The 71,688-nt window shown below is 35.9% G+C and overlaps 5 protein-coding genes across 7 annotated transcripts; 3 read left to right on the top strand and 2 right to left on the bottom strand.

Moving 5' to 3' along the window:
* The first annotated feature begins 611 nt into the window (after window positions 1–611).
* On the top strand, window positions 612–4,432 carry LOC103956757 (GATA transcription factor 11). 2 transcript variants are annotated; one of them, XM_048588871.1, is made up of 4 exons: window positions 612–817; window positions 1,207–1,254; window positions 2,068–2,310; window positions 3,616–4,432. In XM_048588871.1, exons 1-4 carry the CDS (start codon window positions 773–775, stop codon window positions 4,225–4,227), a joined length of 948 nt encoding a protein of 315 aa, XP_048444828.1. In that variant the 5' UTR covers window positions 612–772; the 3' UTR covers window positions 4,228–4,432. The 2 variants fall into 2 exon arrangements, with proteins under 2 accessions (XP_048444828.1, XP_048444829.1); XM_048588872.1 differs by lacking the exon at window positions 1,207–1,254 and having other exon boundaries at window positions 618–817.
* An 18,511-nt stretch (window positions 4,433–22,943) lies between these two features.
* LOC125479497 (auxin response factor 18-like) lies at window positions 22,944–26,771 on the top strand. The gene is made up of 5 exons (XM_048588891.1): window positions 22,944–23,220; window positions 23,333–24,682; window positions 25,367–26,235; window positions 26,323–26,388; window positions 26,550–26,771. The coding sequence occupies exons 2-5, from the start codon at window positions 23,564–23,566 to the stop codon at window positions 26,629–26,631; spliced, it is 2,136 nt and encodes a 711-aa protein (XP_048444848.1). The 5' UTR covers window positions 22,944–23,220; window positions 23,333–23,563; the 3' UTR covers window positions 26,632–26,771.
* A 5,400-nt stretch (window positions 26,772–32,171) lies between these two features.
* LOC125479477 (serine/threonine-protein phosphatase 6 regulatory subunit 3-like) lies at window positions 32,172–41,562 on the bottom strand. Of its 2 annotated transcripts, none has more exons than XM_048588808.1 (19): window positions 41,184–41,562; window positions 40,366–40,469; window positions 40,071–40,157; window positions 39,864–39,939; window positions 39,700–39,774; window positions 39,563–39,616; window positions 39,197–39,256; window positions 38,988–39,104; window positions 38,261–38,355; window positions 37,950–38,158; window positions 37,332–37,429; window positions 36,995–37,098; window positions 36,689–36,854; window positions 36,329–36,451; window positions 35,899–35,981; window positions 35,186–35,327; window positions 35,075–35,104; window positions 34,262–34,332; window positions 32,172–33,378 (listed from the first exon to the last, which is right to left on the bottom strand). In XM_048588808.1, the coding sequence occupies exons 1-19, from the start codon at window positions 41,214–41,216 to the stop codon at window positions 32,559–32,561; spliced, it is 2,547 nt and encodes an 848-aa protein (XP_048444765.1). In that variant the 5' UTR covers window positions 41,217–41,562; the 3' UTR covers window positions 32,172–32,558. The 2 variants fall into 2 exon arrangements, with proteins under 2 accessions (XP_048444765.1, XP_048444766.1); XM_048588809.1 differs by having other exon boundaries at window positions 32,172–33,375.
* Window positions 41,563–48,020: 6,458 nt separating this feature from the next.
* Window positions 48,021–49,932, top strand: LOC125479481 (CASP-like protein 5A2). Its single transcript, XM_048588826.1, has 3 exons — window positions 48,021–48,367; window positions 48,494–48,626; window positions 49,472–49,932. Exons 1-3 carry the CDS (start codon window positions 48,153–48,155, stop codon window positions 49,661–49,663), a joined length of 540 nt encoding a protein of 179 aa, XP_048444783.1. The 5' UTR covers window positions 48,021–48,152; the 3' UTR covers window positions 49,664–49,932.
* A 1,189-nt stretch (window positions 49,933–51,121) lies between these two features.
* LOC125479480 (homeobox-leucine zipper protein REVOLUTA-like) lies at window positions 51,122–57,760 on the bottom strand. The gene is made up of 18 exons (XM_048588825.1): window positions 56,562–57,760; window positions 56,070–56,229; window positions 55,728–55,813; window positions 55,522–55,612; window positions 55,291–55,386; window positions 55,058–55,171; window positions 54,876–54,959; window positions 54,534–54,689; window positions 54,386–54,460; window positions 53,940–54,046; window positions 53,602–53,785; window positions 53,087–53,275; window positions 52,812–52,892; window positions 52,566–52,700; window positions 52,075–52,409; window positions 51,866–51,971; window positions 51,580–51,729; window positions 51,122–51,494 (listed from the first exon to the last, which is right to left on the bottom strand). Exons 1-18 carry the CDS (start codon window positions 56,792–56,794, stop codon window positions 51,345–51,347), a joined length of 2,532 nt encoding a protein of 843 aa, XP_048444782.1. The 5' UTR covers window positions 56,795–57,760; the 3' UTR covers window positions 51,122–51,344.
* Window positions 57,761–71,688: the final 13,928 nt, after the last annotated feature.

Genomic DNA, 71,688 nt, shown 5'->3' with positions numbered 1-71,688 from the left:
TTCAAAATTAATCACTAAATCCTAAATACATGATGCTTTTTTTTTTTGTTTTTTTGAGTACATCAATATAATCTTAGCCTCTTAGTTGCTGACTCATTATTCAAAATTAATCACTAAATCCTAAATACATGATGCTTTTTTTTTATTTTTTTTAGTACATCAATATAATTTTACACTAAGAGGATAGAGAGTTTGGTTAAGCCACACAAAGGATAATCTAATTTGGTATCGAATTCGCCATATATGAGATTCGAACTTGTGACCTCTCACTTCCAAATGAAGAGAAATATCATCATACCGTAGAACTGAATAGCATCAAGAGTGTAACTTTTATATATGAAGAGTTTAATAAAAATACTAAAAATTGGTGATAATAATAATAATAATAATACTCTGATAAAAATAAAAAAGATAATGTGGAAATAGTGTTGGCAAAGTAAAATAGTCTGAAACTGGAAAACTTAAAAGTTAAAAGTACGCACGTTATGGGACGTTGACTAATGAACAAAATCTGAATCTGGTTGGGAAGTGAGACCTCACCGTATAAACGCGTGGGGCAGCGCTGCACGTGAACCTTCCTCCCTGGTGAGAGAGGGAAAGAAAACCTAAATTCCAATCTCAGACAAACGCAAAGAGGCTCAGAGCCATCTCCTCCTCCTCCTCCTCCTTCTCCTCTGCAACTCTCTCTCTCTCTCTCTCCTCTCTCTCCTCTCAAGCAACACAGACAGCCACCAGCTCTCTCTTTCACACTCTGGAAGTTTTGACAGGGACAATGACGGCGGTATCCGCTGACGTCACCAAGCTAACGAAGCGTGAGGTGCCAACACTCGCCTCCCTCTCCATCTCTCTCTCTCTCTCTCTCTCTCTCTCTCTCTCTCTATATTCTTTACCATTTCATCTTCTTCTTCTTCGTGAATGAATGAATGAATGTCATGCTTTCATTCGCCGCTTTTAGGGTTTTTCAGAGGTTTGCATTTTCTCTATTTTCTGTTAGCATTTTGCTTTTTATCCTGTTTGGTTCGACAGAAAATGGAATTCGAAAAATGCCCAACATTCCGCTTTCAATTTTCTTCTTTTTTTGAATATTTTTAAATTTAAGTATTCATGGAAAATGTTGTACTGGTGCTGCAACTGTACAATTGGCATGCAATGCGAATTAGCGTTTGGGTTTCTTAAGCATTTCTGATTTTCCCGGCATTTTCTCAGAGGCCAAACAGGGTGCTTCGGGAATTGGGAATTCGAGCGTGTGCAGTTGTAAGATTTTAATTTTAATTTTTTGTTTTTATTCTTGTTTAGCATGGTAAAAGTAAGTTACCCTCTTTTTGTGTTATTGTTTCTGATTCAACATTGATGAGTAAATTAATTGGATAATGAAATGAGAAATGCTAAAGAGACTATTTCACCAATCTGCCACCTCACTGTTTAAGCAGTTTTACTCACCACCGTAACTATGATTTATACTTAACACCATAATTACGGTGAGTTAATCATCTATCATGTGTCATTTTACTTAACTCAGGTTAATTTTCACATTAAATATTGTTTTTTCAATTTTGAACAAAATCAACTAGGTTAAGTGAAAGAACACGTGTAGATGATTAAATGTATGATGAGCATACACCATAGTTTGCAGCTGTGAGCAAAACATGTTTTGCGTGCCAATAATATAAAACATTGTGTCAAAAATATGAGGTGTCAAGAGTCTCATGTTGAGAAAATCCCTTGACATTTCTCGAATTGAGAAATTCAGAGGCCTATTTTGGGTAACCTTCAATTAGTGACGATTTTCTACCCAATTAAAAACGCTTTCCCTCTCTGAATTTATGACCAAAAACCACAACTATTCAATCCCATCCAATCCAATCCCTTGAGATAGCTTTTCCGTTTTGACTTCTTACTGTGATATCTCTTCTTTTTTTGGCATATTTTTTTCGATTTTTTTAGCACTGTATATATAACAAGCAATGCCATGCTTCTCTTGTTTGCCTATACATCTTAATTAATTAAAGAGTTTTCGTAGTTGAATTCTTGCTTCCTCTGCTGTTGGTCTTTTGCCACTGTCAACAGAATATTAGTGACATGGATGGTTCTTTGCCCACTGATGGGGCTTTCAACTACGAGAGCGTCCTCAGCAACGACATCCTAAGCGCTCTCGATTTTCCCATGGAAGACATTGATGACAGTGTCGAAGATAACGATTGGGATACAAAGTTCCAAGACATAGAGCCACCACCGAACATTGATCAGTTGCTTGGTTCAGGGATTTTCAGCTATGATGACAAAAAGAAACATACGAACCTCTCCACTCCGGTGAGTTTATTATCTTATGTTAGGGACATAAGGGTTATTATTCTGTTTGTGTTTTTGCTGTGGAACTGTCCTTGTGTTACAGTATATATGCATGACTCTGTGAAGTTGTTTCGCTTGGCACTATTGTGTTTAATACTTTTCTACTAACGTGGCCCGGAAATTGGTTTCAAGAATTTTTCTTCCCTGCATAACTATTTAGTCTGTCTCTTGCACTGTAGCAATATTTTTGAACAAGAATTTGATTTAGTGATGCGTCATAGGCAATTTTATTCTTGTTTGATGCACAAAGTATGCATAACTAGTTATGGTCGAGTGCTTGATGAATGCACCTAACCCTTTTGTTGTATTGCGAACTTTATGGTTAAGCAAAGTGTAGTGATGATGGATGTATACTTTGAAAGAGGATAGAGGTATGTATATTCCTCAGAGCTTCCATGATATGTGATTTCCTGTTAGGTAGTTGAATTTCTGTGCCTACTCTTGTTTTTCCGTAGGTGAAACTATGTCCCTGCAAATATGACATGTTCCTGAAGGTTGTAAATCATATGTTGTTTTTGTAGCCGTAAAAATCTTGTTAAACGTATATTTTTGTTTAGGTTATGAACTCTTGGACTCACTAAGTCATGGTGAAAAAGACCAAAGATTCATGGTAACATATGTTCTAAAAAGTAGCGTCGGCATTCCAATTCTCTCAGCGGTGTTTTCTTATCTAGCTTATGGATGCTGAAGAAAGGTTTCCATCAAACCTAGCATCAATAGAGCATATTGTTTCTTGACAACATGATATATGAGTATTAGAGTTTAAATTGTAAAAGAATCTGAATGATATATGAAGTTGGTATGGATTTCTCAGAGAACAAATAGAATTTAACAACCAGGCTTGTTCTTGTTGACAAGATTTATAGAAGATAAAACTTATTTCACTTTAGAGAAAACTGCTTATATGCTTCTGCATTTTGTCTCAAAGTAATTTCAGGCTTCCATTCGAAGCGTTCATTTTGAACATCCGTCTGAGTGGTGTTGAATTTTGGATTATCGTATGAATACCCTACGTCTGGATAATGGCTTTGTGGTCCTTCATATAAATGACTGACAATGTTCATGTAGTTGATGGTGAAACAGATGATAATTAACTGACTCTAGGTATTATAGGATACCTAGTTTGTACTTTGTATTTTAAAGATGTGTGTATTTTTCTTGCAACGTTTCTTTTAAAGGAATTTGCGGTTTTATGCTGTTTTAGCCAACAATTGCCAACGTAGGTTCTTCGCTCATCTCGCTCTTTTGTTTTTTATTTTCTTTCAGTATGAACAAATGTATCAACCGCAATTCCCAAGTGTTACATGTGAAACCATCCGCAGCAAAGGTAGCCTTCGCAATGATGACCGTGAAAGCATTGGCTCTTGTGCTGCCCAATTTGAGCCCAAATTTGAAAAGCGCACCCGAAGCAAGCTTTCACGAAGCAGGCGTGCAAACCCTGTTATTTTCAGTACACAGTTCATCCCCAGTACCTCATCCAATTCCTCTGCCACCGAAAACTTGTACCATTGGGATGCTTGTAAATTTGACATAGAATCCTCTCGCACAGAGGATATGTTGAACACTACCAAAAGAAAACAGAAGAAAACGGGAAAGCTCACCACGGATGAACCAGGTGAGAGCCGTGAGGCTAAAAAATGCACGCATTGTCAAGTGACGAAGACCCCTCAGTGGAGAGAAGGGCCACTAGGGCCGAAGACTCTCTGCAATGCGTGTGGAGTTAGGTACAGGTCTGGGCGTCTCTTCCCGGAGTACCGCCCAGCAGCAAGCCCTACATTCGTCGCAGCAGTGCATTCGAACTCGCACAAGAAGGTCATCGAGCTGAGAAGCAAGGGTTGCCAGGAGGCGGTTATCGGGATTTTATCGTCGGCCCAGTAGGAAATTCAGGTAGCAGTAGTAGTAATAGTAGTAGTTGTAGTAGTTGTAGGGGTAGCAATTATTTCATTATATCTTGAAAATGAGAACAGTCTTCTTATTTGAGAGACCTTTCTTTTTGCCTCTGTTTTATTGCTTTCTGTTCTAATTTATTTGATATGTTCTTCATGTACATATGATGGAATAAGAGGTCGTTAACCCTATCGTCAAAATTGCTCGTTACCTCAATGGAGGGAAAAACTTGAAGAAAATAGGAACTAAAATACATTACCAACTGGCTCGTAATTTCCGAGTTCAAATCCTTCTTCCTCCGTCGATAAAAAAAGTTGCAAAAATAACAAAACCGGGGAAGAGTTTGTTGAGGGTTATAATCAATTTATCTTCCACAAGACATTTGACATTCATAATGAGTCTTGTTCCTCTCATTAGATTGGTAAAACTTTGAAGAAAAAGGTTGTGCTATTCACACATCTCTTAATTTTTGGTTGTCAAATGTATGAATTGACGTATATAAATTAACAATAGGTATAAAGAGGAATGTGGATAGCGCTGCTAAAAAAGATTAGATGAATCATGAATGTTTCCAACAATTCGAACTCTTATAAACATAAAAAAACGAGTGTGAAAGTTAAAAAAGTCAATTGTATTTTAAAATTTGAAGGGAAAAAGAAAATCGAAAGTCCCGCCTATAAATAAAGATTTTATAAATTGTTTTGGTGGATTAAATTTACCAAAATTATTCAAATTCAGAACCCCACCTTCCTGTATTGTTTTGGGGTTAAATACTGTAGATACTGACCTAGTTTCACATGGAGTGTTGATGGATGATGATGAGCTGAGTTGCTCAGACCATCAGCTGCATGTGCGGATTATTGAGTTGAGGTGATCCACTTATCAATCTTTGTGCTCAAAATTTCTAATCCGATTTGATTCGAAGCCAATAAGATTGACAACAATAAACTAAATTACTTTCAATTTAGTAACGTTTTTCAAACGATAAACTGATTTTATTCGTGATGAAATGTGAATCGAAACATTAACATAAGCGGCGAGAGATTAAATTACCAAATTGATTTAGTAAAAATTTCACAAACGCTACTTTGATTAAAGGGGTGTGCACATACTGTTCAATTATTGACTCTTGTCAATATACCATTCCAACTCATGTTTCAGTGTTGCCAATTAGTAGTACAGTTTGGTAGTAATACTCTTTACTTATATGTGAGAGGTCTTGGGTCCAATTCTAGCTAAAGGCGAATTTGAACAACATTATTGTTAGCACATTGTGAGGCTTAGTCCACATCTCTTCCAGTAGATAATATTGTTTTGTTCAAAAAAAAAAAAAAAAATCATGTTTCAATGTTAATCTACCACCTCCTTTAATTTATTAAGTGTTTTCCACTAAGCACTCACATATCTTCGACTTTCTCGAAGATAAGTTATAATCGACGAAATTCTTACACCAAGTCATCAAGGAGTCTTGTAGTGTTAAAATACATATGAAAAGTGCTCAAGCTAATGCGCACACACATGATGTGCTTTAATGAAATTTCTAATAAAGATTGATAGAGGTGGTACATCCACACGAAAAGTAGCGTCTGGTTAGTAAAATGGCAAGACTTTTGTTTGGTGGTAGTTGTGAATCCTCATAGCTAAGTAGTCCATGTGGTGTTTGTGAAAAATATGAAAACATAACATAAATTGCGTTTTAAAGCGTACATATAACAAATGATTCTTGGGATAGATTTGCAAATGACTGCTCAGAAGAATTTATTTACAAATTCTTCGTACCTCTCTGTAATACTTAAAAGTGCACTTCTAGTTTCGTTTGTGATTTATGTCTTCTTAATTTATTGTTGTTCTGATGTTGTGATATGCTAGGGATTAAAAAGTGTTAGGTGGCTAATTTTTATTGTCTATAATTTCTTTGTAAATTGACCCCTTAAAAACGCTTGGGCAAGAGACGAGGCTAAACTGGCCCCCTTAAAGAGCCTTCGGAATTAATTTTCAATCGGTGTTAAATAACACTTTAGCCCAGACTAGTTTGCGAGCATTAGGCTTGTAACGGGTTAGGCCATGCGTCAAGGGCTTGGACTACAAACAAACTTCCTAATTTTGTTTCCATTTTTAGCAAAGATGGAGAGAAAGAAAAGGAATCAATTTTCTCTAGTTCACGTTAAAAGTGCACATTTGAGTTACAAATCTGAACAAGATTCGTTAAATTATTTAACTTAACAAGATCTAATGGCTTATTGTTTGAATGTGTAAATAAAATGTTTATTTTTGTTGTGCAGCAAAAGCCATAGAGTGAATGATCCATACCATCTTTGCTTATATTGGGCTCATCAGCCTTCAGGGTCCACAACAACAAAATATACATTTGAACAAAAGCAGTTAGATCATTTGATATAATGAGATCAATGACTTTTGTTCAAATATGTAACTTAAATGTGCATTAGAAAAAGCCTAAGAAAAAGAGAGTGAAAGGTCCATATCATCTTCACTTCTATTGGGCTCATCAGCCTTCAGGGTCCACAACCAAAAACATATATACACACACACACACACACACACACACACACATACACACATTTCTATTCACAAGTAAACCCAACATGAACTAGTATGTGTATGAAATGGTTAATAACACTTTCAAGTAACCAAAAACGCTTTTACAATGTTTTGCAGAATATGAAAGTATGTGTAGATTCTAAAAGAACTTTTCGGTGCTCTTTGGATAAGTATTTGGACGAAGTGTACTTTTTTTAAAAAAAAAAAGCACTCAAATTTTCATGAAGAAAATATACTTTAAATAAATAAAAACAATTCTAACAAAAACGCTAATGACTATAAGCGTTTTCTAGGTGAACACTCAAGAGAGTTCCAAGGGTTCGAACCAAATGGATGCAAACAAATGGATAAAATAGTGAATAAGAGAGCATTGAACATCAAGTACAATGATACGTTGAAGTCACAGTGTCACACACAAAGCATAACAAATTTATTATAAAAAAAAATTTTGCGTGAATTATGAACAAAGAGAGTTTCGACTTTCAACGAAAGTGCATAAAAAAGTAGTTGCACATTTCCATTATGTACTTTCTATGGCAATCGTTTTAAATGCATCTCCTTCGCCCGCACGAGAGACTTCTATGTTAGTCGGAAATAACGGCTTTGTTATGAAAGAGGAGGCTGACTACACCCATTCCTTCACAAGACAAAGCGTAGGCAGCGACCACACAGCCATTTGGCTGGTCATGTGTTGACATACTTTCATGTGTTTCTTTGTGTAACACACATATCATTAAAAATAAAATGATCTCTTTATATGGTTTTTGAGATTGTTCATTGTGAATTATTTTAGTTGTTACGTGAAAATTTTCTATTGAATTAAAGAAATCACTAGTCCAACTGGAGGATTTGATTTGACAAAAATGCCCTCAATTTAACAGAGATTTTTCATAGAATTACAAAATGATTGACAATGACAATCTCAGAGACCACAACTATTGGTTTAAATCTCAATAATCAAAGTAAAGAGTTATAACAATCTCAATGACCATTTTGATTTAAAAGACAAGTTGTATACAATTACGATTGATTATTACGTAAGTTTTAATCAAGAAGCTACACTTTATTCAATTGAATGATTGTATGGCTACTTGGATTTAAAAATTATTAATAAATAAAATTGGAGTATTGGAGCAAGGTTGTTCACGTGTACTCATCAACATTTGAGATTTTCAGTGAATTTGAAAATCAAAGTAACACATCACGTGTCATAAAATCAGTGTAAAAATATTTAAAAAATATATCTTATTTACACTTATATTATATTCTGGATACATCGAAATATCTTTGGCTAATATGTTGTAGCGTATACCAATCAATCTCTGGGCCAAATATTGGCCCCTCCTCCATGGTCCATCACCACTTGCTGAAATGGTCACAACCCTCAAGCAATTGAACATTATTTTCTCTAATATGTTGTGCGAGGGTAAAAGGCTTTTTGTCCAAGGATTTCAAATTTTCCACACGAAATTGAACATTATTTTCTCGGTTGGACAACTGTTTCCTTGATCTTTTTAGGACCAGTATCCATACCCTACATTTACTTTTATAGAACACTTTAGTTAGTAATTGTACAAAGATTAGTAGGGTAAGTTTATTATAGCCTGGATTACCGGATAGTGTGATATGATGTACGCCTTACGGCATAAAATTTCTCTCAAACGTCATGTAATTGATAGCAGCATTATGAAATGTGGTTAGTGTTTCTCCCTGAGGATATTGATACGGAGATTGACATGTAAGTTCTCGAAGAATTACATGGACCGATTCAAATAGCTCTAAACCACGAAACACCCTCTCGACTCGTTTGAGGTGTTCACTTACAAATTTAAGCAATCCGTATACCGTTGAAGTGATTATTTGATCTGTCAATGATATGAATTATGCCCTTGTGTGTTAAACTATGAAGTCTTATTCTGAATTGCTAGAGTTACAGTTTATGTCGTTGACATGAATCTCACTAAGACTCTGGAAAAGCTTGAGAAAACTATCTCGAACCTGAAGACGGAATTTGAGATGAAGGATCTTGGGAAAACTCATTTATGCCTTGACCTGAAGTTCAAGCATTGTTTTGACGGTACTTTGGTCTACCAGTCGAACTATACCCCAAAGGTATTACCTTTGAGTATACCTATGATATTCTATACACTATATGGAAATGAGACCCTTGAAGAGGTTATGGAATCCGAACTTCCATATCTGAGTTCAACTTTGCGCCTTGTTGTATTTAGCTCATTGCAATTAGAAAGGACACCTCATTTGCTGTTGATTTATTGGTAAAGATACAACACAACCTACACGCAACCATTGAATTGGTATTAAAGATGTTTTTCAGCTACCCTGAAAGGTACTATGGATTTGGGCTAATCCCAATGCATCCCGAGCAGATCTGACCCCCTGATCCTCGGAATGATGCTTGCCTTATTTACTATGCTGATGCATGTTACTTATCAAACCCGCACAAGGTAAATCCCATAATTGTTATGTATTTACCGTTAGGGATATCACAATATCTTGGTAGCCAATCCCATACAACCTTGTTAACCTCTACACGACGTCACTGTCGAAGTCAACCTTTCAGAAGCTTGTCTAAGGAATTGGTATGCCTAACCATTCATATGCAATGCTTGTAGTTCTCATTTGGAAGTTCTTTTCAATGCAGGGGGAATATCTAGAAGTATACTCACTTCATCTTAATGTACTTTTTTTTCTCCACGATTAGGATCATTTTTCCCACTGGGTTTTTGCCACCTCACTAGGTTTTGACGAGGCACCCATCCTGGGCTGGTTATACTTGTGTGAACTCTTCTACTTAGGTCCAGAAGACGTATAGTTTTGAATTAATGCAACTTCTCACTTTTCTCCTTAGTCTATGGGTTTTTCTCTCACCTTGGGTTTTACCATAGCGTGGTTTTCTGAGTTTTACCTTTTATGCATTCTTCCCTTGATCTGAGACTCGCATTCGCTCATCGTGGCGATAACTTCATCAACTGTAGTTGCTTCATCGCTAAAAACCTGATGCGCCATTTAGTTGAGTATTTACACACTCAAAGGGGAGTGTTGCAGTCCTATTAGATTATGAATGTGATTGTGTAAATCCTAACATATCTAGGATATCCTTATGGGATTCTACTATATCTCTTAGACTAAATATTATCCTATTAGAGTGTAATCCTATTAGTGTAAGAATTTAACCTTCCATACTACTATAACTAAAGGCACAATGAGGTGATACAACACACACCTCACAATTACATCTCTCTCTCTTCTCTCTGTCTGCCACACCCCCTCTCTTTATTGTCTCTATAATTGTTCAGTAAATTATGCATACAACAATAAATACTTAAAAATCTAATTTAAAGTAATATTATTCTTCACAAAAATTATAACAAAAAAGTAGTGTACCCACATATTATTAAAATATTAAAAAAAAACTATTAATATTTTTTAATACATATAATTAGCATGGGTACATTTAGCAAAATGAAAAATGGGTACAAATAAATTTAAAAAATATGGGTACAAATAAAAATAAAAGTTTAAAAAATATGAGCACAAAAAGGAATTAATATATGGGTACAAATTAAAGCTGAAAAGAAAATTGGTACAATTAAAAAAAAAAGGCTTGCAAAAAAAAAAAATACAAACTAAATATAAAAATATATTATAAAAAATTCAGTCATAAATATAAATATACCAAATGTAACATTTCTAACACTAAATGAATATATTTAGAAACAAAAAGTATTTTATTAGGAAGTGTTATTGGCATTCCAAAAATCTCATTCTACACTCCTCACAAGTGTATTTTTCTTTCCTAATATAGAAAGTTTAAGAGTGTAGAATGAGATTTTTGGAGTGCAGAATGAGATTTTTGGAGTGCTAATAGCAATTCCCTTTTATTATTGAAATAATTAATGACATTTATTAAAATCTAAGGACCTTGATCAAAAATTGAAAAGGAATAAGGTTTTAATTAATGGAGTCGGAAAAATAGGAATGGGAACCTAATTTTTCCTTATTTAATTACCAAATTGATTTAGTAAAAATTTCATAAATGCTACTTTGATTAAAGCGGTGTGCACATACTGTTCAAATAATGACTCTTGTCAATTTACCATTCCAGCTCATGTTTCAGCGTTGCTACTTAACAATATGGTCTAGTAGTAATCTTCTTCACTTGTAAGTGAGAGGTTTTACCACCTAACTGTATTGTTTTAGGGTAGAATACTGGAGATATTGACCAAGTTTCACATGGAGTGTTGATGGATGATGATGAGATGAGTTGCTTAAACTATTTGTTGCATGTGCGCATTGTTGAGTTAAGGTGATCCACTTATCAATCTGCGTACTCAAAAGTTCTAATCCAATTGGATTCAAAGCCAATAAGATTGACAACAATAAACTAAATTACATTCAATTTATTCATGATGAAATGTGAATCGAAACATTAACATCAACGGCGAGAGATTAAATTATCAAATTGATTTAGTAAAAATTTCACAAACGCTACTTTGATTAAAGGCGTGTGCACATACTGTTCAAATAATGACTCTTGTCAATTTACCATTCCAACTCATGTTTCAGTGTTGCCACTTAGTAATACAGTCTAGTGATAATCATCTTCACTTGTAAGCATTGTTCTAAAAATCCCCGTCTAGGCGGTTGGCAGTTGGCCACCGCCCCGATTAATGCCTAGGTGTTTGAAAATTAAGAAAGGGCACTTAGACCTGTTGAGGCGCCCGCCTAGGTTGCAACTCACTTAGACAGAAAATAATTAACTTTCATTTTGCATTTTATTTTTTTCAATAAATTGTAAGAGACTTGTTGAATACTTAAATGAACGGACATTATATGCTTGTTCCCCATGGTTTCATTATGTTTCAATATTTCATAATATATATGTCATTCTATTTTGTGTTTTATGATGTAATTATATATATTTTAAGTATAAAGAGACACTTATTTACACGAAATACAATAGATTTACATAAATCCGCTTAGTCCGCCTCAACACCCGCCTAAATGCTAGGCCCCAGCCCACTGCCCGACTAGCGCCTAGCGTCCTTTTTGTAAGTGAGAATTCTTAGGTTTGATTCTAGCCAAAGGCGAATTTAAACTACATTATTGTTAGCATATTGTGAGGCTTAGTCCAATTCCTCCCAATAGATAATATTGTTTTGTTCAAAAAAGAAAAAAAAAATCATGTTTCAATGTTAATCTACCACCTCCTTTAATTTATTAAGTGTTTTCCATTGAAGCACTCACATATCTTCTGCTTTCTTGAAGACAAGTTATAATCTACGAAATTCTTACACCAAGTCATCAAGGAGTCTTGGAGTGTTAAAATACATATGAAAAGTGCTCAAGCTAATGTGCAACACATGATGTATTTTGATGAAATTTCTAATAAAGATTGATAGAAGTGGTACATCCACACGAAAAGTAGAGTCTGGTTAGTAAGGGCATGTTTGGTACTCTACTTGAATCTAACTTTTTAAACTCAAAAACAATTTTCAAGTTTTAAGCCTTAAAAACTTTATTGGTAAGACTATTTTCAAAAATTGAACTCAAGACTAACTAAAAAATATAGTTTATTCTCTAAAATCATAAAAAGTGAGTTTTTAGAGTTTTAAAATTTAAACTCACTTATTTCTTTTCTCTCCCTCCTCCCCTCTCACTCCAAATCTATCTCTCTATCTTTTCTTTTTTCTCTCTCCTCTTTTTTTTTTTACCTTTTTCGTCTCTCCTCCAATCCACTCTCTTCATTCTCTCAATTCTTTCTCTCACTCATCTTCCTCTCTATCTCGTCCGATCATCTCTCTTCTTTCTCTTTCCTTCAATCATCTCTTACTTTCCTTCCTCCTCTCTCATGTTTCTCCCTCTCCTGCAACCCCATATTTTTAGATCTCTTTGTCTAGTTTAAGTTGTAAGATTTAAAATTTTTAAATCACAAACCAATCAAGTTTTTTAGTCTTAAGGAAAATTGTTTTCAAGAAATGTTCTTAATAAATGTTTTTGGGAAATGATAAAAAAAATTCAAATAGGATACCAAACAGGTCCTAAATTGGCGAGACTTTTGTTTGGTGGTAGTTGTGCATCCTCATAGCTAAGTAGTCCATGTGGTGTTCGTGAAAAATATGAAAAACATAACATAAATTGCGTTTTAAAGAGTACATATAACAAATGATTCTTGGGATCGATTTGCAAATGACTACTTGGAAGACGTTATTTACAAATTCTTTGTACCTCTTTGTAATACTTAGATAGGGCACTTCTGGTTCCGTTTGTGAGCATTAGGCTTTTAATGGGTTGGGCCATGCGTCAAGAGCTTGGACTACGAACAAACTTCCTAATTTTGTATCCATTTTTAGCAAAGATGGAGAGAATGAAAAGGAGTCAATTTTCTCTAGTTCACGTTAAAACTGCACATTTGAGTTACAAATATGAACAAGATTCGTTAAATTATTTCACGTAACAAGATCTAATGGCTTATTGTTTGAATGTGTAAATAAAATGTTTATTTTTAATGTGCATTAGAAAAAGCCATAGAGTGAATGATCCATAGCATCTTTGCTTATATTGGGCTCATCAGCCTTCAGGGTCCACAACAACAAAATATACATATGAATAAGAGCCATTAGATCATTTGACTTAACGAGATCGACGACTTTTGTTATAATGTGTAACTTAAATGTGCATTAGAGAAAGTCTAAGAAAAAGAGAGTGAACGGCCCATATCATCTTCAATTCTATTGGGCTCATCGGCCATTAGGGTCCACAACAAAAAATAATAATAATACATTTATCTTCACAAGTAAACTCAACATGAACTAGTATGTGTATGAAATGGCTAGTAACACTTCCAAGTAATAAAAAACACTTTTACAATGCTTTGCATAATATGAAAATATGTGCAGATTCTAAAAGAACTTTTCAGTGCTCTTTGGAAAAGTATTTGGACGAAGTGTACTTCCAAATACTTTTAAAAAAAGCACTTAAATTTTCATAAAAAAAAATATACTTTAAATAAATAAAAGTAGTTCTAACAAAAACGCTAATGACTATAAGCTTTTTCTATGTGAACACCCAAGAGAGTTCCAAGGGTTAGAACCAAGTGGATGCAAACAAATGGATAAGGTAGTGAATAGGAGAGCATTGAATATCAAGCATAATGATATATTGAAATCACACACAAAGCATAACAAATTAAAAAAATAAATTGCGTGAATTATGAATAGAGAGAGTTTCCACTTTCAACGGAAGTGTATAAAAAAAAGTCCAACGCACAGGACAAAGCGTGGGCAGCGGCCACACGGCCATTTGGCTGGTCGTGTGTTGACATACTTGCATGTGTTTCTTTGTGTAACAGGCATATCACTAAAAACAAAATGATCTTTTTATATGGTCTTTGAGATTATACATCGTTAATCATTTTAGTTATTTTGTGAAAAAAAAAATTTGTTGAAATAAAGAAACCACTAGTTCAATTGGAGGATTTACTTTGACAAAAAGGCACTCAATTTAAATGAGACTTTTCAAAATGATCAAAATTGTCACATCTCGGCCCAAGCTCCCACCACATCCCGAGCTCGACTCCACCGTAGCACGATATTGTCTGCTTTGGGCCCCAACCACGCCCTCATGATTTTGTTTCTGGGAACTCAGACGAGAACTTCACAGTGGGTCATCCATCCTGGGATTGCTCTAGTGCGAAATCGCTTAACTTCGAAGTTTTGATGGAACCCGAAGCCAGTGAGCTCCCAAAATACATCGTGCTAGGTAAAGATGAGAATATACATATAAGGCTTACAGTATCCACTCCCCTGGGCGATGTGAGATGTTACAAAAATGATTGACAGTGGATAATATCAGGGATCACAACTATCGATTTAAATCTTAAGGACCAAAGTAAGGAGATACCAATCTCAATAACTATTTTGATTTAAAAGCCAAGTTGTATACAATTATTATCGGTTATTACGTATGTTTTACTCCAAATAAGAAGCTACATATTATTCAATTGAATGATTGTAGGACTAATTGGATTTAAAAAACTATTAATAGATAAAATTGGAGTATTGGAGCAAGGTTATTCACGTGTGCTCATCAACTCTTGAGATTTTCAGTGAATCCGAAAATCAAAGCAACACATCATGTGTCATAAAATCAATGTAAAAATATTTATAAAAAAAGATCTTATTTAGGTTTATATTGTATTCTGATTACATCGAAATATCTCTGTTTGATATGCTGTAGCGTATACCAATCAATCTCTGGTACAAATATTGGCCCCTCCTCCATGGTCCATCACCACTTGCTAAACTGGTCACAACCCTCAAGCAACCTCTCTGTTTGACTTGTGCGAGAGTAAAAGGCTTTTTGTCCAAGGATTTTCAAATTTTCCCCACGAAATTGAACATTATTTTCTCAGTTGGACAACTGTTTCCCTGATCTTTTTAGGACCAGAATCCATCCCTACATTTACTTTTACAGAACACTCTAGTTAGTAATTGTACACAGGTTATTAGGGTAAGTCTGTAATAGTTCGGATTATGGGGTAGTCCGATTTTATATTAATTAGATTGGTAGGTAAGTAAAAATAATTACACAGACGGAGAATAAGCCTGAGAGCCACATGGAATTAAAGCTGTCAATTTTTTTTCTCGACCAAAATTCAATCTTGACTGTTATTGCTTAAAAAGAAAAATCTCGACCGTTCATTTTTCATATTACTAAGCAGTCCGAACTATTAAAGAAAACTAAGGTTATTAATTTGTTACTCTTATGGCTCATTTGGAAGTGTGCTTTTAAACTGACTGTAAACGTTTTTGGTAGAAATGTTTTTGGAACAAACCTTAATAAAAATGCAAATGAGTCATGGAAAAGCACTTAAAGTGCTTCCTGCAAGAATCACATAACAAGTGTTTTTGGAACTCAAAAACATTTTATTTAAAAGCGCTTTTAATCATTTTAAAATCACTTCTAAAAGAATTCTTATTCTTTAGTTCTAAGACAAGCATTATTCATTGAGTAAAAAAGTAATATCTGCACCTTTTCGTGAGATTGTGCTTATTTCATTATTTATGAATAATATATATTTTATTATATAAATTATAACTCAAACGCAGGCGTCCACGTATTGTGAGAGGTTATGATAACATGATACCTACGTACTATCTACCTATTCATTACTGTCTGTTTTTCTTCCTTCTTTATTTTAATTAAAGGAGGTCTCAAACACGGCACATGATGAAGTCTGTGTCATTATATTGTTGAAATTAGAAGGACTTAATATGGTTTAGGTATACGTTTACGTTAACGTTCTGGTTCAATAATACATATCGATATTGCATATGTTATTATGGTATGGACCGAAGATAATTATATATACATAAATAATATTAAGTTATTAAACTGAGACGTCGCTACCACTGTGTACTGGTCTCTTATATTAGGTGAGATGTTTACATCTCTTTGGGTCTGTGTTGGGTTGGGTCAATGAGTGTGAGTCCGACATTCTTACAAGGACAGAGTGGAGCCGCAGGCCCATGACACGACTCCGAAACGATGTGTCTCAGACAATTGTGGGGTATTCTATTCACCTCCCGATCCTCAGCGTACGCGTGTCGCCAGATCCAGCCTTCAACCCAACTCCACCCAAGCGTGTTTGTTCAGAACTCAAACTAACGACAGAGATTCGTGGATTACCATTTAGTGTGTGTATGCTCATCATTTTATTTATTATTGTTAGATGAATTTGAATTTTGAAATTCGTGTAGTGGATATGAACAAATCTCAAAATTCAAACTTATTTAAAGTAATGAGTATATATCACACTAAATGATGATGAGCAAAAATGCACTCAATATGAGAATCCATTAAAAATTCTGCAGACGTGGCAGTGACAGGTCATCATAAATCACTCAAGTCAAAACTCGTACGACATCTCTCTCTCTGTCAGCTCATCCTCATGGGTTGTCTCTAGCTGTCCAACTCCTCACTCCACCTTGTGATATACGGAAGGAGGTCCAAAGAGCTAAGGGCGCACCCACGGCGCATGTTAGCAAATGCTGGTAAATGACAGCAATAACCCCACAAATTTTATTATTTTATTTTGTATTTTTTGTTCTGAACAACGACAGTCTAACTGGTAGTAGCGTCAGTTGGATTGTCGTTTTTAAGGGCCGAAGACAAAGACAAAGCTGTCGTTGGGTCATTTGGTTTGGACCAATGAAAACCAGAAATTAATTTACTTGGCATTTTATTTTATTTTAAAAAATTAAGTTGCCGTTTGGTGTTCGGATGGAAAAAGAACAAAATTGGAAATCGAAAGGAGGACAACGGTCTCCTTTTTTAGAGAGTTTAAAACATGATATTTGTCTTGTATTGGTGTGATTGTTTGCTACTTTACCAGCTCACTTGATATAAACGTTCATATGATATCCTTGGCCTTCTTCACATGGTGGAAAACCCTACCAACAATCCAGTACGCCCTTTTACGTGTTCAAATAACTCATATTGATTACTTCTCTGAAGAAAAAAAGAGTTTAAATAACTTAACTCCGCTCTAACCAATACCTAGGCCTTTAGTCATAAAACCTCACACCTGGTAGATTGTGCTGGTGATAATTACCAAATCTGAAACAATATCAGTGTTGTCTGAAGTTGTCATTCTACTCGTCTCTCTGAAAATTTCATATTACGTATGGCAAATGTTAAGCTTAACATGTAGACAATAAGCACAAACGGAGTGACGTGGAGTATGTATGACCTTTTAGGCTTCATACATGAAATACATGAAACAACTTACTCTAATACCATGAAGAAAATTGAAGTTCCACTATAAAACCAATTGACAATATGGGAGTGGCCTATCTTACTTATAAGCTTATGTAAGATCTCTCATCTCATTAATATGAACTTCATTCTCAACATCACGTACGTGATTAGTAATTAAATGTGTCACGTAGATGACTCGTAACTAAATGTGTTGAAGGCGGTTTGTTTGGAGAGTTTGTTCATTTTTCATACAATTTGTACATGTTACGTGTTATATTATCATTAGTTAATTACATTCACAATTAAAGTAAATAGTTCGGTTAAACAGACCGACAATATAAGATACCGAAACAGTTTGGTAAGAAAACACATACTGTATCTACGTACATTTAACAAATAATTAATCATGTGAACATATTTAGGTTCAATTAACGTCGGCAACAAAGTTTTTGTTTTTCCTCAATTTAAAACGAAAGGGGTCAATTTGGAGGACCACAGAGAGTAACGAGCTTAAAGAAAAGCAAACAAATCCAGAGGGATGATGAGGACCCCACACTCGTACTATTAGGGGTTGGTTTAGCCTCCTGGCTATGGGGACGGCAATTTGTACGTTAATTGGACCAAACATAAGAAGAATTAATTGTTACAAAAGCCACCTAATTTGATGTTGTCATGCTAAATCTAGTTTAATTTTTCATCAAAAGAATCTAATTTAATTTAGATTAATTGCAAAGGTCACATCATTTACACTTGTTGTCTCGACCTTGTGTTTTGCTATCAATTGGGAGTATGTTTAACCGACCAAATTCATATATCTTTGTCTAAATTTTAACTTCTTTGACTTTTCACAATATATTGATGTATCTAAAGTACCGAATTTGAATGGTTAGATTAAGGTTGTCAAGATTCAAACATGTAAATTTAATCGTTATATGTACTATGACTTATTTTCATACATTGGTACGTTGTTGAATTTTTACTTTAAGAATTTGTAGGTTAAGCTAAAAAGTAAAATGGGTGTCTAAAATCAAAGAAAGTATGAGGTCCGGCATTCGAATCAAGTGTTTGTGAGGGCCTTAGACACAAAACCCCCCATGACCGCCTCCTATTTTAAGGCCAATATTATCTCTTGTAATAGTCTCGCCCCTTCTCACACCACCTCATAGCCCACCACTTTCAAGTTCCTCACACAAGAGTCTCTCCTAAAATCATGTTTAGAGGCTAAGAGGAGAGATTCTTATGTGAAGAACCCAAAGGTGGTGGGCCATGGGGTTGTGTGAGAAAGGGTGAGATCATTACATGAGATAGTGGTGGGTCTCAAAACAGAAGGTCGTGGACCATAGAGATAATGTGAGAGGAAGGTAGTTGGGTCTTTACATAGAGTATTAGTGGATCTCTAAACAGAAGGTGGTTGAGACATGGAAAGATTTTGTGTTTAAAATTCGCAAGAACATATGGTCCGAACGCAAGACTTCAGACATTTTTAGATAAGAGGGGACTCTTTCTTTCTTTCTTTTTCATAGGTGACAATTGAATTAATGTGATTATGAAATCCTACAAGAGGTATCTTATGTGTCGGGATTGATGTTGGTCCTGTTGCTTCACCGGAAGCTTTCAACTTTTCACAATAAATAGATTTTTCCATTACGAGTCTGATGTTGTCACTTAAAAGGATGTTAAAATAGTGTATTACTCTTATTATTATTGTTGTTGTATATATATTTTTAGTCCAATTAATGTAAATATTTTAAATTACTTTAATCTACATCCAGAGTTTCAAATTTAATGCAAATAACGAATATATTGACTTGCCAGCTTTACATAATTTCTATTGACTTCCAAAATATATGAAATCACAAAATAAAAAGTATTCAACATATAAATCATTGAAAAAGAATGTTGGGGATTTACTTATACTCTTGGTAATATAAGCAAAGAAGGTGATAACGATTTATTCCTATTCGAATCTCCATAACTAAAATTCTTATGAATTCTCTTGAAAATAAATCGAAAACGTTTGATTATTTAGTGTTGATGTAATTACATATGAAATGATATGAGGGAAGAAGGATCACAAATGCGGATATTCTTAACTAATTGAAGTACAAGTCATTTGAGAGTTTAATAATTTTTAGAATCTAATAAATAAATATCTATGACGATGTAGTTTTAAAAGCAATCACAATAACAATACCAAACAGAAAATCTAAACTCCTTAATTTAACGTTAAATCTATTTAGTCTTACTATCTTATTGTATTTGAGAAATAAGTGAACATAGCACAAAACATTTTTGGGTAATGATACAACTTAATATTTTAATTAAATGGTTTTGTTTTTAATTGTGGAGATTCTCTAGTCCCCGTCTAAAGTTATACTTAGGTAATGTTGACAAATGTTTTTGAAACGTAGTTGGTGTTTTTCCTCAATTTGCCGTTTTCGTCTTGTAGCCCTTGACAATCAGGCCAGCCTGGAATATTTCAGAACTTGTACCCAAAAGGATTTAAGAAATTGTACGTAAAAAAAGATTTCAAAATTGTACCAAAAAAGGATCTGAGAGGGGTTATATTTAAACCATTTGAGCAACGGCAATTGTTCTGACAGACGTTTGGTACCTAAATAATGGAATGTCAGGGGAGGGCTAGTGAATTACACTATGATAGTTAGAGAGAGATCGAAATGTCTCTGTAAGTCTTTCTTGTTCCCTTAAAGGTGGACCGACATATCGAAGACACCGGTTAATCTCTTTTTAGAAAAGAAAGAAAAAATAATGGAACCTCACACTCAGTGGCGGATCCAAGATTCTAATATAGGGTGGTCCCAATGTAAGACATCCAAAAACAAATTAAGGGAAAATAACATTAAAAAGTTAAACCTTAACTTTTCATCCATAAATCATGGTAAAAACAAAACAAGAAGTTACAAAATCTAAACATATTTTTTTTAACAAAAGATATCTACACCAAGGGAGGAGGGGATGAGTTTAGCCTCACAATGAGTTAGTAATAATGTGGTTTGAATTCACCTTTGGCGAGAATCGAATCTAAGACCTCTCACTTACAAGTGAAAAAGAATATCACTAGATTATAATACTAAGCAACCTTAATTCCCTTGTTCTCTCACATTCATAGTTTTCTATCTTTTACGAAATAAATAAAATATAAAAAGTCTTTTCTTTGGCATGAACGAAGATAATAGTTCTCTAAACTCAGTTATTTTTTCTTTTAAATTATCTAAAAAATGGGCAACTTCCAGAAGAAGAAAAAAAAACAAATTAAAGGTCTTTAAAGTTAGTGGGCTTTTATCACTCTTAAATTCGATAGCCCATAAAGATGTTAATTGAGACGTCCAAAACGACAACGTAGAAGGAAAAAAAAAAAAAAAAAGTCAACGTCTCTTTCATCTTCCTCGTGAGAAAGCTGTTGCAGCCCTGCAATTCCTTCACCTCCTCCATGGATGGACCAGGTGTTGAATGGACTATAACATTATTTGACATTACCTTGGCGTAGGCTATATAGTCTTAGGAGTAGATCTCTCCCCCTGCCGAAACATTTGGAGGGTCCCCGAAGGACCTTCATGGGCATTTTTCTAGCTTTCGGATGGTCTTGCGACCACCTTGGTCCCTCTATGGATCCGCCCATGCTCACACTCTATGGGCATGGGGCACACAAACTAAGCCTGCGTTATAATCACATCTAAACTTATTATATTTCTAGGTAGGCCTAACAATTTTTTGTGTGATTCTTTAAGTTGATACGAAACGATACGAAAATAACAAGTTTCGGGTCAACTTGTAAATGAGTTTGGTCGTTATCGGGCCATCTATTAAAAATCTAATTAGATATCATTTGTCAAATCTAGTTATTAGATATATGACAATTTCTTGCATGATCCGTTAACTTATTAACAAATCGGGTTGTTATCGGGTCACTGTTAAGATCCCGTTAAGATAATGAATATTACAAAAACACGACATACACAACTGGTTTGTTAAGTCTATTTTTGGGGTTGCATAAATTGGACTAGAAGGACTCAACAACCATGAATGAAGCACCAAAAACTCATACCGATCCGTTTTTGTTTCGTATTGTTTTGATCACAACTATGACACAATCATTACTATTGTAAACGAAACCATCGACTCAGATTCAAATTGTAAAATTCATAACAATTCGAAAAACTGAACTTCTTTTTCTTTGTGATTCTTAACCATTAAAACGTCTAGTTTCACATCTAAACTCAAAGTCTTAATCGGAAGTCTCGAAACATTCGACCGTGAATATCGTCTTCGGTCTCCTTGGCTGAACCCTTTTTCTCACTCTTAATTCTAATTGTGACGAGTTCTTATTTATGTTAGATACGTACTTTGTACTCCTAAAAAAATCATATCTTTTAATGGAAAACTAATGAAAAAAAGTTTGAAAACTTTGAATTTTAACGATAATGACAAAATGAAGGGTAAAGTAAATAGTAACATGATTAACTTTTTAGTGTAAAAATATGATTTTTCATTAAAGTGAACAGTACCGTGAGTTTTTCATTAAAATTCTCATCTTTTAAAGGCTTGACCTAACACCTCCATGTGCCTGGTGCACTTAAATCAAATTCACACAAGAAATTAAAAAATTTAAGACAACGTAAAGCAAATTTTAAGATTTATAAAGACAAATTTTCAATTTCAAAAGATAAAATGAAATCAAAATGAAGTTATATGAATTTTATAAAGTAAAGTAGGGAATTTTAAATGCAAAGTAAAGTTGTGTTGCGAAACGTCGCATCACAGTAAAAAATCCCACATTTTTAACCTTTTTACCTACACTTTCACCCTATCAAACCCGCCTCCCGACCAAAACATCGCGGACCCCTACTTCCCCACCAGACACGACCCCACGCTACCGCGCGCTCGTGTACCTCAACATCCATCAACCACGAGCTAACACTTGCACGCGCCGGAAAAATGGCGTGCAAGAAAACACACAAAGGTCGGTCCTAATCCGACGGGCCAGTTAAATGTCGGACCAAGGTTAAAATGGAACAAGAGTGGAGTTTTAACTCAAGGGTTGAGTTTAAGTGTTTGTCACTTCACTGCTGTGATTTCGGAGCCAGTCCAAGTACTATAATTACCACTGTTTGTTCCGGTCCCGATATTTTCCATTATTTTATCGGGATGCGGGATCTTGCCAAGGGACCAAACGACTTTTTGTTTTAGTACACACTAATTTAATTTATTATCGAATTCGTGAAGAATAACATTACATTGTACTAGTGAATTGTTGACTTTTTATTTCAAGTTCTTTGAATTTGCTGAATTTTAAGAAAAACTCCCTTTATAAAGATTTGTTTTGTTTCGGTTCTAGAGAGAGAAGCTCATCACTGTCTTCAGATCTGATTGCGTACTCAGGTGAGAGAGAGAGAGAGAGAGAGAGAGAGTGGGGAGAGAGAGAGAAGAGAGAGAAAAGCGAGGGTAGATTACTGCTGGGTGGTGTAGTGATCTCAGAACTGTGATTTTTTTCTCTGATTTTTTGTTGATTTTTAGTAGGGGTGAAAAATTGGAGTGAAAAGTGAAAACGGAGTGACTTGTTTTTGGTACATTTTGTTTGGTTTGATTTGTATTCTTCTGAAGATTTGGTTGTACCAAAGAAAGGTAAATAAAGGGTGTGAATTCATTGCAGTGATTTGTTTGTTGGAGGTCCACTTTTCATTCACTTTGTTTTTTGCATTAACTTGTTTTGAATCTCTGTGTTTCTTCCTCACAGCATTTACTCACTGAAATCATCAAAAGCCGCTCTCTCTCTCTCTCTCTAAAAACCTCAAATCCTTTTGTGGTCATGAAGTTGAAGCCTTTATATTTATCATTGCCTTGATACAACAGCAACGTTCTAACAACAAAAAAAGAAAACCCAAATCCAGAAAAAAAAAAACCCAGAAATCCGTCGTAGTTTTTTAATTTTTGATCATCTGGGTAGTATTGAAATCGAACCAGAACCATGAAAGAGTCGGAGAAAAGCTTGGATCCTCAGCTGTGGCACGCCTGCGCCGGCGGCATGGTCCACGTGCCTCCGGTGAACTCAGAAGTCTTCTACTTTCCGCAAGGCCACGCCGAGCACGCCCAAGCTGGTGGTGGCGTCGATTTCTTCTCCGCCTCGCCGAGGATCCCGTCGCTCGTTCTCTGCAAGGTGGCCGCCATCAAGTTCATGGCGGACCCGGAAACCGACGAGGTGTTCGCCAAAATTAGGATGAACCCAATTGAGAACAACGAGGCCTTTGCCGCGGACGACGGGTGTACGGAGGCAGATGGGTCGGAAAATCAGGAAAAGCCGGCGTCTTTCGCCAAGACGCTGACCCAATCCGACGCCAACAATGGCGGCGGATTCTCTGTCCCCAGGTACTGCGCCGAGACCATTTTTCCAAGGTTGGATTACTCGGCGGACCCGCCGGTGCAGACGGTGATCGCGAGGGACGTTCACGGCGAGGTGTGGAAGTTCAGGCACATTTACAGAGGTACGCCACGGCGGCATTTGTTAACTACGGGGTGGAGCACATTTGTGAACCAGAAGAAATTGGTGGCTGGAGACTCGATTGTGTTTCTGAGAGCCGAAAATGGCGATCTCTGTGTTGGGATTCGGAGGGCGAAAAGGGGATTAGATGGCGGTGGAGGAAATGAATTGACTTCTGGATGGAACAACAGCCACAGCAGCGGCGGTGGCTCTGGAGGTTGTGTTCTGCCTTACGGCGGGTTCTCTGTATTTTTGCGAGAGGAGGAGAACAAGATGATGAGAAATGGGGGTGGGAATTTGAGTCCCAAGGGGAATATGAGAGGGAAGGGGAGAGTGAGGCCTGAGAGTGTCGTTGAGGCGGCGACTATGGCGGCCAATGGGCAGCCGTTTGAGGTGGTTTACTATCCGAGGGCGAGCACGCCGGAGTTTTGCGTGAAGGCCTCGGCAGTGAGGGCGGCGATGAGGGTGCAGTGGTGTTCCGGAATGAGGTTTAAGATGGCTTTCGAGACTGAGGACTCATCGAGGATCAGCTGGTTCATGGGGACAGTTTCTTCTGTTCAGGTTGCTGAGCCGATTCACTGGCCTAATTCGCCTTGGAGGCTTCTGCAGGTATTTTATTTTTCTGTGATTTTGTTGCTCAACTTGTATTTCTTGTTCAAATTTCGTTTGTTAATTTTGGTTTTTTGTTCTGGTAACTATAAGAATTCTTCAGATTTTAGCTCTTCAAATGTTTCCGAGTGAATCGGAGTGTTTGTTTAGAATTTTAGTCGCCTTATGTGGTTTAGATTTTCTTTTCCCTAGATTATTTTTGTGAGTTTCTGCTTCTACATTCTTGTCTTCCGATATGTGTCATCGACCACCCTCCTTGTGTGATTTGGCTGTGAATGTGGTCTGAAGCACCAACTTTTGTTGCGGTTAGAACAGGTTTCTGGCATGACTCTCATCTCATGGAGTCACATCCCGGCATGATTCGATATGGAAACATGCACACATGACATCGTCATCCTTAAGGCCAAAAATTGCTCGGGAGAATAGTATGAACTCTATATGGAAAGAGACTTTTTAACTCTTATCTCAAGTAGAATACTTTTTATGTCAGTAAGAACTCCAGTGTCTGAGATGTCTGAATAATTTGTGCGTTCTGGACTCAGTTGTTTTATACGTTCTCCACCGTGGTTGATTTGGTGCAGCTCTCTCTGTTTGTTTCCGAATGTTTAAACCGTGTAACCTTCTTGAAATCCTGCCATTTGATCATCTGGCTTATACATTTATTAACAAACCACAATATTACAGGTGACGTGGGACGAGCCAGATTTGTTACAGAATGTGAAATGTGTCAGCCCATGGTTGATTGAGCTAGTATCAAATTTTCCCATGATCCAAATGTCACCCTTTTCACCACCAAGAAAGAAGTTGCGTCTCCCGCAACACCCAGATTTTTCTCTTGACGGGCAGTTAACATTGCCGTCATTTTCAGGCAACCCCTTCGGGCCCAGCAGCCCCTTGTGTTGTTTACCCAACAATACTCCTGCAGGCATACAGGGAGCCAGGCATGCTCAATTTAGAATATCTTTATCAGATCTCCACCTTAATAACAAACTGCAGTCGGAGCTGTTTTCATCCAGTTTCCAGCGGCTCAATCAAAGTTCTAGAATCTCAAATGGCATCAGGGCAGGCCATACAAGCAGCAATGAGAATCTATCTTGCTTGCTAACAATGGGGAATTCTAGTCAGAACTCGGAGAAGACTGATAATGTGAAGAAACACCAGTTTTTACTCTTCGGTCAACCAATACTTACTGAGCAGCAGATTACTCGGAGTTGTTCAAAAGATGGAAATCAAGACAACACTAAGGTTTTCTTTAACGGTTCAGAATCAGCACTTGGGCGACAGTTTCCGCTAGAAAAATCATCTAGCGTTGGGTTCTCATGGCACAAGGATTTTCAAGCTACTGACCTTGACCTAGAAACTGGTCACTGCAAGGTGTTCATGGAATCGGAAGATGTGGGACGGACTCTTGACCTCTCGGCTCTTAGTTCTTATGAAGAGCTATATAGGAGGCTTGCTAACATGTTTGGAATAGAAAAACCAGAGATGATGAGCCATGTTCTTTGCCGAGATGTAACAGGTGCTGTCAAACAAACTGGAGTTGAGCCATTCAGGTATAACTTTTTATCTTCCTTGTCTTGAAATCGTCGTATAACTTTTTATTGATTGGGTTTTTTGCCCTTCTCCTTTTTGCAATGCAGTGATTTTATGAAAACTGCAAAAAGACTGACTATTATAACACATCCGGCCAGCGAAAGTATTGGAAGGTAAGCGGAAAAAAATAGTCTCGTGCTTGATATATTTATTCATCTTCATTCCAATACATTCCCTTCTTTCAAACGCTGCTAAACGTTTCGAACTAATTTTCAATACATAAGAACAGCTTCCTGTGTTTGCCTATAAACTGAGTCGAAAAACTGTGTTGCAGGACGTGGATTCGAGGAATGCAAAATGCGGAAAATGGACTGGGAGCAACTAACAAGACGGGTCCTTTGAGCATATTTGCTTAGTGTAGACTAGCATATAGCATTTGAGACCAGATGCTTGAGAATACTGTGTGTGTGTTGAAGTTTTTCACTTAATTTTAACTAGGAGAAATGGGATATTGAACTCTTTAATTTTATTAAAATGCCTAATGTTTTGGTGAAAATTTTCTCGCCCATCTAACTTGATCTGATCCAAAGTTGCTCACTCATGAAGATCTTAAACAATTCTATGCATTTAGATAAATCAACTAAACACTTTTTAAACGGGATAACGTATCCACAACAGATTTGAGCGCGTTCTGTTTTTTATGAGTCGAACATGAGACTTCGTTCAACTTAATGGATAAGACAAATTGAAGGGAAAGTATGTACTATAATTTTATCGTCATATAATACCAATTAAATATGTTTATTATTAAAAAAAATTGGGGTTGTCTGGCCTGCAATGTCTAGGTTTATGATGTGGTTGTTGGGATTCTTGAAGACAAATGATGAAGGCAACTGCAGCTGCTTGTTGGGATTCGTTTTGAGGAAAGCCAAGTGCTTGGTTGGCTTCCATGATGCCCATGCAGGCATGTTCCTAAGCTTGAATCCAAGTACTACATGTGAACCAGATTCCAACGAATGGTATTCGTACAGATAGACGACTGTATACTACACTTTATCTTTAATTATTTAAGACTAATATGTTCCATTTTCTAAAACGGAAACGGATAAATTGATGTGTCTATTTCTCTTATCATCTGAGTTTTTAAATTTTTTTATTCCTGGACGGGACTAGTTAGCAAGCCAAAATGTTATCTTTGGATTTATTTACATATATACAAGACTTCAAGGCGTATTTGAATGATGAAATTTGTTGCATTTGAAATTGTCATCCATACTTGAAGCTACTTTAGTGCCAAAAGTTACAATGGAATTGATCACTTGGCATTTAGTTTATGACTTTATGGAATTGGCTTTTGCTGTTGTTGGAATAGATGTTCGATTAGCTACCGACCCCAACCATTCTAATTTGAGAGAACCTAGTTTTGAATCTTAATGAATTTGCATTTACTATTTGCCACCACTGCTTTAAAATATTTTAAGAAGTTTGATGCAGCCAAAAAATAATACAAATCATTAACAAGTTATAATCTTTCTTTCCTTCTAGTGGTTCACATATAATAATTTTTTAGGATATATTTTTTTTTTTGCGCTAGTACGATATGAACTCGTAAGCATGTGCGACAATATTACCTAAACTTTTTATTTTTAGTTTTTACAACTTGGAATCTTTTAACTGTTGAAATCTACTACCTACTTTACCATCCATCCATTTTGCCGTTAAAACATGTCATCTGTAGGGATATTATTGTCAATTAACTTTATGGGGTTAACTAGAATCAAATTGGCTCCAAAGTTGACTCAATGTGGTGCCAAAACTGGGAGTTTGTATTGTCCCAGTTCGACAATTCCCTCCATAAGAGTTTGAAAAATTAATAATTGAATAAATTAAGGTGAACCACACACCCACTTGCTTACCTACAAAAAAAAAATCTTGAAAACTCATTGTAAATGAAAGAAAAGATTTTTGCATAATTTTCACTTCAATTCTTCAATAATCGTTGCCAAAATCAACTTCTCCCTTTTCTTCATGATCTGACTTCGACACCGTTAAAAAAAAAGCCCTTTCGTGTTTGTACAAATTCATACTAGCGAGCCCTAGGAAGTGAATAATTGACAAAAAAAAACCTCTATGCAAGGGGCACTTGACATGTTTTAACAACAAAATGGATGAAAAGTAACGTAGATGGTAGATTCCACCACTTAATAGAGTTTAGGTGGTAAAAATTAAAAATTAAAAGTTCAGATGGTATTGGCATACATGCTTGCAAGTTCAGATGGTACTTGTGCAAAATCCCCTTGTTTATAAAAAAAAATCCAATTATTCTGTTTGTGGGTTTTATAGTTGCTGTATTTTGTGTGAAGTATTTTTTCTTGTAAACATTTTTTGATGTGATATTGAAGTATATCTAATTAGGGGTGTAGTCAGTTTGGTAACCGAATCGAACGACTATCGATCGAATATGGCCGGTATAGTAAAAATTGAACCTGATAATGCGTTGCCAGAGTGACCAACGTTCCCAATGAAAGAAATGAGTAAGCAACATGTTACGTAAATGAAATTGAATAAAAAATCACTTTGACACGAGCTTAGTAAGAAGCTAATTGAAAAAATAATTAGAATTTGATATTTTGTTTGCAAGAATAACAATCAGATACAAAGAAAATATAGAAAGAAAAAACCGAACGCATTCATCAGCTCGAGGACCGCCACTGTAGATCACGCGGCAATGGAATGCGGGAATTATACAAGGGTAACCTCGACTGAATGGCGCTCCTTCGTTGTAAATCACAATCTCACACAAAAATAAATATTTCATTCAAATCACAAAAGTAAAAGTTTATACACATGTTAAGTTCTAATTTATGCACAAATAAGATAGATTACGTTAATAAGTCTGGCTACAATAGTACGTATCACTCAGTGAGTCAGTGTATGAGTTTTATGCACAATTTAATTGTTGTAAAAATTTATTAAATTCTTATATACAAATTAAACCATTAATTTACCATTTAGTACTATGATATAGTGATATTCCTCTTCACTCGTACATAAGAGATCATATGTTCGATTCTCATTACAGACGAATTTAAACCATATTATTGCTAGTTCATTGTGAGCCTTAGCCCACTTCTCCACCCCTAAATGTAGATAATATCATTTTTTTGGGAAAAAAAAAAACAGTCTAACCGTTAATTCATCAAATCACTTAGAGTGATACGTACTATTGAAGAAAAATCGGAGATTAGCTTTGGGTATTTCACAATTTAAAAGGAAAATTAAGTATAAAAAATGGGGTGTGATATCCACATATCCCATTTTACTTCTCACACACCTTATTTTCAGCCTTCGGATCGGATGAATTAAAGAAGATCAACAGATATAAATTAACAAGGGGTGTGTGAGGAGTAATTTGGGATGTGTGGATAGCACATCCTTAAAAAATAAACAATGCAATTTTATTTAAAGAAAACTAATAAAAATGAAATGAAAAATTTGAGTTTTAACTAAAATAATAAAATAAAAAGTAAAATGAATAATACAAGGATTGACTTTTTAATATAAAAATATAATTTTTTTTTATTAAAATAAACTGTATCAGAAAATTTTCGTTAAAGTTTTTATTTATTTATTCATGTATTGTGTTGGGATATAACCTGTGGTTGGGGCATTGGGATCTGAAACCCCAGAAACATGCCATGCCTGCCTGCCTGCCTGTAAGTTGGGTCCGGTCACTTGTCAATATTCAGTCAGCAGTCACAGGTTCAATTTTAAGACCACTTTTTTATTTTTTATTTTGTTAATCCCAACAAAATTAAGTACAAAAAATAAAAAATAAAAAAACTGGAAAAATGCACAAGCCCACAGCAACGCACACGTGCAGTGGTCCCAAAGGAGAATTAAGTATTTGGGTTAGTGACATCATCAGGTACGTGCGGTCCAACACTTGGGTGGCCTTTTTGATGCCCGGGCCCCGGCCCCCATTTTTGGCTAATGGATTGATTTGAGATGTTGGGATTGGGATTTTAGGGATTTTAGGGATTTAGGGATTTGACTCCACCCACCCACTCCCTCCTCCTCCACCTCTTGTTTTTCTTTCACAAAAGATAATGTTAGCAGATTAAATAATTAATTGTTAACTAACCGAACAATTAGTGAGAGTCAAATCAGTACCGAAATGTATAAACATGATTACTTTCTGTCAATGCTACAGTAAGGAGCCATTTGCCGCCTCCTGTTTTTACTTGCTAATTCACTCAAAACGATATCATTAGTTCGCTCTTATATATGTACACCTAAAACTCAGTGTCCCAATTCGTTTAATTAATTCAAGGTTAATTAGTCATAGGCTCATAGCTAATTAGGGAGTGTGAGAAAGTGTTGGATTGTTCCGATGAATATAATGTTTCTTGTTAACTAATGCGTCTTGGTTTCAATCATCGTCTCTCGCCTCCCTTTTAGTAAAATGAAAACTAACGAAAAGTGCAAAAAAACTTTCTTTTAATGAAAAGTTATTTTTAAAGGTATAGTAAATAGTACCAGAGAAAGGTATAAACGTGGTTTTTCGCTAAAAGTAAAAAATATTGAGAATGTTTTGTTAAATCTCCCTTTAGTAAACTAGAACTTAATGAGAAAAATAATATCACTTATAATAATACCTCCTCAAAATATTGCTAATAAATAAATAAATAAAAATTCAGTAGAGAGTGAAGGATTTCTCAACTTAATTAGAGTAGTAATAAAAGTAAAGGAAAGTGATTCGCGAGAGTCAAAAAGTCAAATGGTCAAAGGGTGGATTGGAAGAAGAGCCAAGTCATGAATGAATTATACGTGCAAAAACAAAAAAATAAACATGTTTCCCTACATGCATCAGAATCTCTGTTTCTTCTCTAAGTGCAAGTCCACTCTTAAAAAATACGTTGGCATTCAGCCTATTTAATCCACTCAGTAATAGTAATAGACCTTATGAACAGTAAATTGACCAAATGCTTAAAAAAATAGTTTTAATTTCGGATAGGATTTTTTTACCAATCTTGTTACGTCACGTGTCATTATCTGAAAGTACTATTTTGGTTGAAAATGTTGAAAATATTGAAATGTGATGTAAGGTGGAAGATGATTGTTAGGTATTTATGGAAAGAAATTTTTTTTTTTTTTTTAATTTTTCTGAAATTTTAAACAATTTTTATTGAGATAATTAATCTAGACTGTTGGATTTGAAAAAGAATTCAAATCCAACAGCCCATATCACGCCACGTGGCTAGGCGTTGGATTTGAATTTCAAATTTTTTTTACTGTTGGAAATCCAACGGCTCAAAAAACTAACCGTTGGAAATCCAACAATCCAGAATGAGCCACGTGGCATCCGAACCCTTGCACCTGTCGAGCCTGCACATGCGGGCCCCACCAACTTTTTCTTGTCGGAACACGCGTGTTTTGCACGCCCCTGGCACAAAAAAAGTTTAAAATGACCTGTGACTTTAGCATGATGTCACATAGGCTGGACCTTGGCTCAGCACATTTTGGGCCGGCCTATGGGATGGCTTGGGCTGGAGGCCTTTTTGTGGGTGCCGGGCCATTTTGGAGGCTGTGAGCCGGCCTACCCCTTTGGAGTGGACTTGCCCTAATAAGTTCTCAGCTCCAAGGAGCTGGCTGCATTTTCGCTCACCACCTTCAAGTAGTGGCACTGCTAACCACCTTATTTCACGCTAATTGCATAACGGAATCCTGGTTTGGTTCAATATCGGTTATTTCACCGGTACCAATAAAAATAAAAGGACGCTAAAGTAATCAAATGAGAGCGATTTCACACCATCTTTCGAGTTTCAACACTGCGTAAAATGGCAACCAAACCGATTACGTTTGGTGGAAGCGAACCAAACCGAAAAGGCAATCAACACACTGAATTACTTTGCATGCTAATAAGAAAAATTCAATCAAGAGCAAGACAAGGCAGTGACCATCAAAACTGCAGTAGATATGCATAGAATCACAACAATACCTAACCAATTTATACTTAAATCAGTCCGGACGCCACAATGATATAGATCCCACATTACCAATGATTCCAGCCAGAAACGAAAATACGGAAAACATTTTGGGTCTGGGAAATTCCCATACTCGTTATCAGGGAGAAACAAACCTTTCAATAATAAACAATGAGTTAACAATAAATAAACAGAAAATAACCATAACACAACCTACCTTCGAAACAAAAATATACTGTACATGACTGCTGCTGCATAAGCCGCTGACACGCTGCCAACCGAAAATGAGGCCCCTGGCTGCCAGACCCAATTTCAGATTCAACAGCCTTACGAAGGATAAACCCACCATTCACCATTCACTCCAAAACAGTCACTTCCTGATCAACCCTCCAATAGTTGGTGTCATTGAACTCCTTATTTGCAGCCTCACCGTCATCAGGGTTCTCTTTTTCTGGTACCTTCGGCATAATGTTTTTCTTCAATGGCCCTGCCTCCCCTACTATGCCCTCTTTAAGAGCCTGCTCCATAGCCTTCTCAGTACCTTCCAATTCCACACCCACGAATTCAACATCCTCTTCAAACAGTGACGGGACAGCACCTGATCTCTGGCTCACACCACTTCCCACTGACCCTGCAGTAGAAGCAGTGGAGGATGGAGGCGAGCCATTTGGAAGTGTAGATTCTCCACTTGAGTGCAAACTAGCACCAGCATCTGGTGCCACTACCTCGGCTGTTGAAGGATTGACAACTGCGTCATCATGATCCTCAAATGGATTTACACTTGCACCGCCGACTTGCAAATCTGATGATTCACTCCATCCCACCCATTCAGGCAAAGGCCTGTCTCCAAACATGTCATCATTATCAGATGTCTCAAATCTGAAGAAACCCCCCATGTCACTGGAGGCACTTGTCTTCTCGCCATCTGGGTTCATGTTACCACTGTTGCTAAATCCATTCATAAGGTTTCTGTTGGAAATGGACGTGCCATTGACAGTCTCTTTACTCCCGGCCAACTTATCATCCTCCCCTACCACAACCTCATCATCACTACTGCTGTTACCACCAGTGCAGTTCAAGTTTACTTCTTCCATCTCTGACAGTGATGTGCCCACAGATTCACCACCGGTTCTATCATCTTGGAATGCAAACCAGTTGGAATTTGTGAATAAACTGCTGCATTGAGGATTAAAACTATTCAGTATCCACATTAAACATATTCTACGGTGAAGCTTGTAATACACAACACCTGAGCCAATTTTAAGCCCTCATACACTTGGCACTTCAATATCAAGCACTTTTGCACCACAACCAGATATAAAATTTATGACCAACAATTTTCAACCTTGTGGAGCAATAAGTTACGTAGTTCGTACATCACAAGAACATATACAATATATGTTATGTATAAGATATTGTTTGAATTTTTATACATATGACATTACAACTAGAGAGAATTCTTAGACATCAATTGCCAGCCTCATGAAGCAATTAGTTAAACATATTTAATCCATTGCAACGACATATATGATGCCTTATGCGATACTCCACCTTGGAACAATGGAAGATATGAGAATACAATAAAATCTCTTCTTTTTTCTTGCAATATTTTGGTATTTTAGGTCTACAAGTCAAGCTTCTAGTCGCTATATAGTGTCTCCGAAAATGTTGCACCTTATTATAGACCAGTTCTAACTGCTAGTTTGTTGCACAGGAGGATTGCATGCGAACCATCAAGCCTATCAAGCCTTGTTGATTATTGTTTCATTTCAATCATATTGTCTTGAATTGACACTTTATAGGATACTTAATTTTCTAGCCCACCTTTTCACATACAGTAGAACTAGAAGACCTATCAACATGGATGATGTTCAGAAGATAACAATGACAAGGAACACACAAAAGAGAATATGAAAAATTGACAAATTTATAAACCAAAACGAATCTGATGTAAATTTGCAACCCCTTCCGAAGCAATATTTCTCCACTAAACCCAAATTTCAAAGTTAATTTTTCTTCATACAAACAGCAGTAAATAAACAAAAGGTTACAAACTCACCTTCCTTGGTCATCACCAAGACGCAAGGATGATATGACCACTTCAGCAGATTCATCATCAAAGTAGACATCCTGCATTTATAAATCAAACCCCCTCATTCAGAATGTAATTAAACCCAATGTATTAAAAGCGTGAAGCGTGGGCGAGGAGTCCGAGGGATAGCCCAGCCTAAGCGTGAGGCGAAGCCTCACGAGACCAAATTTTTTTAATATATACACTAAGCATACACATATATTATATTAAAAAAAAAAGAAGATTATTAATCAATAATCACCCTGAGCACACACATATATTATAAATACATATACACACATATACACACATATATTATATATATAAAATAGAGGATGAAAAGCACAATGAGCACACATATAACAATGCACGTAGAAGGCACGCATCCTTTATATAAAAAATAAAAATCAGAAAACAAGTCAGAGAGATGATAGTGCAAGGAAGAGGTATGAGGTAGTTAAAATCCTGCCCAAAATTTGGGTTTGGGAGTATTAAAAAAAAAAAAAAATTCCCCTGAGGTGCACCTAGGCGGCTCCGGCGATGCCTTCCGCCCACTCCCCCAAAACAGAGGCGTCAACCCTCAAGCCCAGCCTCACAGAGCACCTAGGCACGCCCTGAGGCAAGCCTTTTAAAACATTGATTAAACCCCAAAAAATAAGATATTAAAAATGCTTACATGGGTTATCTTTTTTCTACTTCCGACCTTTTTACAGAGCTTACTCATGCTTAGATAAGAATAGTTACCATCAAGTACTATATATCAACTTAAAAAACATCAGTGGAAGAAACAAAATTTATTACCTCATCATCTCGATCAAGAGCTCCTTGGTCCTGAAATGCAGAAAACCCAAACCATTAACCCAACAAAAAGAAAAATGGAGGAATAATAAAGGGGAGGACATAGCTAGATACCTCTCCTGCATCCTCATTCCCATATATTTTGTATCTAAAAGCCTGGCTTAGATTATTTGCTAGAGCTGCTACATCATAATCTCTGTCATTCATGTCATCCTCGTCACTATCCCTTGTCCGATCTTGCAAAGCAGTTGGGCGACTGTGCGTAACAAGGAGAAACGTAAGTGAAGTTGACGTTGAGATCCAAAAATATAAGGCTGATGTACAGCAGGGTTAACTCATTGATCATTTTAATAAAGCTCAACAACTATAAGCACTGTGTACCATGAATATATCATAGAATAACAGAAAATAAAATCAAGGACTACATAGTAGATATGAAATGCCATACTTTAAGTTCATAAATAAGGATATATCGATGACGATATTGAAATTCATATCAAATAGCGATTTTTTATTAGAAATTGTGGAAATAAATTGATTTATATGGAATTCACATACAAAAATTAAAAGCATTAGAATCCATCTAAACTAACAGAGAAATAGTAAAAGTTGACATTATGAATTCATGGTGTATTTTTTTTCTTTATCGTCTGAGTGAGTGAGAAGAAAATATAAAGTGAAACAAAAAATGTAAAAACGGATATTTTAAAAATCAAATGCTTGAGCAAATGTCAGTTGTATGGAGAATATGGTAATGTATACAGTATGGTCCGTAATATATTTGAAGAATATACATTGCAAAGCAGATAAATGGAACGACAGCATACCCGCAAGCCCATCGATAAACATTTTCAACTGCATTGCGCTCCTGCAAAACTGTTGTTTGCCACCCATTCCAGTCGCTATTTTCCTAGAAAAACAAGCCAAGCAAAGTTTTATAAGGAAAAACACTAAAAATAAAACTAGCTGTCAAAACCACTAACACCCACTCACGTATCCCAAAATGTGATAACATCATCATAATCTTACCAATATAGAGAGGTAAAGGGCAATAAATTTGAGTTGATAATATATACGAAGACTTTAGAGCAAAGATATGACATGAAATATGGTTGAATTGCTTCACAGAGAAAGAGTCATTTGACAATAAAAGTTACAATTAAGTTCGATCACCATCAAAATCACAAATGAGAAAAATGCCACGATCCAAATATGTATGCTTCTTGTAGTAAACCAAGGTTCAGACCTGCAACCTACCTGAAGGCATGCCTGAACACGGCTTTGGCTGTTTCCCAACTGAATGAGCTTATTAGAAATTCTTGTGATGTGCCCGAGGTTTCCTGCTCGTGGTGCTGATTTTCCAGTAGCAGGTACCGTTGGCTACATTAAGAAAAATTCATTATCAGAGCTTGAAATAAAATCAACAAACAACTAGAGGTAGTCATTGATATGCAAAAATCTAAAACTCCACTCAAGTATAACCATGCTCTCGCTTTTATAATACACCTCGTCCAACAAAGGAACTAGAGGCATTATAAACAAATCAAGAATGTTGAGCATTTAATGTTTTTCTACAACAGTGCACAATTAGAGTAGCCAAGATATCCCCTTCTCTACCTTATTAGCATCACCAGATAGAATGGGATTTTTATCCGTTTGAAGGAACTTTCCAATTAAATCACACTCTCGAAGAAGATGATCAACAATGGCATCACTCTTGCTTTCCAAACATGACGATATTATACTATCTACATGATGATGCAAGGAATTATTGTAAGGGTACCTGCATTAATTAAATAAACACATTAGGTATCTAGTAACAAGTACATCATTCACTACAACAAAAGAGAAGAAAGTGTCCCTTTTTAACCAATACTCAGGACATACACTATTTCAAAATTAAAAATTGAAGCAACAGCTTACTCAAAGAAAAGATCAATGACCCGTTGGATGGTTCCTGAGCTAACCAATTCCTTTTCTGCCTCTTCATTGCCTGATCTCAGTAGAACAGCAATGAACTCCACAATCTGAAATAAATTGCAGAATAGTTGAGAATTGGGAAATTGACAGTTACATTATTCCAATAATTATTAATAATTCTCTTTCTGTAAATTAGGGTGGAAAATTCATTTGACACTTAATTTCTTATCGATTAATAATTCTGCCAGCACAGTACTGAATTTAAAAATCAGTCAACAATTTAGTAGACAAAACAGCCAGATACTACTCAACTCCTGCAGATGTCATAAGAAAAACCAACCTTTAAACGATGCTTTCCAAGTGGAGGCCTCAACTCTCCGTATGTTGTCGGCAATGTTTTCTCATCCCATGACACATTCAAAAGCACAAGCAAGTCGCCTGGACAACCACTTTGAATCTTAAAATCACAATGAAGAAACAGTTCTTTTCCTTTCAGGCAGCTATAACGAAAAAAAATTGCACCCATGACATGGTAAAAGTATCACTGTATTAACAAATCCTAATAGCCCTCGGGTTCTGTACAAATATGAGGCATATTCTAATGGCAGTCCCAACGTGGCAATATTTTTTCCCCTATGATATGAGCCTTTATCATAACCCAAAGCCTTGTCATATTTCAAAGCCACTGTGAGGTTCAATATTCTTTACCCCAAGATACTCCCTTCTACTTTCATGTAGCAACAAAAGGTCAAAGTTATATTAAAAATTTAATAGCAGAGTGAAGATTCAAAATTTATTGTTGAAAACTGCAACTGAAAAACTAAACAATGATGTAACAACAGCAGAATACTAATCAGCGGAAAAAAAAAACACCAGCAGAATTACACGTGCAAGGAAGCTAAAAAAACGCAATTTTGCAATTTTTGGACAAAATTAAGGCATCAGTATTTGCACTCACCAAGTTTTGGCAGCATTGCACTGACGGTATCTGGATTAACAGGGATTGGAGACTCATACATATGTTGGCCCCGAAAAGAATGGAACAAGGGAGAAGAAACTGCTGATCTTTTCGGATCCAACAAAGAGATGCAGACAGAAAGCGAGTGTACAAGACCAGACTTTGAATGTGAATCTTCCAATGCGTGACCAAATATCCTTGTAACAAAACTGCATAAAAGTATTTAAGAAAACTGAAAACCAATCCACATAACATGTACTAAAACGTAATAAATACTCAAAGCCAACCAAAAAAGTGTTCTGATCACAAACCTTGGGCTAGAAAGTTTGTTGGCTAGGGCCGATGGAGCATTTCGAGTTATAGCAGAAAGTGTTTCGGCTGCATTAGCATGAACTTCAGGAGGATTCTGGTCCAAAGTAAAAAAGAACGATGTTAGATAGACATAGAAGATGCACCAGGGCAGCTCTAAAGCTAAGTTATTTAACATTTATTCCAAACTTCTTAAGCTCATGAAAAATGTATGTTACCATTTAGTGTTTTCTCCAATTAAAATTTTAAGTTCAATTGCAGTAGTCTCTCTTTCGTTATTAAATCCTACCAAAAACAATAAAATCATATAGAACTCCAACTAGAAAGGCCAAAGGCATAAAGTTAAGGTGACAAAGTACGCAACACTTTTGATTCTTTGTGTTTCCTGGATCTAAGGAGCAGCACCTTTATGTAACTACTAAAACAGTACACAGACGAAATCCACGTCAAAAGTGGACATACACAGGACATATGAGCATTCAAGTAAGACATTGTTAACATATATGACTCTACTAAAGTGGACATAAACAGATATCCATTAGGTTATGTTGTCAACATATATGACTCTCTACTAAAGGCATCACAAATTGAGGAAGACATTGTTACCATAATGACTAAAGAAACAAATTGTATCCATAATTAAGTAGTAACTAGGGATATGTTTCATAAATAAGTAGATAAGTAAAGATAAAATTCTACTGATCAACAAGAATGTAATATTCCACTTACAGTTGGGCTCAACTTATCTACGATCATTTCAAGCAGATTACTTTCAGCTAACCATTGCATCACATCAATAAAATTGGGATACACATGGTCGTCCGCACCAACAAGTCGAACCAAAACCTGTGCCATGAGAACACCTCATATTGAGTTTCAAAGAGGATATTACATGAAAAAAACCAAAAACTTTGAACTCGATTCTAAGTCTTGAATACCTCCATGATGGATGTAATTCCTATCAAATCAACTAGCTGACGGAAAACATCCTCATGGGCCTGTAGACACCAAGGATTGTAAATCAAAAACTATACACAGACAAACAAAAGATGGATTTCAGGATACCACCCATATTTCACAGCTAAAACAGTTCCCACAAAACTTTGTTTCCAGAACCATGGCATCTGGACTTAGAAGAGCAAGCATTGCAATTAGACAAATGAGTGACATGGATGCTATTGCTGGCAATGCAAAGAGGCAATAGGTCCAATACAGTGCAAAGTACTGGTCCCAAATTAATGCAATGAAGAAAACCAAATTGCAGAAGTTTGAAAATATAAAGATAAACTAACAGAATTACTTACTTGAACATAGTTCATAAGTGGGGCTGTCTTCCGTATCATTAGGCATACAACAACCTAAAGTTCCCACAAAATTTGTCAAGTAACATATTTTGAGACCAGATAAAGTAGGACAAACTGTAAATATCCTCAAAAGTTACCTTGCCAAAATACCCAGCCAACGGGGCACTATGAGGACGATTTGGTTCCAAGAAAGAGAAAAGTAAGTTCATTAGCTGCAATCACAAAATAAGTATATGTCAAAACTAGACAAGATTTTATATATCAAATTCCTTATTCAAGATTAAGATTTGATCATGAATACCTCCTCTTCATCCACCAAAGTCTTTAAGATAACATCAATTTCACAAGTAAAAACCTCACAAGCAATGAAGGGGAACCTAAAGATCATGAGAAAAAAACAATTACTCAAATAATCAAAAGCAAAACTCAAAAGATAAAAATCTCAAACATTATGGAGAGAAATATATAAACATTGTCAAAAGTATGCTTTGTCAAGATGAAATAATACTTGAAGGCTCGTTTGCTTTCAGCATCCTCAGGAGGTTCTTCAACAATATAACGCAATAATTGCTCCACCTGGGCTCTATCCCGTAAACTGAAAACATAAACTTACACAAGGGTATCAATTATTCATCCACAATCAAGTTCCCTATTATAGAAGACGTTTAATTCCTCCAAAAAATCCCAAAAACTGTAAGGAAAGACAACAAATTCTGGTATTGAGCTTAATATATATACAGGAGGGAACTTTGATAATATCAGTAGCAGTACAATCCGTAAAGAGAACATCAATGAGACATTACAAATTAATGAGACGAGTGTTTAAGGCTTTGCATTCTTGGATAATCTCTTCTTCATCCAGAAGCTCCTCTAATGTAAAATTTTCCTTGTCTAGCACTGTCTCCACCTGTACGGTAGAAAATACACAAGAAAAACAAACAAATCAGATGTCATAAAAATAGAAGCGTTGCAGTCCTAAGCAAAGAATCCTACTTAAAACTACAGCAGTCAAACACTGTTACTCATGGTTTATAGCTGGACAAAGAAAAGGCAGCACGGGAACTAGATGCAGCTAAAGAGTGCAGCCTCCAAATCTTAAACCCCATTAAGCAGAAAGCATGAACTTCAAAAGTAGTTCTGTCCCACTACTTCCATAGGTTTCTCAGCAACCAAACAGACGATAATCACAAAATTACAAAATTTGAGCTCCCCCACTTCAATCACAATCTTAATAATCAAAGTCCCCACTTATCCAAACCCCGGCAAATACAGGCGGTAATCGCATATCCCGGAATTACAAAAATTGAGCTACCCAACTTTAATCTCAATCGCATTAATAAAATACCGCTCTTAAAAAGTAAATCCAACCCGAGAAAATACAGCTTACTAAAAATCTACGTTCCATTCAATTTGGGAAACTAATACAGCTACGTCCAATCAGTCTAAACCAGTTTGCAATAAAACCCAATTAAACCAAATTAATAGCAATTAAAAACTCCACACCAGCTAAACTTCTGAATTAGCAAATTGATCAAACAGAACACCACACCAGTCAATTTCGACAAGAAGCAGCTGAAATTAGGTTTCGAAATTAAAGAGATTGGGAAAGAGGGAGAGTTACAGGAGAGGCGGCAGAAGTGAGCTTCCAAAACATGGTGAAGAGAGAGAAAGCAGAGCTGGGAAGTGAGAGCTGGCTTAGATCTGTAAACCCTCGAGGCGGCGGCAGCAGCAGCAGAGGGAGAAGCAGTAGCAAAGTATCCAGGCCGTCGCGGAGCAGGTGGAGGTTTTGGGGAGCAGGTGGGGGAGGTCGGTGGGTCCGGAGCTCGAAAGTCGAAACCCTAGTTTTTGTTTTTTTTTTTTTTTTTTTGAGAGATCGATGAGGAGGAGGGAGCAAAGGCCGTGAAGATCGAGAGTCAGAAAATGAGGGTCAACAACAATAATAAGCTGCGTGAGCAAAATTAATCGGCTCGTTGGCTTTTTTGAACTGCTGATGTAGAGAGAGGGGGACGCAAAACGGCAAAAGTACAAATGGAGGCGAGCGAAATTAACAAATTTTGTTTCGACACAAAAAAAAAAAAATTAACAAATTTTGTAAGAAGAGAAAAATGGTAAGGTTCGATAGCACAATATTTTATAATGTTGGTATAAAAATTTTGATAAAAATATGAGATGATGAAGAGTTTACAAAGAATTCCACTTTTGAAATAATAGCATTTTGAGTCCGTCTCTTTCAAAACCATGATTTTTCAAACTTCAATTTCTAAAATTGTGAGTCCAGCTTCAATGGTAGGTATTTTAGCGGTTAATTTTTTTTAAATTATCTAATTTATGTAGTTACTAAATTTTTTGTTCTTAATTTTATCAGTTCATGCCACTTCGTACTATGGTTTAGTGGTATTCCTCTTCATTTATAACTAAAAGGTTTTAAGTTCAATTCTCGCCAAATGCGAATTTGAACCATATTATTGCTAGCTCATTGTGAGGCTAAACCCACCCCATCTCCTTAGCGTAAATAATATCGTTTGTTCAAAAAAAATAATAATAATAAACAACCTATCTGTTCATTGTTCGTATTGCATACTGTTAAATACCACTGAAAAAAAATTGCTGATTCTTTTTATGTTGTCAATATTTAGTTTTGATCTGTTCAATAATTAATTAGATGCAATTACCCCAATTTTTTTACTCATGTTTTTGTGTAGGTATTTTCTTTATGTTGTTAGTATATATAAAGCCGACAAACTAAAATAGTGAAGGTTTCAATATACCACGAATGTCCTTCTCTAATTAGAATTTAAAATGAGTACACTCAATTAGTAAACGTACGTTAAAAATTCTAAAAAATGAAATGTCACATCCCGGATTGTCACACGCGTTAACTTAGCCCGTAGCAAAAGGCTAGTATGCATATATATACATATACATATACAGAGAGAAGGCAGAAATGAAGTTTTGAAAATATCTAAAGTGCTCCTTTTTTCACTTTTTAAAGAATACAGGTTAATTAAAAAGGAAAAAAAAATGGAAAAATTAAAATAAAACTACCTCATGTGGAGGAGTATGTATGTGAGTGTATCTGTATGTGTATGCAAAAGAGCAAATAGTAGTTTTATTTATTCTTTTAACATATAAATTTAGTTTTAAAAAAAATAATAAAATAAAATAAAATAGTAAATTGTCGCACGCGTAAGCATGTGGCAAGAAACTAGTTTGTTATGATGGTTCTTGAATTACTCTCACTTGATTGATCATTAAAAAAAAATTTAAAAAAAATGAGAATTTTGAATAAAGAAATATGATGATGGATGTGTGTGACCATTTATGTGTATAAAACATGCAATTATTATTATTTTTCTAAATTTATTATTATTGGAAAATGAGGAAGGGTTCAAAATCATTATAAGAAGACATAAATATCACCATATATTGTTCGTTTGGGATCAATGATGGTGAAGTTTGATGTTAGTGACCCCCCTAGGTTTATGTGGCTCTTCTTGTCTTACAAAAAGGCATAAATATAGCATAAAAGTACAACTACTCCACATTTCTAATATGTTTTATTTTAGGAAATTGTTATTAGTACTCTAAAAATCTCATTCTATACTCCAAAATTTCTATATTATGAAAGAAAAATACACTTGTGAAGAGTGTAAAATGAGATTTTTGGAGTGTCAACAACACTTCCCTTATTTTAATTTAAACCAATATCTACCAAAAGTATATATGCACCGTACTTTATCTCTCGTAACATCTTCTATGAGTTTAAGATTTGTATATAAATTTATTCACAAAGAGGAATATAATCGCAACCCTTTAGGTACGACATCATCTTGTGAGGCATGTGTTGACATTATGTAGTTTTTCTTCTATTGAAGTACATACAAAAATAAGAAAACATCTAAAATGAATATAATTAAAGACAAGACAATTTGTTTAGAAAACTCATATTTTGATTACTAACTAGTCAAGAAAGGGAAGAAAAAAAAAAACTAGGGAAATACCTCAAAATGGGACAATTTCTTAATTTTGAGACCAAAAAAATGACAAATCGGCCTTGCACACCATGCGCAAAACCAAAATTACTAAAATACCCACATATAAATGGGTTATTTGCTCCCATTTTCTGATTTTATCTCTCTCTACTCCCTCTCCCTCCCTCTCTCTATCTTCTCACTTTCTCCCTCACGCACTCTCTCTCTCTCCCCGTCTCACACTGTGCACACACGGTACATTGTCATCCCGACCAACACCACCCAAATCGAAGCCACCAATGATTTCATTTCGTCTTCACGAGTCTAAAACACCTAGCCTTGTCATGAATCTCATCCCCGATCATTGGGATTGAAACTCAAGCATGCCGCGAGTTTTTCAGCCATTTTCTTGCAACATGGCAAACAATTGAGGTTCGAGACCACCACTACTGGACTCGTATTGAGGGTGGAAACAAAGCCCATTCATTAAATGTTGGTGTTTTGCAGGATGAATTTTTTAGGATTTGCCCACCGTATGTACACGATATGCACATGATGTGATCACATATCTGAGCCAACCCAAAAAACCAGATGAATTAATACTTATAAGTTAAATTAGGGTTTGTGTTTCATGTTGGGGCCTATGGGTTGTGGAATAAATTTCAAGTTTTGACGTGCTACAAAACTAGGATGGAACAATTTCTGGTTCAAGTGTCTAATTGCATAAATTTGTCAAAATTTTTCCGTAATGTGCATATGATGTGCATGGCTAACTTCATAATAATATTCCAACTCCAAAAACCCATAACTCACAACTCTCTTTTCAAAATCAGAAAAATGATGTCATCACTTGCGACGTCACCACCATACACACTATATGCACACCACATGCACATCATATTTACATTACATGCACATGATATGCACAGAACTGGAGGTTAAGCAACGAGCTGTTTTCTTATTAATAAGAAACTTTAACGACAACCTATTAGTATAATTGATACAATTAAAACATAATTGTTACGTATGTAAGGTTACCGTGGCAGTTTGAAAAGTCTTGTTATGTATATCAATCCCCGCTTAATCGTGCATGTGGAAAACATGATACTCATTGTCGTTATTTCATGGACATGCATGATCCTTAAAATCCTTTAAGCTTTTTCTTAATTTTTTTTTTTTTTTTTTTTGTTGAGGCCAACTAGGTTATAGGCATACTCGCTAAATTTTTGGGGCACAACATACGTGCATCATAACTAGTGAACATCCCCGCTTCTCATATTAAGATGTAGCCATGCACACTATATGCACACCACATGCATGCACATTATAGAAAAAATTTCACAAATTTATGCTATTGGAACACTTGAACCAGAATTGTTCCATCCTAGTTTTGCAGCACGTCAAAACTTGAAATTTATTTCACTACCCATAGGCCCCAACATGAAACACAAACCCTAATTTAACTTATAAGTATTAATTCATCTGAGTTTTTGGGTTGGCTTAGAACTGTGAGCATATCATATGCATGTCGTTTACATACAATGGGCAAATTCTGAAAAGTTAATAAAAAAAACACCAACATTTAATGATTGGGCTTTGTTCCCACCCTCGATGCGAGTCCAATGGTGATGGTCTTGAGCCTCGATTGTTTGCCGTGTTGCTGGAAAATGGCCAGAAAACTCGTAGCATGCTTGAGTTTTGATCCCAATGATCGAGGATGAGATTCGCAACACGGTTAGGTGTTTTGGACTCATGAGGACGAGATGAAATTAGTGGTGGTTTCGGGATGACAGTGCACCATGTGTGCAAAGTGAGAAAGGGAGAGAGTGTGTGAGGGAGGAAGTGAGAGAAGATAGAGAGAGGGAGAGAGAGAGAGAGAGAGAGAGAGAGAGATAAGAAAATGGGAGCAAATAACCCATTTATATTTAAAGGCATTTAAGTCATTTCAGGGTGCATGAAAATCTCATTTATGTCAGATTTTTTTGCATGGCGTGTGTATATTTGAAATGTTCTATTTCTATCTCAAGATTAAGAAACTGTTCTATTTCTAGGTATTTCCTAAAAACCTATAAGAAACAAATTTTGTATCACATAGCTACAGCTCGGTTTCATAAATTTATTTTTGGATTAGTAGAATGTTAGGTCTTAAAAGTAATTTGGTTAGTGCATAATTTTGCTTGGCTTTTAGTCCTTAATAGAATCTTTAGACATAAATGTTTAGGGTATTTCACTTATACGGTATAAGTGGTGTTACCTGCAAGGATCATCACTTCATGTTGTGACAAATTTAAGTACCACTACTCACGTATTTTTATTTAGAACTAAAGCTTCGGAACAAATTTAAGCACCACTACTCACGTATTTTTATTTAGAACTAAAGCTTCGGTTAAGCCTAAGTCTAAAAGGACTAAAGCTCCAATTTTCTCGATATTTTACCTCAATGAGGATGATAAAATTTTCAAAACTTTACCGATGCACAATAATCGTGAGCCAAGTAAAAGTAACGTATGAAAGTAAATCCATGAACGATTGACCTTTGTCAATTTACCTTTAGATTATGGTTATAAACTATACTAACCACTAAATATTCCAGTGTAGTGATATTCTTTTTTACTTGTCAGCATTATGTCTTATATTTGACTACTTTGAATAGCAAGTTCAATACCAACATTATTATTGCTAGCTACTTATGGGACTTAGTTCAAATACAACCAAAATTAACATAAAATATCGTTGTAACAAAACAAAAGTCATGAACGACACCAAAAAAATGTGGTGATGGCCAGGAAAAAATGTAGGGTGGCTGGAGTGGGGTGGCATAATAGATGGGAATGGTGGGGAGGTCATACTTTGAAGGAGGGTGAAATTGGGTATTATTTTTCTTTTACCACTGTATACTTGTACGATGATGTTTGACTTAAAAAGTGACTTTACATGCTTAATGCATGACACTTTACATGACAAATTGGATGAAGTTTAATTAATTTGATGAAAAATCTCACATTGATTATTTTAATATTGTTTGGGATCTTAATCTATTGAAAAAAATAATTTCAAAGGTAAAATTAACAATGTCGAGATAGTTCATAAGGTAAAACGGCACTTTGCCATGTTTTGTTCAACATTGAGTGAGGTTGTTTGGTAGAAGAATTTTTTATTTGTGACAATCAATCTGCCACCTATCCCCATGTTAACCTCATTCATTTCATATAGTGATCAAAGATTAATGGTCACAGCCTTAAAATTTGATATTAACAAACGAGATCAAAACAACATAATAACATTCATTTAGTCTCAACTCTTATTAAATTATCACTTAGTATTACGGTCTATGGTATTCATTTTCACTTATAACTGAGATGTCTAAGGTTCGATTCTTGTTAAAAATAAATTTGAATCACATTATTACTAATCAATTCTGAGGTTAACATTTCTGCAAAAAAGGACTTCTCCCACCCTCTCCCTCCCTGCTTCGCCTTCTCTCTGTAACCCTTGCCGACGAAACCATAATTACCCTTTTCGGTACCACCCTTTCGATCATCCAACTCTTCCCTCTCCGGCATGTCTACACGCGGTCTTTGCTTTCTGTCGGTGCAACGACGTCAGCTCCTTCCCATCCATCGAACCTAAATCGAAACCAACCCCAACCGCTCCTTTCCAAAGCACCCCACTCTTCCCTCTCTCCTCCTCTCTCTAGCATCCCTACCACCTAGCCTCTGATCCAAAGCAATCGCAGCCTCTCCTTTCCAAATTAAAGTTTGGCAAAACGGGTCATTTGGCGGCATCGAAAGCAGGACCCATCGAGGCAACGGCAAAAGCCCAAACCCACAAAGCCCCACCTCTAGATGAATGGCACGACTGTAAATAAAGTAAAATCTACCCCAAAACACTTTCCATGAGTACAATTCGATTTCATCCTTTCCTTTAGACTAAAGTAATTTGACTAAAAAACCTAATATCATTGTACAAATGAATAATATTAGAGAATTTATCATATATAGCTAAAATTTAGAAAGTTTTAATGAAAAGCCTATGATACTGTTCACTTTAACGAAAAATCATATTTTTACACTAAAATAAAAATGAAAATAATTTGAAAACTTTGAGTTTTAACGATAAGTACAAAATAAAAGGTAAAATGAATAGTACCAAAATTGACTTTTTAATGTAAAAATATGATTTTTTTGTTAAAATGAAAAGTACTAAGAATTTTTCATTAAAATCTCTTAAAAATTAAAGAGTAAATATTGATTATATATAAAAAATTGCCATAATATTACGTGTCGGTCTTGCTAGGAAACTGAAAATTAAATCAACAATTAATTACCCCGAAGCCGTCCGTGTACGCGCGGTAGTGAACAGTAGGAAGGCGAGAACAAAAAAGCGGCGAACATGTCAGAATTTCATGTCATAACACAACGAAAAGTCGCTCGCAGCCTCCTCCTAACACCAGAGACAAACCCTCACTTGGTCTCCTGGTTTTCCATCATCCACACCCCCCCCCCGGCGGAACCCAGATCCCGCAACCGCCGGACTCGTTCGATTCAACTGTCAGCCCCGATCCACCATCTTTGACTGATTAACGACCATGGTTCGGACCAATTAAGACCCAGGAGGAGATGAACGTGAGCCATGGGTCGGTTCACCCAGTTGAAGATGTACCCACCACAGATGGGGCCGGCCCGAACCCGCTCCGGGTCCGAATGAAGGATCTTCCGGGCATGCCCGGCACTCCGGGTGGCCTCGTCTTGCGCCTCGCCCAGTTTTTCTTCTCCGCCGCCGCGCTCGTCGTCATGGCCACCACCTCTGACTTCCCCTCCGTCACCGCGTTTTGGTGGGTAGCCGCCACAACTGAACCCATATCTTTTTTTCAGCTTATTTTTTGTTTATTCTTTTAATTATGCTTAAATTTCAATCTGATAGGTTTTTGAGTTTGTTGTGTTTCGTGTGTGGATTTCAGCTACCTTGTTGCAGCTACTGGTTTGCAGTGCTTGTGGAGCTTGTCGTTGGGCATTGTTGACGTTTATGCCCTTCTAGTAAGGCGTTCTTTGCAGAACCATGGAGTTGTGTGCTTGTTCACCCTCGGCGATGGGGTAAGACCAATCGTAATTTCGAGTATTTCCTTTTAGGAGATTTCAGTGTTTTCAACAATTTGGAAATGTTGTTCTTGTTGCTTTTGTTTGGTTTTACTTTTTACATTCAAATTGAAGCATTTTCGAGTTTTTATCAGTCCACCATTTGTGAATTTTACTTGTAAATAGCCGAAAAAGTTATTGCCTTCTTTACCAGCTGTATAACTTTTTAATTAGTATTGGTGAATCTAATTGGTGCTGATAGTGCAAAACATAATGGATCTGATTCTTAGGCTAATTGGACTGGCTGAGAATTGATGACCATTTCTTTTGGGAATCAACGGTGGTTTTAGGAATCAACATAATTGATGACCATTTCGTGAGAACTTTGTCAAAGTAGCATGGTCCTACATTGTCTTATGGATGTTAACTTGCTATTCCTAAGTAGCTAACCAAATATAGATGATTATGTTGGAAACTTAACTAATGTGTGAATTGAAATAAGCTTATATAGTCACCGTTGAAGAATTGATGCGAGTAGAAGGCCCAACATAGTTGGTCAGTGAACTTCTATGAAAACCTCTATCAAATTCATGTCTGAATTGCTTGAAGATTTGATATAGAAAAATATCGGCTTGGTTTAATACTAAATAGTGATACCATGTATAATAAAAGTTGAAAAATCCCATGCGAGTGTACTCCCTTAACTTGCTCTCGATTTCCTTCTGTTGTTATTGTCAACATTTTCTCTTGTTTGCAACATTTTCCCTTGTTTGCTTTTGCACAGTCTCAATTTGGGCATTTACTTATTCGCTATGCTCAATTTACAGAGTCTAAATTGTCAACATTCCCATTGTTTGATGCAGGTGACCTCCACTCTTACATTTGCTGCTGCTTGTGCTTCTGCGGGCATCACAGTTCTCATTGACAATGATCTTGATGGCTGTGCCCGCAACCATTGTGCACAATTTGAAACAGCTACAGCCATGGCTTTCATATCCTGGTTCGCTGCATTACCATCTTTTCTCTTGAATTTCTGGTCACTGGCATCTCGATGAATGCATGTATAATGAAAAAACACTCGAGAAGAGAATGATGACACGAGCCATGTTTGAATGCTAGCGAAGCTTATTGTGTTTTGCATGATTTTTCTTGCCACTGCAATCTGCTTTAGAGTGAAACTTGTACTTTTGTGTGTATAGTTGCTGTGACATCAAATATTCGTGGTCGTGAATGTGGGTTGGTTAGTTATCTTGTCAACTAAACATTTACATGTAGTGTGAAGAGATGTATGTTTTCATGTTATAATAGATTCTATTCTGCCTCAGCTTTTCTTGCGCCTTTCTTTCCGTTCTTTTTTTTGCACTTAGAGTGATTTGGGAAGGAGAAAGCACTGCATTTGTCATTTTAGACATTTAATGTCAGATATGATTCTCATCCTGAGGCACCATCGCTCGTTGGTTGACTGTTTTGCGGCGTTGCCTTGATTTTTGGTTTATAAAAATTGTTATCGCACGTCTGGTCTCTAATGTAACTCTGATATTTAAGGGATGACAGTTGAATACGTTGATTTTCATTTTGACGAAGGAATTTTGACTCGAAATTACATTATTTTTCGATTTCAGTCATTGTGTGTGACCAGAATACCACTTGGTTCAAGCATAGTTCGGGTCAAATTTTTGTTACTTCATCCTAGGTTAATACTCAAATACCATTCAGCACTAGATGGTAATTGATTACTTGATTAGCCTGAGTCTTTCCGTTGAGTGTAATGTTACTTGCCTTGTCGTTCCGGTCTTCACAGCCGATTCCGCGGATCAAAGTATCGGCAGATCCCGAATTCGTGCATCAAAGAATGGGCAGGTACATGGTCGTTGATTGTACTTGCATTCCGCTCGGCAAGCACGGAAAAACTCGTACCCGCATCTACAAACACCATGCATGAAAAAATATAACACGACCACCAAGTGATCAGAATACATGAAAAAACCAACAACAATCTGAAACTCTAATGTATGGCAGGAGTGATATGCATGCACGGGGAAAGGGGGCTCAAGTACGCACCTGGACTGAGTTTTCACGTATTCCAAATCGCCCCCTCTTTCTTTCTGGCCATCGAGGAAACGAGTGGTCATATATTGTCAACTTCTCGCGAGAGACAGCGCCTTGAAGCCAATCATCCGGTGAATACCTCAACTCCGGCAGCCATTGATTTCTACCGAACGAAGAGAGGCAGAAGATACTTGGAGACTTGTTAGTTCCGAACAGCTTTGAATCTCCAATCTGCGAACACGACTCTGAACTGAAACGGATGGTCGACTCTCACACATGCTTTATTTCCAAAGATGCACCGGTTTTCTAGCAGACTCGGCGTCTCTAACAATTTGGAGCAATATTTTATCTTCAATTCGCGGAGGGATGGGAAACGAAATGGCACATTTGTCGAGTTTAAACAGTGACAAACGCAGCTCCTCAAAGCAAGGTAAATCAAATCACTCTTTCTCAAATTTGAAATCTTTCTTCAACAAACTCGTCATGTTTACTTTGATTACTTAAATGCATGTGAGCATAGCAAATTGCAACAGAGTTGCAGATTTTGGATGCTTCAAAGCAAAAATTAAATTAAATTAATTACAAAACTTCTTTTCCTTTCCCACATTTCAGCTTTTCTTTTTTTCTCAAGCTTCTTTTGCGTGTTCAAGCGGAAGAAAGTGAGAGGGATGGAATAAATTAAAACGTTCACACAAAAGACCAGTTTATGAAGCAGAAGGCAAGGCAATGGACAGAGTTCTCGTCTGCTGCAACTACTTTCCATGCAATCGCTTGCTCGTACGATACGTGGCGTCCCATCGTCGACATGCAGATGCCAGCCGGCAAGTATGCAAACCCCTGACAAGAAACAATAAAAGATGAGCTAGGCTACAACGGGAAAATATGGTGGTGGAAAGATGGATGAATCTGATGTAACACATACCTGGTTCATTAGCTTAGCAAAGTCTGCACACAACGTCTTGCGTCCGGACTCATCGAAAATCTTGTCCAATGAGATGTCCTGAAGGGCAACTAATGATGTCTCCAGCATGTCAAGTCCTGCCTGGTTTGCAAAGATGAAAACCGGCATTGACTGCAGAACGAACAATTGCACAGATTACGATCTCCACAGATTATTAAACAGAATGACATGCTCAATTTGCTATGCTACTGGGAAAAAATGATGTAAAGATTGAGCGTGTGTCCGTCATGTGATGTTGCACTTGTACCTTCAATGAACAACACAAAATGGCATCTTGGTGATGCCATAAATGTTTCAACATCGAGTCACCGCCCAAGGAATCATGTCTCAGTAATTCACCCCCAACATGATAACTGTAAGAGATAAAGAAAATGATTCAGAAATCATACAGAAATATGGTGGAATTCTTCCCACCAGATTAATCATGCATGCGGTCTAAAGCATTGAAGTGCATGCCTGTAACTCTGGCAGATCCAGTGAGCCAGTGTTTGAGCTTCAGGTGAGCCGGGAGATAGTTTTGGTCCTACGGACGGACTCAATCCAGATGGAGATATAGCCATCGCGACTCTCTGCACAGATGAAATTACGCTTCGAACATACTGCCGTGCCATGTTTGTGACATTCTCTTGCAGACTATTATCGAACGGAAACTGGAAGGCAATCGTCAATACTGATCGAGTATTGTGAAATGTAGTAAGCTCTCCAGCTGCATTACTCGTTGTTGAGCCCACTTCAAGACTGGATGTCAGATCTAATGTTCGATGTGTATTCAAAGTATCCTTTGAATCACCCTGTATTCATAATTCCATGACATTTATGTTTGGGGAGCCCAAAAACACATTAATATGAATTCCAGTACAGCCCAATGGCTACAACAATATTGATGCATAAGTCTACTTGGTTGAATTATCAGGTAAAACTGACATGAAGCACGAAAAAAACTCAACTGTTTTTGAATCCAGTGGGATAATACGGAAACCAGAGGGAAGCAATGGAGCATCATCTGGAAACATCTCATCAATTGGAGCGAAAACAAGCTCAGAGCAGGCTCCGACAGCATTCTCATCAGCTCCACTACATATCTGTCAATAAAAACAAGACATTTTTTTCGTATGATCAGTACACTAGCAGATAGTACCCCAACAGATAGTGGCAAGGGCAGCAGTAGCTGAACAAGAAGCAGGAAAAAGCACCTGCAAGAGATGAATGTCCCTTGATGCAAAAGCATCCTCTTGAGTGAGAGAATGGCCTTCAAGTCGAACAACTTCAAGCAACTGGAATCAAATTAAGAAGTTAGAAAAAAAAAAGTAAAGGGGGATGGAAAGCACTCCGTAGAATATACTTTCAATTCAACATGACAAAAAGTGGTTGCAATTATTATCCTGTTGATGTAATGTTTCACAACAGAGGTTCATGTGTTACAAAAAAAACAGTACAATGAGAATTTGAACCAATTGAAACAACATACCTCTTCTTGTTCAATTGTGTGGCCAAGTGGCATGATAATTTGTCCCCCGGTAAACCTTGTCGGCCTCATCCCAGGATAAGCATACGCACCTGCTTTCATAGATACGGCGGAGTAGGCATCAACATTGAAATCTGCCCACTCTGAACGGTGCTCCCTCAAGAAACGAACAAGAACAGCAGGGGGCACATTCTGGAGTTGAAAAAGAAACAAGCGCCAAGTTCTCATTAGCTTAATTTAGGGTTTTAGCTGGACAACGCATATAAGCACCCAAACATTCAAGATTTAACACTGATTTCCCCAAATCCAAGACGAAGCAATATTAATAGATGCAGAGGGGACAAAATCATTCTAAATACAGCCCTCCAGAGAAAAGCTAAATGCCTAATTTCAGAAACAACAAAGTGGTAAAGAAGAATCATGGACATTATACTATTTTCCCAGCACAGAAAAGGCCTGCTCAATCAGCACAGAAACTATCATTTTCAAAATTGATGGTCATCAGATTCCAGGCTTACTTGTAGTAACATGGAAGCCTTTGCACAGAGAACACCTCCAAGTAATGCAAGGGAATTGGCATGGTTCGAGGTAGAAGTTAAATTCTTAGTTGAATTGACTGCAATTATAACATCGTCAGCACCATCACAGTTGACCAATGACCATCCATCATCATTGAATCCATTGACAGCATCATTGAAGCCTCTACAAGAAGACAGATCGGTAATTAAAATTTATTTACAAATATAATAGAAAAAGATAAAGAGTGGTTATTAACACTCAAAAAGGTGACCAAGGAATTATACAAACAGATGTATCAAATGAGCAGATGACCAATAAACGAAGAGTATTACCCCACCTGATCAATCTTTGGCTAAAAGTTCGCAGAACAGCTGGCTGCCTGCCCAAACTGTATACCACTTCACCACTTGTCTCTTCAGCTATTTGTCTGATATAGCGCAACGCCTTCACAAAATAAGTTTAGTTAGTACTTCTATTCACAATATAGCTAATCAATTTTGTAGCATGGGGAGGGAAGGGGTTTATTAGTTTATATTTCCATTCTAAAGCCAACGTGCTATAAACACTGGCACACCGCAGCATTCAGAAACTTACAGGTGAGAAATTCTACTTTCCAGGGTGCCTTTGGTTCATATCAAGGGGCTTAAAACTTATTATGTCTAAAGATGTAAGGGAAGATGGGAACTTGGAAAGTGCACTTTTTATACAGAAAATCAGAATATCCAGTACATTGTTATATATATTGCACAGAGGAACGTATCAAATCAATCACAAAGTACTCACAGCAATAGTCATTCTTTGCGCTACCACTTTAGACGATTCATAAAGCGGTCTCAGCACCTCTGGCACACTCCATGCCTGGAATAAGATGAGAAACAATTGAGTTTTCCTAATTAAGAGAGTTACGATAGTAAGAATACAAAACTGATACCTCAAGATTCAGGTGGTCAACAATATGAACGATTGATCCTCCACCCTCACATGGTCGAATCAGATAACCACTAGGAAGCATCGCGCCTCTAACAAACTGTGAAGCAGAAGCAGGATTTGGGCCAGCACCAGAACCGGAAAGAGATCTTTCACACACCTTATAACATAGAAAACAAAATATTTTTACAGCACATTAGGTATCCACTTACAGGAGTACGAAAAAACAGAGACGGAAAGCCAATTTGTATTTTTCATAAACTGGTCTCCACAAAGTATGGCAACATAACATACACCAGAATGCTTACCACAAAACTGGCAACATAATATACACCAGAATGCTTACCACAAAACTGCCATTGTCTAAAGTTGTAGTGTATCTTAGGGTCCAAAAATCCCTTGCAGGAGCCAATGTAGTTGGAGCATATGTCTGAAGCAATTAAATGTCAGTTATTCCTTGGATATAAAAAAAGGTGACTGACCATCATCCAACCGCGGAAAAAAATTAAGTTTCAACAGTTCATTCACCTGTGTATATATAAGTTCTATAGTTCCTCCATTTCCAGCTGTAAACATTGTAAAAACTTCAAGGCTCCGACAGTCCCGGAACCAAGATGGACGATCTTTAAGGATCTCTGCAATCTGTTTATGAATAATTAACTTCAAATCCAAATGGTTCATGAACCTTATCACATGAAAATAAGCCGCCTACAAAAGATGTAGCAAAATTTCTACCATTATCAAATGATGTACATTCTTACCTTTGTAGGCTCTAAACTTACGAGGCCGCAGGCTCTTGCTGCTACTCCACTGCAACTTTGTGAAATGGCAAAGATCCCAACCGAATCCGGACCAGGCTGGCAAACAATTGAATAAGATAATTCAGCACGCATAAGATGTACAACAATTTATACAATTTGATTACACGATTATTTAACAAGGGAGAAGAAAAACAAACTAGTATTTCCCAAATAATAAAAACAAGAAGCAACCTTCATCCCAGGCATCTGGACCCAATCAACAGCAGTTCCTGTAGCCTTGGATAGGAACTCTGCCAATGTCTCCTCCGCTACGGATAGGAGTCTGCCAAATATAGTAAAATAAAGATTAGATTATGTAAACACAAAACAATCACCCTGCCAGTAAATATTTACGTAAGGAATTGGGAAAGGTGAAATTTCATGGTAATAAAACTTACCCTGCAGGGTTATTAGCATCTCTGAGAGAATGCTGAGGAGTTGTCACCACAGAGTCGCAGCTTGCATCAGTAGTTGCAGCTGATGCCTACAAGAAAACCACTTAGAGGTTAAGTTCTAGCAACCACTAAATTCTACGGCAATTCAGTTGGCCATAATAAAATCCATTAAATTGGAATAAAAGCAAAACTTGCAGATGCCATTAATGTGTCTGAAATCTCACAACTTGGCTAAAACATAATAAAATTTATAATAAATAACTGCAAAAGGACAAAATTGACTTCCAATCCCGGACTAAACCAAAGAAAATTATTTTCCTAAAATCTTTAGATAAATATACTTACAGTATGCAATTGTTGGCGCATATATCCATTTTCACAAACAAGCTGAGAGACCTGTTTCTGCAATCGATCATTTTCCTCCATCAGCAGTTTGTTCATTGCCGATAATTTTCTGTTAACAGTCTGCAGTCTTGAGGACTCTTTTCTCTGCTTCTCCCTACACCTGCATACCCAAAAAACAAAATCCCCTTCTTTTTATCCCAAAATGCATAATCTCAAGGCCAAATCAAACACTAAAAACCTTCACTAATTGGAAATTGAATAAAACCCAATTTTCAAATCACCCCAAATATAGAAGAGATTGAGCAAAAAAAACCCGTTTGTAAAAGATAAATTTTAACAAAAAATATATATGGCCTTGAACTTTGATCAAAACTAGGAAGTTGAGCAAAACCCGGTTTTTAAAGTACCCAAAATTTGAACTTGATGCACCCCAAAGGGCAAAAACAATGAGGAAAAAAAAACCAGTTGCCCATCGGTCCTGTTCATATGTACCTGCGGTTCTGGAACCAGACCTTGATCTGTCTGGGCTCAATGTTTGATAAAATGGGGCACTCCCGGATCAACTGTTGCCTGCGCAGAGAGCTCGGCTTCGGGCACTCGGCGTAGACTCTCTCAAGAGCTTCAACTTGCTCGGATGTGTACCGTACATATTTTCCGGCATCGAGGTGCTTGTTTATACTGCTCCCACTGCTGCTCTCTCTGTGGTGAGCCACCGCCATGGCCATTTTCCCGAACCCCAAAAACCAACAAAAGCTCAAAAGCTAATATAGACAACAAAAGGTGGGGAGAAAAGAGAAAGGAGGAAGAGAGAGAGCTCTAGAGACAACTAGTTGGTTTTGGTTTTTCTTTAGATTTCAGAAGGAGCTTAAGGATCCCTACTTTGTAAAGTCCGTCTAGAGAGAGAGAGAGAGAGAGAGAGAGAGAGAGAGAAATTAAGTGTAACCGGTTGAGCAGGACTGGATTTTTGAGCCAGAAGATTCTTGGGTTTGTGTGAACAGAAGATCAATAGCTGCTTGCTTCTTGGTGAAGACCCAAATGGAGTTTTTGGTTTATAATATCAAGTCCGGGTTTTTTTTTTGTTTTTTTTTAATTTGTTCAAAGAAATCTCTGTTATTGGTTGCTGTAACTGAAACTTTGAATACAAGACAAAATTTCAAGCTGTTTTGACCTGAAAGAAACCCACTCCTTCTCTTTCCCAAAAAAAGTCCAAAAATATGACACAAACACAGGAAGCCCACTAATTTTTTTTGAGTTTCCAAAAACCACCACCTCAATCCCTGTCTTTTTTAACACAAAGATCTTTTTTTTTTGTTTTTTCATACAACGAACAAAAGCTTGTTACACAATGCAACCTTCGGCTTGAACAGAAACACAAAGCTCAAAATCATAGTGTTAGAAGAAGGTTAATCTCCAGAAGGATCAGAGAGATGGATGAAGAGAGAGAAACCCTAATCATAATCATCCTAGAGAGAGAAGCTGGTTTTGCCACTTTCCAGAGAGAATATGTGAGAGGATGTTATGGGGTTGGCTTCATTATTTGATTATTTTATCACGGAGACACAGAGAGGAGCTAAAAATACAGTGATCGGAGCTGAGCAGAAACAGTGGAGAATAAAGGAGAGGAGAGAGAGGGAGAGCGTTTATGTGGCACACGTATCGACAAAATTCAGCAGCGGGGAAGCTCCCAAATTTTAATTTTTAAGTAGTTTAACATTGAGGATTATTTATACGATGAATGCTCTTACGCTCGGTGCCATACTCTTCTTTTTTTTTAACTCACGTCATATTATCAGCATAATTATTTTCATACAATTTTTTTACGTTCAACATAAATTTATCAATTCTCATTATTCATTTTTTTTAATTTACTCTAGTTAATGTTAAAAAATTAAAAAGTGTTCTTGAGAAGTTAAAATAAATGTGTTGATTAACGATAAAACTACTTTACTTCTATTCACCATAAAAAAGTTTAAAAATAATTATCTTCCGACCCACTTATATTTTTCAAATATCCCGATCAGTTTTAAGTTCTATATAAAATAACTATAAATAATGATCAAATCTTAGATATTTTAGAAAAACAAATCAGGGTGAGGAATGAAGGGACAGAGCGGTGCAACTTGATTCGTTTCTTATTTTAAGTTTTTAGTTTTTTCTTTTCATATTCATTTTTTTTCTTTTATTTATTTTACGTAAGATTAAATTTAGTATTAAAATTATACAATAAAAAGGGGTGGAGAAATAAAATTAAGGGAGGACAAATCACACATCAGCAGTCAAAGCACTCTATCTGATTTCGGCGCATTTACGTCGTTGTCCCTAGTGTATCTTTGAAATGAGGTCCTAGACCAAAACGCACGTATCTATAGCCTATAGGGGCTGAGTCTCTTCTGTCATATCTCATATGTCTCGGTCAAGTAAACCAAATCTTATCTTGGCAGTAAAAACAAATTTATAAACGGAATTGGATCCCCTGGGCTTGGGCTCGGATCCTTCTGACTAACACATAAGGATTGTTAGATTTTGATCGAATGGAAGATCGTTGAATTTTGATCTAATAAAAGATCCTCTATTTGTTGCTACTATATCAAAACTCAACGACTCTTGTATGTCGATCAGGAGAGGCTTGAATTCCTTTATAAACCATATCTCTTTCAATTAATAAAAATCCATATCTGTCCAAAGGGGCTTTTGTTTCAAGTTTTTCCAAATCTCAATTCAATTTCTTTTATGTACAACGATAGTTTTTACATTAAAGAGACGAAGGGCTTCCGTTCAGTTACATAATAAGTAATTTAATTTGATATCAAATTTTTCATCTACAAAATTTAAATATAAGATCTTTTACTTACAAGTGAAGATGAATACTACCAAACAGTAGTACTGAATGGCAAGTCTCAACTCAATTTTTAAAATTAAAAAACAATTTCACTCTGTTTCTGTCTAGAGATACTTCAAAAATGACTAAAAACGTTTCTAATTATATTACGATCGTTTATAGTTGTCTTTGGTAGAAAAAATTAAAATTGTCTCTGACTCATAAATACTTTCTAAAATACACTTGGGATATGTTTTTTTCGGTAAGCACTCTCCAGTGTTTTTATCTATATATCTATATATAAAGTCAGCACCGAAAATAATAAAGTTTTCAATGTATTAAGCATGTCTTCTCTATTTAGAATGTTAAAATAAAAATAATTAATTAAATATTCAGAAAAATAAAAGATTCATACTTTTTTTTTTGTCAAACGATAAATTTTAGCAACCGATAAGATTTGAACTCACGTCGTCATTCAAGAACTTAATACATTTTCACCACTGTAGTTCTTACTTAGTGGGCAGTTTTTATTGTTTATTTCTCTAATTTGTAGAATAATTATAAAATCAACATTTTAAATAAATTACAAAATAAACTGAAAAAAAAGTGGCAATCAATTGCCACATGCAAGACAAAGGCAAATGACTAGTTTTTTTTACTCATAAATGCTTTTGGATGTCCAAAAAAATTAAAGGTATTTTTTATTCATAAACCCTTTCTGGATATCCGAAAAATTAACATGGCAATTAGGTTAATTCTAGTATTACATTTTCTCCACTTTTGAAATGATCAAAAGAAATAAACTGAGGAAATGGAAAGTTTGTACTAATTTTACATTTTTCTAAGTTTTGGAGATGATTTAAAATATTCTAATTTCAGACATCTTTTTGTTTGTATTTTTGAGCTTTGAATATTTGAAAATTGATGTATTTTGATTCTATCCAATCTTTTCAAACAGAAGATAATCTACTAACATAAATCTACCTGAAAAACATACAACCTAACTCAAGGACATATACATAAATTGATGTAGTGCACGCTCCTCCACGTGCTAAGACGGGAATATACACTATCTCGGGGGCCCAATTGGGAGTGTACTCTGCCCAAACGCTCGGTTCATGGCAGGTTGAGTGGCTGCTTGTCGGGACGCTGCTGGAGAGGTTATTCGTCTGCCCTTGTCCTTCTTCAGGACACCTCGTTTGGAACACATTGCATTTTCGTGTGCTGCAAGAGCTGGTTCACCAAGGTCGTCTGCTGTGCTAGGGCGCTCGTCAACTCTATGACTTGTCAAGACAAGTGTTGTTCACCATTTGGATTGGAAAAGCTTGGAATGAATGTTTCTCCTTGAGCAGTGGAAGTGTGGTAGACTCCGGGAGCGAGATTTGAGCTAGGAAATGTCAAATCCGCAAAAAAATATGGTGAAAATGCTCTTGGTTTGATCATCAGTCTAGAAATTTGGAGTCGAGACGGTCGAACTAGTCCTGGACCGATTTGGGCTGCTTGGAAAGCCACGGGAGCAGATTGAGCTACGAGAGCAGGCTGGGCCACGGGAGCTGGCTGCTCGGTGGGAGCAAGTTGGACCACGAGAGCAGGCTGGGCCACGAGAACAGACTGCTGAGTGGGAATAGGCTGGGCCACGAAAATAAGATACTCGGTGGGAGCAGGTTGGGCCACATGAGTGGGATACTCAGCGTGTGGCACACGTGGATGCGAGGCTAGGGCTCGGCTTGGCAACGCGTTGGGCTTGTGTTGGGCTTGGAGTGACATGGCTTGGGTCATGGCCTTGGTGCCACGAGCCTTAGATGGTACGGCTTGAGCTTGCTTTGGTGGCACAGCTCGCATCGTGGTAGTGGTGCCATGGACCTCGCCGCGGGTGCCCACCGCAGTGGTTCCCATGGTGGAACCTTGTGGTGATGGTGCCGTTCCCCCTAGGATCACATTTAGTCTCGTGGATCGCCGCAGTCCCATTTCTTGAATATTGGAATTTTCACTCATGGAGTTTTCTAAATTTCTAGCCATTGTATTTCTCTTTTTCATTTTATCAAAGAATCTTTGCAAATAAAAAATTCTAATAATAAGAACGTATGAAAAATACAAGTGGACTAGAAAATAGAGAAAAAACCGTTTTATGCGAGAGTCTTCTACAAGTGTGAATTTCAACTCTCAATAAAAACACCAATTTGTGGATGCAAATTTCTTCCTCCTTGATATTGGATAAAATTGCACCTACAAAACAAATAACACCTTCGGTCAAGGCCAAAAGCCTCACGCACCCACGATGAATGAGGGGGGCTTTGGTCAAAGAACCTCTGATGCCAAAGTTAGAATTTAGAGAGAAAAGTATTTGAGAGTTTTAGAGAATTTTAGCCAGAGTGAAGACATAGGTTTTTAGAGAAAAATGGGGTTCAATATGTAGAGCATGGCTGGTCCCCTTTGGAGAAAAGGTGGCCGGCCCTTTGGGGTATTTTTGGTGTGTAATGGGTGATAATTTGTGTAATGGGTGATTAACTGGTATAATGGGTGATTAATTGGTATAATGGGTGATTTAATTGGTGACTAATGGATTAATTAGGAAATAAATCCATTAATTAACCAATTAACCTAATTTTTATGGAATATTTTGAAGGTTATGGAATGATTGCTTTGTAAAGACTATGGAATGAGGAATTATGAAATAATTTTGAATTTGTTACCTTCTTTGGGAACTTTTGACTTGGTTGAGGGATGATTGCTCGCTGCTCGCGCGTAGGAATCCCATTATGCCTCAAGGATATTTTTGTCCTCCTTTATCCAAAAATTCATGTGTAGCACTATGATTATTTTTGGCTCTACAAATTCAATAGAATGTAGATAAAAATTGAATGACCGATTTTATTATGTGAATTCAACTTCTTTGATTGACTTATGAGAAGTTTCTTCAAGCATGGTCTAATATTATTCATTTACTTCAAATATTTGACTTTCTTTTTGTCATTAAAAAAATTATTGAAGAAATTCACGTATATAAATACATTTAGGACGTGTAAATAGCGTGTAACACATCGTGATTTAAAAAAATATCTTTTGCACGCGCTTGAGTACGAGTATGAAGGCTAGTCCATTATGATTAAATCCTCCATAAGCAGGGCCGAAAGACTGTTTTGAAACCATAAAAAGAGGAACAAGGACGACCAGCGGCTTTGAATATGAGTTCCAAGGCAAGTTTCGTTTAATCCAGACCAAACATCATCAAAAGTAAGAGAAAATTAAATTAATAAAACCTAAAATGCATGCTAAAGTGGATTTTTGTTTATTACGAAAATTTGTAGAAATGTTGCTGCTTCGAAGCGGCGGACGGCGCACGCATAAGCCTTTTTGGGCGGTTCTATTTAACCTTAGAGTACCGTAAGATAAACTAAATCAATAGAAAATAAATATATTAGTTAATATTGAAGTAATAATTTAATTATCAACAATTACGTTATATGATATATAAAATTTAAGATAAATAGTTGATCTCTCAAGCATTAGCTTAACATTGGGTGTATTCAATTAGGAATTTGAGAAATTTTAATGGATTTATAAATCCACGGATTTTTATAGAGTTTAATTGATTTGTAGTGATTCCATATAAAATTTTGATTCAATTCATTCAAAATCTCATGGGGAGAAGTGAGATTTGTGGATACTTAAAATACAATACAAAATTTCTCTAATTCTCTTTAATTCCTCAACTTTTTCAAATTCTTTAAAATCAATTTCTAATTGAATACACTAGAATGTTATAAACTTCTTTAAAATTCTAATTGAAATACATTCGAATTCCTAAAGATTTTAATACTCTGTCTTAAAATTTTGATTGAATACGGGTTGAATTTCAGAGAATCACTGAAAATCCAAATTGAATACCCCTAAATTCATTAAAAAAATTAAAATCTCTTAAAATTCCAATTGAATACACCCCCCCCCCCAATTGTATTCAATTGGGAATTTAATTCTTTTAATGATTCTAAGGGTATTCAATTAGGATTTTAAGATAGTTTACTAAAATCCTTAGAAATCCAGATGTATTCAATTAGAATTTTAAAGAAATTTATAACATTCCAAATGTATTTAATTAGAAATTCATTTTAAAGAATTTGAGAAAGTTATAATTAGAATGAATTGGAGAGATTTCGTAATGTATTTTAAGCATCCACAAATCTCACATCTCCTCATAAGATTTCGAGTGAATTAAATCAAAAATTTTATATGGAATCTTTACAAATCAATTAGACTCCATAAAAATTAATGAATTTATAAATTCATTAAAGTCTTTCAAATTTTCAATTGAATACATCTCAAGTACGCTGATAACAAAAAAAAAAATAAATTTGTTTAAAAATTCTTTAATCATATTTGATGCTTTTTTTTTAATTTTATTAAATAAAAAAAATAGGATTTTGGTTATGGCATTTTACTTGCTTTTGGCATGCGCAAAAAGTAGTCTCACGTGCTTCCCATATTCCCATTACCATCCGCAAAACCATGTCATTTTCTTATTATATAAAAATGTATCGTCATAAGAAATCATACTGAAATTGACTTAATTATTGGTTTTGTTCCAGTTTTTTGTGAACAAAGAAGGCAACACCCAATTGCCAAAGTATATAATATACTGCATCAGAAACAACAAGAAGGTGGTATAAAATTAAAATACTATTATTTGGCACATCGGGTTGAAATTAATCTTTTTGGTGCAATGATAGTTTATTTTCTGTTAAAGTATAATATTTAAACAATTGGGATGATCGTATTCAAGGTAAAGAGTTCTGACCTCAAGAAGAATTCGCATTTGCAATTGATTGAATCAATGTGCATCTGTATGCTCTCTCCACGTTGTTTGGCTCCTTATATATAATTATAAAGTTGTCACTGAAAAACAAATAATTTTTTTAATAATGACATGATGTTATTTTATCATGTAAACATTATAATTATATTTGTTTATTTTTGTTAAATCAATATTTAAATATTGTTTTTAGAAAAATTTATTGATTTTAAGATCGTTTATTCACTGTACAACAGACCTCAGATTTATGCTACTTGTTATCATAATCATTGATTTTGTTGGACACATGAATTACCAAACGTTCATCAAATCAAATGAATTTTTCTATAAAATGATATTTACAGTGATAAAGAAAATAAATAATTGTGTTAATGACGTTTGTACGACAAAATGGTATCACGTTGTCATTGAAAAAGGAATTCAATACCAAGACTAATTAAATTTCATGTAGTAACTTAAAAAAAAAAAAAACGAAATCCAGCTCATTAAACTTGGGTATGAAGTTTGTTGTAAGCTCCACGCGCGAGCCAAAGACATTTACCCTTCGGTTTCTTTTATCATATTCCATTCCATTATGTTTTCCGTGTTGGTGAAGCAACTTTTTGACAAGTGTTTTAGCTTCATTCAGACATAAAATGAACGAAATGCAACATTACTTTCAAACTCTGCCTTCAAATACGGCTCATGGGATTCTCTTGCTTTATTACGTTGCCCTAGAGGCTTGCCTTTGCTTTGAACGTAATATGAACAAATTTAAATCAAATTCAGCACAACTTTTTTTCTTTGTTAAATGATTTTTTTTTAATTTTTTATCAAACGATAGATTTTGTTATATTAAATGTTAGATTAGCAATTGATAGGGTTTAAACTTATATTATCATGTAAGGGCTCAACACCTTTATACTATTGTGGTAAAATGCTCATTGCTTTGTTAAATGAATTAAGGAGCCCTGGCTATTCTCGAGTTTATTGATGAATTAACAATTGATGTTTTAATCAAGTGAACTGAATCTCTTAGACTTTAACATCTGACATTGGATGTATTGCCTATTTTGGTATAGTATGAGTTCCTTGGAGGTGCACAATTCGATTCATAGATTAACTCAAGACAATCATATGATTTTAGAGTCGAAATAAACACAAACTATTCTTCTACAATAAGTAATAATTTGTCCGAAGCTTTATCTACATCACATTCACAAACGACGCACACTTACAACTGCTAAAAAAAAAAAAGGAAAAACATATCGAAGATGAATTTAATTAATGCCATTGGCCCATTACTGAAGTGACATGGGCAATTACGAATTTAACACTCCTTAATTTGAACTACTAGGCATATCTAAACTCCACCCCATGAACTTGCATGAGGATCTCGGTTTGATCTTTCAAATGAAAGCCCCTTCGAACTAATGGCCATTAACAAATGTAAATGTCACTAGATCACTAGATCATGCCCACTTTACGATCTGTCCATCCATCCTCATTTTTTAAATTCCACTTGTTTTTGGATAAAGATCGTGGAACAATAATTTGTACTAAAATAATGAGCAAATGATGAAAAAGTTGTTGATTTATCAAATAAAAGATTATGATAAAAAAAAATGCAACGATATGGATGCAAATACACTGTTAGCCAAAAGAATAAAAAAAACAGATACAACATATATATATATATAACCCTGTCAGCCTGGGTATTGCTAAACCTAATGGATCTCTGATGAAAGCACTGCAAAAGAAGAATTTTGTACTCCAAAAACAGCACAAGTTCATAAACGAACAAATCCCGGACGTCTGTGAAAATTTAGAACATGTCATATCAAGAGATCCAACGTGATCCTCTCTACATATCTATGAAAAGGACCTATTGGAAAAAGCTACGAGCATTGCTTTGGCATGTAAATTAATAAAATTCTTGTTAGTTAATTTATAAAATTCCTATTAATTAATAAAATCATTTCGAATTCCGCCGCTCCAGCTCCTGTTTTCGGATCGTGAATCGAATCGTGGTTGAAGCTTAATTCAACAAAAGAAAGCTCGATATTCCAGTCCAGACTGCGGTCTGTCTGCCCAGTATGACTTTGCAATTGCGTTTTCTACCCTTCCAAGCATGCCAAATGAGAATATCATACAAGTAAAGAATATGGAAGAAAAATAGAAAAAGCAAAAGAATTTGACTTTCTGCATTGGAAAAGCTTTTTCATGCTTCCCATATATGGATATGTAACATATGTTGTTGCTGTCATGTTGTGATTGATCAGCTCCGATTTAAGTCCCTCTTCCATGCACATGGAGGGGAAGGGGAAAACCAAGTATATATTCTCCATGTATTGGCAAGATTTTCGGAGCATGATGTGCCTAGCTGATACCTAATACTGTGTTACTATATATATCAGAACCACACATCTAGAGAATAAACCGTATCTTAGGAGTAGTCGCTTTATAATTTTGTCGAGAGGTCATTTTGTGATTATGGTTATTCTTTTTTTTCTAAGAAAAAAGCCTTGTAGCAATTATGACTAACTTCTCAACTCCGGTTTAGAGCGACAACATTCGTTCAAATTTGATGTGTTGCTTTTGTGATTTGTGTGCTTGATAAGAACTATGAAGAGAAAACTCGACGTTTGTGGGAAGTGACTCCTAGAAGAGTTTTCTTCCAGCATGTGCTAAGATCATCAATGGAGGTGCGGTCTTTCTCTCACAGTGTCGTTGCAATGATTTTGAAGGATTCATAGCTATGCCTTCTTGTCGTTTGTTGTTTCAAGATCTTTCAGGTAATGGTGCGATTTTTACTTGTGTGTTTGACGGTGTGTCCAGCTTGTTGGCTTTAGGATTTGTAAGTTTATTTTTCATGTTAGTTAGATGTGGGTCTCTTGTGGATGAGCAATCATATTTCAAAGGAGTTTGTTTTGTATTATGCTGTTTTTTGTTTTGATTTTATTGTCTATCTGCCGCGCAACAGACTATGTCCAACCATATTATGCCTTATAGCATGACGTCTTTTACAAGTTCATTAGAAAGTGATGCAAAGTTTTCTCCACGTGAATGTCATCCTTCTATGTTGAATTTGGGTATTACATAACGTCTTTTAAAATCTTGATTATATGAGATAATCCACGCATGAACTGGATGAAGAACACTGCATTTGCCTCAAAAGCAAGCAAGATGGCCCTTTGACCAAGCTCCTTAGCAATAAATTTTCCCCTAGAACTATGATCGACCTGCAGACCTACAGAGACACACACTTCTTAGTGACCGAAACAAGGTGTGTCCTACCAACCAACTCTATAGCTAAACCCCCTCATGGTCGAAACATGCTTCACTATTTGCAACATCAACTTCACCGTGATCGAGACAATAATTAGTAATTACAAAAGAATGATAATCATATATTCACTACCGAGATAGACTGTCCATTAAAATTCAGGGCGGTCTAAAGATTTTTGAGGCACGAGGTAATGCCAAAAAATGTATTCTCATTTTATATAAGAAAATTATTTGTTTCACATGTAAGACATTGATAAAATTATACTTAGAAAATCATTACAAACCTAATAATTTAGAAACATGGAAAAACTAATTTATTTTGTATCGTGAGAAGGAAACAAAAAAACTTCAGGTTTACAAGTAGATAGATATGAGTTTTGTTTTCCGTCTGAACTTTTAAAGTGTTTTTGTATAAATTGTGAGGTGTTTTTTCTTATTTACTAACCTTGTCAGTATGGGATTAAAAAAATAATGATGTTTTTGAGTCTTTAATTGATATGTATAAGTAATAAATGGGTACTAAATTAAACTTTTTGAGGACACGTCATCTGATTTGCAAATTTGGTCTAAAAATTTGGTCAACGCATTACTCTTTGTTGAAGATTAGACTTGAATTGGAACAAATGTTTAAAAATAATAACTCACATAGCTACTAGCTAATAATTAAAAATAAATTAACAACCAAACAAAAATTCGTAAAAATTGAAAAGAATAAACATGCACTTAGCATTTCGAACTTAAGACATCTCGTTAATTTTAAACAACAAAAACCATTGATTCTAATTAAACTTCTTGATAATTTAGCCAAATTTTATATATTTATACTCTTATGAAAAGAAATTTGTAAAAATTGAAAGGTAAATAAACACATATGGTGTTTTGAACCCAAGATCTCATCATTAATTTCAAACAGCAAAACCACCAATTCTAGTTAAATTTCTTTGTCATTGAACCAAATTTTATAAATTTATACTCTTATGAAAACATATATAAATATAATACCCTAATAATTTTAGTGCCTCCAATTATTTTGGGCCTCGGACGGTCGCCCTGTTAGTACTGGGGCTGGGCGGGGCCTGTTAAAATCGTAATACATTTTTAGTAATAGTATTGTTTTTATATTTTTATAGTATTAAACTGTCAATCAGAACTGTATCTTTTAGATAATAAACCATATAATAATATTTATATTTATATACTTATAGTTAGATTCTAAAAACTGCTAAGCACTAGACGGGAGGCGAGCTGAGCGGGCTAGATGGGCATCTAAGTAGTTCTAGGCGCATTTTCTTAATTTTCAAACGTTTAAGGATTAATCAGGATGGTATCCAACGGTCTTAGAACAATGACTTATAGTGCTCGATTGTCAATCAAGACCATACGTTTAAAGTATATACCGTTATAAAACGTTTATGCCATACAAAACTTTATCATCACCACTAACGATAATGAAATTCTTGTACTCCTTGACGTATGTAGGGTTAATAAGAAAGTAGATTGTACCTATTCAATTCCAAAGTACATATTAAGATTCATGGTTGCAAAAGGGGAGCCATACACCGCATGATATCCTAGGTGGGCTATTGCCTATGCACGCATATATAATACCTGTTTCCATATATAGTATTAGTATCATGGCCAATAACAAAGTCAAATTGGGGATATTTTTTTTTTTCTTCTTTTTTAACTTTAGCTGATGAGATTAACATCCTTCCACTTTGTCCCCCTCCTCCCCCAATCTTCTTTTTATTTCCTTCACACTTTTTTGATACCACGACATCAAGAGGTGAGGATTTAGGTAAGTTACATAGTTTATTAATCATAATAATTTGATTTGAGATCGATATTAACGAGAGCTCAATATATATTTCTTATTTAAAAATAAAAATATATTACCAGACAGTAGTGCTAAATAGGAACACCTGTACTAAGTGGCAACACTTTATGCTTTATTTGTTTGATCTTTGATGTTCTTCTTCGGAATGGGTGGAGGGTTCCCATCTTTCTCCTTTTCCTTGAGCCATTGCTTTTCTCATAGGAAAGGAATATTGCCAGTGCTTCTTAAAAAGCCCTTTTGGGCCCCATCTCCAGTCCAATCATGTGGGCCCATTCTGTCTGCTCCGGCCCATTACATTTTCTCACTATTCATTAAATAAAGACGTTGTTGCGTAAATAAACAGAATGCCGACGTGGCCTTTGCGTTGAGGGGGTTGGTGTCATTGAAGTGGAGACTTGGCCCCACCCCAAACAAGCCACTTTGTCCTACTCACAGGATTTGGATCCCATCCGGATCCAAAAGATTAGAAATTTTTACATTTTAATCATTCATCGTATATCATGCGGTAATAAAATTATTTAAAATTAAACACAAAATAGTACCTAATGAACACTGACCGCACGACGATTAACGATTAAAATGTGAAGATCTTTTATATCTCTATAAAAATGATCAGGAGTGAGGTTCCTCATCCATACTCACAGTTTGAAGTGACACCTCTCTCTCTCTCTCTCACTCTCTCCTTTGAACCTTTGCTTGTTTGGTACACATGAATGTCGTAGTACCCTTTAGTTTACATCATTCCATTCCTCCATGCTCTGTTACTTTCACCATAAAGTTTTAACCACAAATGGATGAACGCCACACATGGTTAGATATTGGTTAGGTGTGTTACTCAAGCAAAGATTATAAGTTACTTCGTTGGAGAGTGAAAAATTATACCACACAACATACATGCACAGTTAATTTTTCTCTTATTTGCCTCTCGTATGTTACTTATGTGATCATTTATTGTTAGAAAAGAAAACTCATCTATACATAATAAGTACTTCTTTTTTATTCGATCGCCTCACAACGATTGGTAATGTACATTGTAAAACTAATATATATCACGATATCTACTTCTTTATGAATCACCTTCAAAGCCAGGCCTGAGAGTAGTTGAATAAGACGACAACTAGGGCCCCAATCTTGGTGGGAGGAATGTTTTTTAAAATGGTATAGATATTATAAATTAATAAAAGTAACCCAAATTCAGCAAATGAGTTGCTGGCGTGGTGGAAATAGAGTGTGTAATCTTTCTTGGTGTTGGCAGTTTGGAATCCGACAGTGTTGTTTATACACATCAATGTACAAAGGATCGGGAGCTAGAGGACTTTAGGGTTCCACTTTGAAGGCTCGCTACAGCCCTTAAATTCTTAGAACCAGTCCATATCGCCCCTTAGGTATTAATCATGTGATAATTCTTACTAGAAATGATTTACGCACACTATTTTTTTGTCTATATTATTTTTACATGGAAAACAGTTCTAGAAGAAGGGTAGCCCACTATTGTTTCACCTTGCGAATAAGCACTATATGACAAAGTCCTTTTTAGGAGCATTGGATCTAGCAATCGACTTTAGCAAAAATGAAAGTAATCCTTTTTATAACTACCTGACTTTAACAACTTTTAATTACTAAACAAAAAAAAAAAAACCATAAACTAGGCGCTTTGATTGATTTTTAACAACCTTTCCTTTTATAAAACGCATAGATCTAAATCCTCACTTTAAAGGGGTCCAATTTAAAACATAGTTCCCTCAAGTTCCCTTACGACCATGTTCTTCTTTTCTTTTCTTATTTCATCGAAGCACGATACATTATTTTTTAAAATTTATAATGCACTCACGGTTTCAAGATATGTTATTTTAAATAAAATTTAACTTAATAAATATATATATAGCATATTTATGTGAATCAAACTTAAAGCATTTTAACGTTAACGAGCCGATGAAGTTTGAGGTAGATGAACTAAGGAAGAGGGAGATACCCAAGCATGCATTAGATGAATGGTACCTACAAGATTTGAAACCAAATCTATTTAGTTAATGTGATTTTGACTCTTAAGGAATCTCAATAAACCTAATAGCGTATTATCTTTCCTAGATAAGAAAACTTTCTACAACTCATTATAAATAATTACGTGTTTATTTTTTTATCATGCGCGTATACGTATGAGATATATAAACTCATAATTATATACAACTCGTGACAATTCGTAGAGACCTATTCATTTCAGATGAAAGTGATATGAGAAGTTTGTCCAAAACCAATTGGTGCACTTTTATAACCAGGCAAAGTGATAAATATGACTTGCAGATTCTGATGCGAACAAAGAAGTGGGTTTGATTTTGTACATTTCCGCTTTGAATTGAATGGATTTCTACATAAATTTATGATCCATGGGATTCAATGGATGTGTTTTACGAAGAAAATTGATGTTACATTATAAAATTAATAGACAATATGAAGAGTAGTCCAACCTTTTATAAACCCTTGCAATGTTTCTCTTTTCACTGATATAGAACTTTTTTTATCTTCACATCCTTACACGCTCCCTTACATATAGCGAATTTTCAAGCCAAACACGAATTAGGTGACGTAAAGCACGTGTGGCTGTTAGGCTTCACACATAGGCCAACCTACTCTAATACCATGAAGAAAGTTAAAGTTCCACCATAAAACTAATTAGCAGCCCAACCTCTTATAAGTCATTGCAATGTTTCTTCTTTCACCGACGTAGGACTTTTTTATCTTCACATCCTCATATGTTAAAGAACATGGACAAATTAGCTGGTGGTGCAAGGACAATATGGTTTCAATAGCAATAAATGACTGAGAATAACCATGCATGTTTTATAAGCATTCATATGGCCTCAATTTTGGTGCATTTTGGTATTTTGGT

This window comes from the organism of the source record quoted next, unplaced genomic scaffold, assembly GCF_019419815.1.
Source record: "Pyrus x bretschneideri cultivar Hongxiangsu unplaced genomic scaffold, Pyrus_bretschneideri_v1 Contig29, whole genome shotgun sequence".
NCBI lineage: Eukaryota > Viridiplantae > Streptophyta > Magnoliopsida > Rosales > Rosaceae > Pyrus > Pyrus x bretschneideri.
This window is presented reverse-complemented; position numbering and strand designations above follow the sequence as displayed.

Excerpts from the sequence above, each read along its gene's own strand:
- LOC103956757 (XM_048588871.1), top strand. The coding sequence starts at position 773 with ATGACGGCGGTATCCGCTGACGTCACCAAGCTAACGAAGCGTGAG. Across the intron at positions 818-1,206 it reads CCAAGCTAACGAAGCGTGAG|AGGCCAAACAGGGTGCTTCG; the intron begins GTGCCAACACTC and ends GCATTTTCTCAG. Across the intron at positions 2,311-3,615 it reads ATACGAACCTCTCCACTCCG|TATGAACAAATGTATCAACC; the intron begins GTGAGTTTATTA and ends ATTTTCTTTCAG.
- LOC125479497 (XM_048588891.1), top strand. The coding sequence starts at position 23,564 with ATGAAAGAGTCGGAGAAAAGCTTGGATCCTCAGCTGTGGCACGCCTGC. Across the intron at positions 26,236-26,322 it reads ACTGGAGTTGAGCCATTCAG|TGATTTTATGAAAACTGCAA; the intron begins GTATAACTTTTT and ends TTTGCAATGCAG. Across the intron at positions 26,389-26,549 it reads GCCAGCGAAAGTATTGGAAG|GACGTGGATTCGAGGAATGC; the intron begins GTAAGCGGAAAA and ends ACTGTGTTGCAG.
- LOC125479477 (XM_048588808.1), bottom strand. The coding sequence starts at position 41,216 with ATGTTTTGGAAGCTCACTTCTGCCGCCTCTCCT. Across the intron at positions 38,159-38,260 it reads AACAAACTTTCTAGCCCAAG|TTTTGTTACAAGGATATTTG; the intron begins GTTTGTGATCAG and ends ACTTTTATGCAG. Across the intron at positions 35,982-36,328 it reads GTGTTCAGGCATGCCTTCAG|GAAAATAGCGACTGGAATGG; the intron begins GTAGGTTGCAGG and ends TTGTTTTTCTAG.
- LOC125479481 (XM_048588826.1), top strand. The coding sequence starts at position 48,153 with ATGAACGTGAGCCATGGGTCGGTTCACCCAGTTGAAGATGTACCCACC. Across the intron at positions 48,368-48,493 it reads CCCTCCGTCACCGCGTTTTG|CTACCTTGTTGCAGCTACTG; the intron begins GTGGGTAGCCGC and ends TGTGGATTTCAG. Across the intron at positions 48,627-49,471 it reads TGTTCACCCTCGGCGATGGG|GTGACCTCCACTCTTACATT; the intron begins GTAAGACCAATC and ends TGTTTGATGCAG.
- LOC125479480 (XM_048588825.1), bottom strand. The coding sequence starts at position 56,794 with ATGGCCATGGCGGTGGCTCACCACAGAGAGAGCAGCAGTGGGAGCAGT. Across the intron at positions 55,814-56,069 it reads TGCGCCAACAATTGCATACT|GCATCAGCTGCAACTACTGA; the intron begins GTAAGTATATTT and ends GTTTTCTTGTAG. Across the intron at positions 51,730-51,865 it reads TTTTGTGTTGTTCATTGAAG|TCAATGCCGGTTTTCATCTT; the intron begins GTACAAGTGCAA and ends TTCGTTCTGCAG.